We start from the raw sequence: 72,089 nt of genomic DNA, 5'->3' as shown, positions 1-72,089 counted from the left end.
CCGTACAGCGTCGCTGGGCCCACCCAGATTGGGCAGGAGTCGGCCCAGCGACGCAGCCGTCCTGATGATCCTTTGCCCCAGCTCTCGGAAGTGGGGGACAAAGGACCATCTCCCGTCGAGGATGAGGCCCAGGTATTTCATCTGGGCACTCACCCTCAACTCCTCATGACCCACCTGGAGGCGCGCCCCTGGGGGAGGTCCTCGCGCCCGGGCCCCGCGGAAGAGGAGGACTTCGGTCTTATCCAGTCGGACCCGAAGCCCCAGCCTCTCTATGCGGCCGACCAAAAGGGCGAGGCCCGTTTCGGCCAGCCGCGCCGCCTCACCGAAATTCGCACCCCGGGACGTGAAGAGAGTGTCATCCGCATAGCAGATGACACCCGTCCCGGGGGGAAGCCGGCACCGCAGGACCCAATCGTATGCGATGTCCCACAGGATAGGGCCGAGAATCGACCCCTGCGGGACACCGCACCCGACGCCCCGCCGGACCATTTGACCTCCCCTGTCCTCGTACAGGACGACCCGCTCCTCCAGGTACGCCCCCAACAGCCCCCGCAGGTACGAGGGCACTCCGAAGTACCGGAGCGCCTCCCGTATTACACAGTGCGGGATACTGTTGAAGGCGTTGGCGATGTCTAACGACGTCGCCAGGGTCACCTCGCCTTCTCGATCCGCCTCCTCCGTCACCGACCGCAGACGCCTGAGGGCGTCGATGGTGGACCTCTTGGCCCGGAATCCGTACTGCACGTCAGAGAGACGCGGTCCCGGGCCTTCCTCCACATGCCGAACGAGGCGAGAGGCCACAACGCTCTCTAGGGCCTTCCCAGCCTCGCTCAGCAGGACCAGAGGTCGCACCGCCGAAGCCGAGTCCAAGGGCCGGCTCCCCTTCGGAATAAGGCAGAGCCGGCCCTCCTTCCATAATTTCGGGAACTGCCCCTCTCGCAGACAGCGGTTGAGCAGCCCCCGAAACTCCTCCCCGAGGTGCACGAGAATCAGCGCAAGCACTTTCCCGTGCACCCCGTCTGGACCCGGTGCCCTCTTCCTTGTCTGGAGGCGGTCGAGGACCACCTCCATTTCGACGTCGGTGACGGGAGGCGGATCCGCCTCCACCTCTTCTCCCTCCGCGTCAGGCGGCTGTCGGGCCATCCTCGGAGGAGAAAACCCTCGCGGATTGCCGGGGAATAGATCCCCGACAATCTCCCCCAGCAGAGCTGGCTGAAGGGTCTCCGTTAGCGGGGTCGCCTGTGGGCGCAATTTGTCTCGCGCCCACTTATACGGCCGGCCCCATGGGTCTCTTTCGATACCCTCCACCAGCTCCTCGAAGGCTTCCTCCTTGGCCCGACCGATGGCCAGCTGCAGCTCCTTACGGTTTTCCACATACACCGCATACAGCTGACCATCCCTCTCCTCGTCCCGGGGACTGCGCCGCCTGCTTCGACTATAGGCCCTTCGGGCCGCGTTGCAGGCGACGCGAAGGGCGGCAATCTCCGCCGACCACCAATAGACCGCCCGCCTAGGGGGGGCTCGACCTACGCTTGGCATGGCCGCCCGGCACACCGCTGTGAAAGCGTCGCCGAGACGGTCAGCCGCGTCGTCCACCCCCATTCCGTCTAGAGGCGGGAGGCTCCAGCGGCCGACGATGGCCGCCTCTTCCGCCAGCTCCCGGTCAAGCCGCGTAAGGGCCCAACGCGGGAACCGGCTGCGCACCCGGGACGATGATGCCGCCTGACATTGGGGGGCGGCCGACACCTCGAACCGAATATACAAGTGGTCCGAGAGTGTCTCCACCCCCCCTTCCACCCTCCAGTCCGACACGGAGCGCGCGGCGGAGGGGGTGGCGAACGTCAGGTCCACCACCGATCCGCCCGTCCGTCGCACGCACGTGTGGGCTGTCCCCCTGTTTAGGAGAGACAGCCCGGCGGCCAGCGCCCACTCTTCCACCTTTCGCCCCTTGGGCTCCGTGGCCGGGTTCCCCCACGCCGTTGATTTGGCGTTGAAGTCACCGGCCACGAAGACCTTTAGGGGCGCTAACCGCCTTATCTCCGGCCCCAGGGCATCCAAGAACCGCTCCAGGGCCGGCAAATCCCGGTTCGGGGAGAAGTAAACACCAATTATGGCGTACTCTCCCCGAACCGCCACCACAAAGCCGTTCCCTCTCTTCTTAATCGCGAGGGGAGGGGCGGCACCAGGCCTAGCCACGATGGCCACGAGGTCATCCAGATCCCCCGCCCAGTGGGGCAGGGAGGGAACCGCGTACGGCTCCGCGACCACCGCGACATCCAAATCCCACTCCGCCATGGATTGCAGGAGGAGATCCTGCGCCCTAGCGGAGTGGTTGAGGTTGGCCTGGAGGAAGGTGACCCCCATCACTCCTCCATTTGGCCGACTGGCGCCTCCCCTTGCCTTCCCTCGCGCGGAGGAGGGGACGGCCCTTTCCCTCGGATCGGGGGTGGGTTGCAGGCCCTACCCCCCATCACGTGGCCCGCCGGCTTGCCGGCGTCGCGGCATACCGCGCAGCGGGGCTCCGCTGTGCAGGAGGCGGACAAATGCCCTGCCTCCCCGCACCTATAGCAGAGCCGGCTGCGGTCCGTCTGCGAGGGGCACAGCGATGCGGTGTGCCCCTTCCCCATGCACTTGTAGCAGTGCATGGGGCGCGCCTCCAGGTGCCGGAGCTGCACTCGACTCCAGCCTACCGTGAGGCTGCCCGCCTCGATCAGCTTTTTAGCCGTCGTGACCGGGCAGCGCATCAGGGCAGAGCCAGAGCCCCGCCAGTCTGAGCGGATTTCACCCACCCAGACCTGGTCCTCCGTGCAGCTCCCGGCTTGCGCGACCGCAGCCTTTATCCGCTGCGCCGTTGCCGCATCATTCAGGCCCGTCACGCGGAAGTCCGCGGTTTTGACGGGCCTGGAAACGTCCGCGACGCCGGAAAGGGCCGCCTTCAAGGCCGATGCAAGCGCATCTGCCTTGTCTGAGTTGGAGGGGCCAGAGACCTCGATTAGCCTCGCTCCGGTCGCACTCGGGCGAATCCGAAGCGAGCCGATTCCTAGCCCCTCCAGGCTCACCGCCTGCTCGGCCTTAAGGAGGGCGGAGCTGTATGTGGCCCCTTTTTGCGCTGCCTCCGGCTGTAACTTGAGAATTACAGCCGAGGAGCTAGGGGCCGACAGCTTGGCCGCCCTCGCTGGCGCCGCCCTGGGGGGTGCCTTGGGCGCCGTTGCAGTGGCCTTTGTTGGGGCCGCCGCCGGTCGCTCCGCAGGTTTGGGCTGGGACTTCTTTCCCACGCCCTTCCCCTTCCCCCTCCTCCCCCGGACTTCGACCCAGGGGAGCTCCGGGCATTCGTCGACCACAGCTGTTGAGGTCGACGGCCCGAAGGGCCCCCACTCTGTCACTCCCCCAGCACCTACCCCCTTACAACCCCGCCTCTCAGAGGCCGGGCGTGCAGGGGCCCGAACCTCCAACTCCACCACCGGCTGCTCAAGCCGCGGCGCCGGACCCAGACCGGAGGCCCGATCAATGGCCGTCCTTGCAGCCCTCGCCACCTCGGAGTTGTCACCTGCCAGAGGTGGACGAGTGGCACTCCGAGGACACCCAGCCAGTCCTAGCGCTGCCAGACGGCCATCAATCAATCTGGCCATCCTCTGCTCCAGCTCATCCTCCACTGGAGCAGCCTGCCGCTGCACCGTCCGCGCAGCCTGAGCAGCCTCACGGCGAGCCTCCTCGAACCCCCGGCGGAGCGCAGCGACCTCAGCCTTCATAATGGCCACCTCCCTTTGGAGGCGACCATTATCGGCCTTAAGGCGTCGAACTTCGTCCGACTCGCTGCGCGCCACCAGGGTGTCCACGATATCCCTGATATCCGAGGAGGCCCGCATAATTTTAGAGTTGAAGCCCCCCTTGAGGGCGGCAGTCTTTCCGACGAGGCTGGTTATTATACCCAGCCTCTCCACCGCAGTGGCCATGAGTCCATCAGCACCCATGGCCCCAAAGTCCCGCGCATCAATGGGGGCCACCACCACATCATCGTCCCCACCACTCGGGGGTCCTCCCCTCCGGAAGGCCCGAGCCCCTAGAGAGGCCGAGAAGGAAGCCTCGGCATCCTCCTCTTGACTCCTCCTCGCCTCAGCCCGGGCCCTCGTCAGGTGCGAGGCACCCCGGGCCTTGCCCCTCTTCGCCACTGACTGTGCCCGTGGCACACCGACCTCAGTGTCGGTGCCGGAACCAGTCGCCACCTCAGAATAGAGGCGCTTGTTGCCCAGCACCGACTCCGACAACGAGGTGATGGAGCCCGCACTTCCCATCAGGCTCCCCATCCTCTTTTGGCCCACAGCGAGGCCACTCCCGTCGGTTTCCTCCCCAGCGGAATGTTCAGACCCTGAACATTCCATTTCCCCCCTTCCCTTTGTTTGGCCCTGAGAAGGGCCTTTTGGGTGGCCCTGAGAAGGGCCTTTTGGGTGGCCCTGAGAAGGGCCTTTTGGGTGGCCCTGAGAAGGGCCTTTTTTCAGGAAACGCCCGCGGGCGTCCCTCATTATTTGGTCATTATACGACATTCTTCACAGTTCGCAAATTGCTCCTTCTGCACAGTGCACTTTAGCCGTCGGCCTAACCACTCCGTTACGGTGGTTAGGACGCGACGTTGCCCGGGGAACGCGACGTGGACGCAAGCACTGTGGGGTGGTTCCCCAGCTAACCTAACCTAACCTAACCTAACCTAACCTAACCTTTTTTTTTTTTTTTTTTTTTTTTTTGTTTTCGCAGGGGAATGCATTTACGCACTGAGTGTGGGACTCCTGGGCAGCTAATCGGCCCAGACTACCCACTAAACCCCTGCGGATGCCATCGGCCGCTTTACAAAGAGGCGCCTCGGATCTAACTAGCACAAGGCGCCTCAGCGACTGGCCGGTCTCTTTCACCAGAGACCGGACTCTCCACTCTCAGGGGCCCTCCGACATCTGGAGGACCCCTGCCGCCGGGTGGGACCTCTGTCCCACCGATTCAGGGGGGGCGCCCGCAGGCGCGCCCCCAACCACCAAGGCGAGCCGCACGCCATCCAGTCCGGAAGCAGACCGGAGGCAGCGGCTCTCCGTCTTATTCGGCCGCAGAGGATAGGGACAGCGGCGCACCGTAATACCGGCAGTCCTCCTCCTCTGCGGCCCCACCGACCACCATGCCTGCGCCATGGCCGCGCCTCATTCGGCCGCAGAGGATAGGGACAGCGGCGCACCGTAATACCGGCAGTCCTCCTCCTCTGCGGCCCCACCGACCACCATGTTTGCGCCATGGCCGCGCCTGGTCGCGGAGGATAGGGAGAGCGGCGCACCGTAATACCAACCCCTCCTCTTCCCCCGCGACCCCTACCACGGCTGTAAGAGTAGAGGGCTTAGCCCCCTTCTCTCACAGCCACTGAGCCAATTGGCTCTCCAACCTGGGTTACCCGACATGGGTAACCCACCACCAGTTGCCAGGACATTTGCCAACGGCTAACAAGACCCCTAAACGGGGAGTTATTAACCGTCGCCCAGGGTGCACCAGCCCAATAACTTGTCAGCCGCCGCTATCACCGAATCAAAGATCAAGTGACAGAAGCAAACCTTCAAATCATCGAGCCAACGTGGAGGTTTCCTGACAGTAGCACCCCAACCTAACCTAACCTAACCTAACCTAACCTAACCTAACCTAACCTAACCTAACCTAACCTAACCGACCGACCGACCGACCGACCGACCGACCGACCGACCGACCGACCGACCGACCGACCGACCGACCGACCGACCGACCGACCGACCGACCGACCGACCGACCGACCGACCGACCGACCGACCGACCGACCGACCGACCGACCGACCGACCGACCGACCGACCGACCGACCGACCGACCGACCGACCGACCGACCGACCGACCGACCGACCGACCGACCGACCGACCGACCGACCGACCGACCGACCGACCGACCGACCGACCGACCGACCGACCGACCGACCGACCGACCGACCGACCGACCGACCGACCGACCGACCGACCGACCGACCGACCGACCGACCGACCGACCGACCGACCGACCGACCGACCGACCGACCGACCGACCGACCGACCGACCGACCGACCGACCGACCGACCGACCGACCGACCGACCGACCGACCGACCGACCGACCGACCGACCGACCGACCGACCGACCGACCGACCGACCGACCGACCGACCGACCGACCGACCGACCGACCGACCGACCGACCGACCGACCGACCGACCGACCGACCGACCGACCGACCGACCGACCGACCGACCGACCGACCGACCGACCGACCGACCGACCGACCGACCGACCGACCGACCGACCGACCGACCGACCGACCGACCGACCGACCGACCGACCGACCGACCGACCGACCGACCGACCGACCGACCGACCGACCGACCGACCGACCGACCGACCGACCGACCGACCGACCGACCGACCGACCGACCGACCGACCGACCGACCGACCGACCGACCGACCGACCGACCGACCGACCGACCGACCGACCGACCGACCGACCGACCGACCGACCGACCGACCGACCGACCGACCGACCGACCGACCGACCGACCGACCGACCGACCGACCGACCGACCGACCGACCGACCGACCGACCGACCGACCGACCGACCGACCGACCGACCGACCGACCGACCGACCGACCGACCGACCGACCGACCGACCGACCGACCGACCGACCGACCGACCGACCGACCGACCGACCGACCGACCGACCGACCGACCGACCGACCGACCGACCGACCGACCGACCGACCGACCGACCGACCGACCGACCGACCGACCGACCGACCGACCGACCGACCGACCGACCGACCGACCGACCGACCGACCGACCGACCGACCGACCGACCGACCGACCGACCGACCGACCGACCGACCGACCGACCGACCGACCGACCGACCGACCGACCGACCGACCGACCGACCGACCGACCGACCGACCGACCGACCGACCGACCGACCGACCGACCGACCGACCGACCGACCGACCGACCGACCGACCGACCGACCGACCGACCGACCGACCGACCGACCGACCGACCGACCGACCGACCGACCGACCGACCGACCGACCGACCGACCGACCGACCGACCGACCGACCGACCGACCGACCGACCGACCGACCGACCGACCGACCGACCGACCGACCGACCGACCGACCGACCGACCGACCGACCGACCGACCGACCGACCGACCGACCGACCGACCGACCGACCGACCGACCGACCGACCGACCGACCGACCGACCGACCGACCGACCGACCGACCGACCGACCGACCGACCGACCGACCGACCGACCGACCGACCGACCGACCGACCGACCGACCGACCGACCGACCGACCGACCGACCGACCGACCGACCGACCGACCGACCGACCGACCGACCGACCGACCGACCGACCGACCGACCGACCGACCGACCGACCGACCGACCGACCGACCGACCGACCGACCGACCGACCGACCGACCGACCGACCGACCGACCGACCGACCGACCGACCGACCGACCGACCGACCGACCGACCGACCGACCGACCGACCGACCGACCGACCGACCGACCGACCGACCGACCGACCGACCGACCGACCGACCGACCGACCGACCGACCGACCGACCGACCGACCGACCGACCGACCGACCGACCGACCGACCGACCGACCGACCGACCGACCGACCGACCGACCGACCGACCGACCGACCGACCGACCGACCGACCGACCGACCGACCGACCGACCGACCGACCGACCGACCGACCGACCGACCGACCGACCGACCGACCGACCGACCGACCGACCGACCGACCGACCGACCGACCGACCGACCGACCGACCGACCGACCGACCGACCGACCGACCGACCGACCGACCGACCGACCGACCGACCGACCGACCGACCGACCGACCGACCGACCGACCGACCGACCGACCGACCGACCGACCGACCGACCGACCGACCGACCGACCGACCGACCGACCGACCGACCGACCGACCGACCGACCGACCGACCGACCGACCGACCGACCGACCGACCGACCGACCGACCGACCGACCGACCGACCGACCGACCGACCGACCGACCGACCGACCGACCGACCGACCGACCGACCGACCGACCGACCGACCGACCGACCGACCGACCGACCGACCGACCGACCGACCGACCGACCGACCGACCGACCGACCGACCGACCGACCGACCGACCGACCGACCGACCGACCGACCGACCGACCGACCGACCGACCGACCGACCGACCGACCGACCGACCGACCGACCGACCGACCGACCGACCGACCGACCGACCGACCGACCGACCGACCGACCGACCGACCGACCGACCGACCGACCGACCGACCGACCGACCGACCGACCGACCGACCGACCGACCGACCGACCGACCAACCAACCAACCAACCAACCAACCAACCAACCAACCATGTTAGCTAGTCATGTTTTCTTCGGAAATATTGACTGCGTGTTCTTATTTTCGCCAGCGCCATCTAGTTTCACAACAATAATAATTACTTCCTATATCATTCAATTGAACTGCCGCCGACAGATTTCATTTCATGATCTTGCCATAAAATCCTTTCTTCAGTGTAGAATAATCTCGTTACGATTTTATTACGTGGCGAAGAACACTCGAGATTAAATTATCTAGGTATTTTATAATTGTTGTATAAATGTTGTCTATCGGACTGTTAAACTTTTGTAGGCGTGAAAAATATGGTTGGTTCTAGAACCTTCGATAAAACCGCATCTTTCGTTTCAGTCGTACTTATATTGCTCACTCTATAAGAGGTTTCTATTGTTTTCTTTCTAGAGTTTTGCCAACTTGGAATCTATCCGAATGTTTGGTGTGCATTTTAAATTCGGTCTTAAGAAATTTTGAAGCAAACCAAATGTTAGGTAAATTCAACATATTCCATTGTGATAATTTTAGTAGACATGTCTACGGGATCAGCCATAGTTTTAAACGCTGAAGTAAGGCATATTTTCATGATTTTTTTCTATGTGATAACTATAATTTATTGGATTTGTGTCCATTAGAATTATCAGGTCTGTAACTGATGTTATATCAGGAATAAAGTAAATGTAATATACCTATCTGTCATTGCCATGGAATTAGTAGGTACTCCGGACAACGAAGTATTTACTACATCGATGGTCATTGCCTACTACGTTAGAATTTTCTATTGTTACCTATTTTACTATGGAATACAGCGTGCAAAGGCGATGGAGTATTTTTTTAAAAGTCAAAGAGATTGAATTGAGTACTTATTTATATATGTATATTAATGAGTGGTCGCGTAGTCTATTTATCTATATATTTTACTAGCAATATAATATGAAAGTACCTAAGTAAGTACATTTGAGCTGCAATTTTGTACACACGTTTAGATTGGACTTGCTGATGCCCGCGACTCCGTTCGCGTGTCCGAACAATTTTTGGTAAGAAGTCAAAATTATTATAGATATTTAATTGTAGAGCTTTATTTCTATGTTTCATCAGGTTTATATTTCATCAGGTGTTCTAGATCTTAAATTTTTATACCTCAACAGATAATGCTCATCAGACTGAACGACTTTTGTTAGCGCGTCATTTCTATATTTCCTATAGTTCAGCTGTACCATCATGGGTCTGCGTTAGTTGTTCCAGATCTTCGATTTTTATATCTCAACAGAATTTGCTTATCAGACTAAGTTTTATGAAGTCGTCATTTCTATATTTCCTATAATTTAGCTGCACCATCATGGGTCTACATCAGGTGTTTTAGATCTTCGATTTTTATATCTATTTATTATATCGATTTTATATCTATTTTATATTTGGGCATTTATTATTTATACATAAAACTCTTCCGTTACTGAGTGAGTGACTGACTGACAGACAACTTACAGCTGGAAGCTGAAATTTGGCATGTAGATTCCCTGGGGAGTGTAGGTGTGCACATAATACAATTTACAAGATAAAAACCTGAAAACTGGTAAACATACTCTTCATCATGTAAGAGGAAGAAGAAAATATAGTAATACATATATGCAGGGACAATATGTATGAAAACGGTACGGGATGAAGGAAGGACGGAAGGAAGCGGGAAGCGAGATTGGACAAGTTGCGGGGGTTGTAGGTACTGCCAATAAACCGGAACCGTGCGAAGCAAATGTCACATAACATTTTCACTATAGGTACCAATTTTGCGAATACCCGCTGTTGTTGAATGTAATAATCATAAATGAAATTGAATTTGAGAAATATAAAACATGAACATTAAATAAAAATAAATCGTATTGGTTTAAAACTAAAAATGTTATAAATATTGTAGGATCCTACTCCTAGCGATAATAAACTTTACCTATGTTCAGACAAAACTCGTTTTGCGCCGACGCTTTTAAAGTGATCGCCGTCGGAGCCACGAGTCAACATCGCAAATATTGACTGAAACTTTGAAATGAGTAAACTCTTTTTGAGGTGCGTGTCATTCAATCACACCTGTCAAAATCGAGTTGTACTCGCACACTGAAGGTTCCGTACCAAATCTCAAGGAGAGAATTTCTCTGTTTCCTTACCTAAGTCAGATCAAATTACAGGTGTTTATTTCTAATGGTGTCCATTGCGTCGGTCCAGGCTGTCCGAATGCGACACGGCTACGAGGCGCAACCTCGAGTGGTAGAAGGGCGGTCCGCCCGTCACGATGAATACCCGTTCGTAGTCAGCATCATAGCAATAATGAACTTGCCAATTCTCCCATTTCATACACATTTGCCGGTATTTCTGAGGGGTTGCACTGGATCACTGATCACCAAACAATTTGTAATTACAGCGGCGCATTGCTTGCAAGAAACAATGCAATATGTTCGGTAAGTTTTTGATGTCTGACACATAGGTAAGTAGTTAGGTGCTCACATGTTTTTCAGAATGTATTATATATTATCTCTCTATACCGTATGGTAAAGGGGGTTTAACGTATTCGATTAATTCTCAATTATCGTAGTAGTACATTCTCAATTAGTTAACGTAGCAAACTAATAAAATAAATAACAAATAAAAATCATTCAATCATCAATTAAAAAATATTTTAACAGATTATGCAACATAATTTGACGACCTCCGGGCGCAGTAAAGTTCTAGCCACTGAACCGAGAGGTCCTGGGTTCGATCCCCGGTAGGGTCATGATGGAAAATGATCTTTTTCTGATTGATCCGGGTCTTGGATGTTTATCTATATATGTATTTGTTATAAAATATAGTATGGTTGAGTTAGTATCCCATAACACAAGTTTCGAACCTATTTTGGGGCTAGCTCAATTTGTGTGATTTGTCCTAATATAATAAATTTATTTATTTATTAATTTTAGTAGAAAGTATTATAGTTTTCATTTCCATAGTGTAGTCACAGTTAATTAAATCGAAAACGGCGATTAAATTCCTTTTAGTCTTCTGTGACCACTGTTTGTGTGTTTGATTATCATCATACTTAACTGAAATGTCATCACTTTTAGATGCGGCAATATGTCAGTGGCCCTTAATGAAACCACATGCAAATCTAAAATCGTGAAGCAATTTGTTCATCCAGCATATGCAAGAGGAGATAATGATATAGGTCTGTTACAAATCGAGCCGTTGATTGTGCAGTATTACGGTAAAATCAAAGCAGTCGATTACAAGACGCTGCTAGGAAGAGCCGTGCGATATGCTGGATACGGCATTATGGACTTTAGGTTTGATATGAATGATATATTGAAACTTCAAATAAAACCACTTCAAATTGGCGAAGGGGTTATTTATGATACAAGCAAAAAGGATGAATCATTTTTGTCGACTGATCCTTTGTTAGTAATAGCACCGAAGTGTTCCAGAAAACAACAACACCCTTATTTAGGGGACTCAGGGGGACCTCTGTTTGTCGGGGCCCAAATCGCTGGCGTGTTATGCTGCGGTATCAATTTACAAAATAAAAACCATCGTCCTTTGGTAACTGGTTTCACTCCAGTTAGTCCTTATTTAGAATGGATAACTCGCACTATTAATACACATAGAAGATAGGAGTAGATATCTGTAAAATACAAAGGACTGGTAAACGTTTTCTTTTTCTACATTATCGCAAACTTCGAAATTCTGCACCGCAGGTCTTGTTTTGCCCGGAGATTACATTTGGGAAGAGTAGACTGAATGGAAACATGGTTTGGATCTTGTATTATTCAGAGCCACAACCATCACCAATATACATTGGAAAGTGAACCATCATCGCCAGGATCACGACAAGTGGTACCAGAATCCTCCTATTCTCCTTTCGTAGTTCGTTGGAATCCTCATGTCTCACAGCGAGCGATTAGCACAATTCATGGATAGTTCACGTTCAGGTTATCTTTGAGAATAAAGAAAATGGAAAACAGTTTGGACGAAAGGGACTCTCCTTTTGACGCGTATCAATAAAACGTAAGGACTAAGTATTTCAGATCACAACCATGACATTCGTTCAGCGGGGTACGGACGGCAGTCACTCATTTCTGAAGAAGCATATAGTGGATCGTGTTCCTCGTATAATATAGAATAAAAATAAAACGTAATGAAAAAGGAGAATTAATTTAATAGCAACATTACAATAAGATTATCCTTAGAGCTAGCGAGGCGGAGTCTACCCGGAGAGGTCGCCGTGGTCGAAGAGATCCTGGTCGTAGAGCGCGGCGCGCACGGTGCGGCCGCCGAAGTAGCGGCCGTGCAGCGCGCGCGCCGCCGCCGCCGCCTCTGCGCACAACTCTGATATCATACTCACATCCCTCATCTTAATATTAATAATAATAAATAATAAAGATATTTTGATGAAATTGACGAATCAAACGAAAATGACTAGTGAACGACCAACTCGTTAATTCGACAGTGTAACGTCAGTGTAATGTCGAAGACGTGTGTTCGAATCATACTCAAGCAAGATTTATTTTATTTTATAAACTCATTGTATAAATGTGACTCTCGAATGCCACTCAAACTCAAGGGCAAGATCTACAAGACGGTGATCAGACCTGTTGTTTTGTATGGTTCGGAATGTTCGGCCACCAAGGTGACGGATGAAAGGCGACTGCCTGTTGCGGAGATGAGGATGCTTCGATAGATGTGTGAGAGTGATAAGGATGGATAAGATAAGGAACGAATATGTGAGAGGGGCACCAATAATAGGAAAATTGGAAAGTAATAGGCTTCGATGGTATGGTCACGTTATGAGAAGGGAGGAAAATAAATATTCTTTCAGAAGTGGTAGAGACAGGAGATCAGAGATATTGTCGGTTCGTCGTTTCCGTAGATCTTGTCCGCCGACAGACGTAGAACAACGTGTGTCAGTGGCAGTGTCAAAATTTACAGAAAACAACGGATTTACAACATCGGAGCGCGACTGAGCAATGAGGCACGTCTCTTATGATTTTTTATTGCGGTAAATAAACCACTCGTACAAACTACGCAACGTTTGGTACCTTCGGGCTCGGCGAACTGCACGAAGATCTTGACCTGCGCGTGCGCAGGGTCGTCGCCCTCGTTCTGCGTCTCGTTGTAGATGACGAGGCGCTGCACGGCGCCCCACTTGCCGCACTCGTCCTGGATCTCGAGGTGCAGCGCGTCGTCGACGTCGGCGGCGCTGACCATGTCCCGCAGCAGCAGCACGCGCGACGCGCGGCGCCGCAGCAGCCGCTGCATCACCAGGTGCCGCGCCGACTGCCCCGAGATCGACAGCGACTCCTGCCACAAGCTAAACTCCTCAGCTACGCCCTTATGTCGACCGTCTCCCAGCACCAAAATCGACATAAAACTCGCGAAGATACATTTTTTAATGGACTACCACTTCGACTATCTTTAAATAGTTACAAAACAATTTAACTGTATTAATTCACTCATATGAGTTCTTAAAAACATAAATTCTCGCGATCATAACATTCAAGCTATATGAGCTCACTATTTGCCTAGTTTCTTCCCAAAAGATCAGTTCAACTGTTTGGAAAAAACTGGGCAAGTACTGGGCGTACACACATCTCTGTCACTATCACATTATACATTACATTAACAAAAAAATTAGACAAAAACCTTTTTTATGAATAACAAGGCAATATGAAACAGCGCTCGATAAAATAAATATAAATATATTAGAACAAATCACACAAATTGAGCTATCCCCAAAGTAAGTTCGAGACTTGTACTATGGGATACTAACTCAACGATACTATATTTTATAACAAATACATAATAAATAGATAAATACATGACCCGGGCCAATCGGAAAAATATCATTTTCCATCATGACCCGACCGGGGATCGAACCCGATTCAGAGGCAAGCACTTTACCACTGCGCCACCGAGGTCGTCTAATGGTCGATGTATCGTACCTGCTGCTGCAGCGTGTCGGGCGACGAGTCCAGCAGCTTGCGCTGCAGCGCCGCCTGCTGTCCGCCCTCCGCCGGCGGCGACGCTGGGGGGACATTACTTTATACTTTACTATATCCTATACCCAAAACGTTCTATCTCTCCAAACCATAATAGAAAAACACTGAAATATTCACTAAATGAGTTTTATAATGCATGCGACGATCGACAAATGCATATCATTTATAGGCATGGGACGAGTAAGTACCCAACTTGCACTTGACCGATTTTCAAAAAAGGGACAGGTGGGACAAGTGAATTAGTCGGGGGAAGGGGGACGACGTTTTGTCATTTGAAACTAACCTAGCTTTATAGCTATAGCATAGTTTCCCTTCTCCTCTTACTAAGTAAGGAACCATGTGTTTATTATTTGAAAATTGTAAAACTAGGCTAGTGAAACGTAGACGTCATTCGAATAATATATACTAACTGGGCATGGACATGATGGGTCTGACGGTGGAAGTGGGCGGGATGACGACGGTGGGTGGCGGCAGCACCAGCGGCACGGCCGGCTGACCCACGCCCGGGAGCTGACCCACGCCCGGTAGTTGGCTCACACCCGGGAGTTGACCCACGCCGGGGAGGGACGTCAGCGAGGGCAGAGCTCCCGCCAGCGGCAACGTAGTCGGGAGGCCCTGCAGAAGGAAGATATATTATATGTCACGTCACTAAGCACAACAGACAGCGCACGTGCAACATCGAGTAGAGTGAGCGGCACACACCTGCGAGTGCGCATGCGCAGGCAGCGCGGCCGCGAGCGACGGCAGCGCGGCGGCCGCCGGCACTCCCAGCGCGCTCAGCTTGCTGAGTCCCAGCGCCACCGCGTTGCTGGCCACCGCGTCCATGGCCTGCGGACACACGAGCGCTGTGTGATCTAACTGTATCATCGTGATCATAAAAGAACATCGAACTTAAATTTATGATATGAAAAAACTAGCTATTGCCCGCAGCTCGGCGTGTCTCTTCGGCTATCTCCACGCCAAAAATTACCTCCGACCTAATTAGATCCGATGCTCCGACATGAAGAAAAAAGTAAAAACGTGACACGTTTCGAAATGTATAATATCATAGTATCGTCCGGATACCTGTATCTTGGCGGTGGCGGCGGCGGCGGCGACGGCGGCGGCGGTGGGCATGGCCGAGGTCTGCGGCGGGCCCGCCAGCGCGTTGGGCGGCGTGATGGCGCGCCCCACTCTGCGGAACATGATGTTGTCGATCACTGACGCGTCCTCAACACGGAGCTACTCTACCAGATACTGCGCCCCGCGGCGGCTCACCTGAGGTACTGGCCGCCCAGGTCGAAGAGGTTCATGGAGGCGATGGCCTCGAGCGCGGCCGGCAGCGTCACATACTCGATGAAGCCGTAGCCCTTGTGCTTGTGCGCGGACGCGCCGTACGCCAGCTTGCAGTACGTGATGGGCCCGAACGCCTCGAACACGCTGCAAGCGAACATAGAGCGATAGCCGACATCTCAATACCGCTAACATAAAAAACTATGAAGCAAAAGTCGCCATTGTCGCACAAATGTTATTCAAAATGATGATCTTGACAAGAATTGTTTTCAATTAAAATTAAAATTTTAAATCCGTCGTGCCAGAAGGGTTTATCTTTTTTTTCAGTAATATAAGTATACATAAAGTACACGGTCAAAGAGTACACATAATTATCTATTAAACTATTCCATTTTGTAAAAATAAATAAATGAAATGGACGTTAATTGTTGACGTTGACAAGATCTCACTTCTTGATATCATCCTCGGTGAGCTCGGGGTGTATGGAGGCGACGTAAATCCTGTTGTACTGCTTGGCCTCCTCCTGGATCTCGTCGATGACGGCCTGCGCCTGCGGCATGTTGCTGGGCCGCCCCACCACCTTGATGTTCCTGAGGGAAAGCTCTGAGCTATTACGCTTTGTTGTTTCACTTTCTCCTCCCTGTATACAATTTATCTAACTGGCTATAGCAGGGCAACAGGAGATTCATTGAATCGCGTCATCTGCTTGAAGTCAACCTGCACCATGTCATTCAACACCTTGCTCCTTCATCAATCTAATGTCGACATTTTATATTAAGTAAAAAGGTTTTATCGATATATGTCTTTATATTTTATCTTAGTTATGTATTGGTCCTTACTCGCTTTATAGTTTATTGCTCATGGCCGACCATGGTCCATTTATGGTCTAGCTTTTGCCCGCGACTTCGCACGCGTGAATTTCAGTTCTTAAAAGGAATCAAAGTGAAATCTCAGTTTTTCTTTTATCACGTATTCTAACACTGGTAAAATGTATGGATAGGATTGTTCATCTTGGCCTCAACAGGCCAGGTTCCAATTTGTCCCGTAGATGTAAGTACTAACATAGATATAGGTAACTTTTGTACTAACACTTTGTATGCATTTTTGTCCGAAATTGAGATTTATATATTTATTACTTCAGTTCCCCGTTTCCCGCTACGATTTTCGCTACGTGTCTCGTTCAAAACTTGTCTTGTCCCGTTTCCTATATCGTTTCCCGATGCGTGTTCCTCTCCCGCTTCCAGTAACGCGTGCCGAACATTTTATGAACCTCTCTTCAAAAATAATAAAGTTTCGCATAAATTTCCACCCCTACATCATTCCCCTAGAGATGCAATTTTCTAAATCTAGTCATTGCATTATTATATTTTACTAATCACCAGTTTTTGACTAAAATTTCAAGTTATGTTGGCTTCAAATATGGTGAAATTCCATACAAACTTGTAACCCCTATTTCACCCTTTTTGGAATGGAATTTCACAGTCGTTTTTGAACCGTTTCAATGATGATGACCCTGGGCTTATAGGGCGCCCCAACCTGTGTAAGCAAAAAATAGTAAAATGTTGCCAACAAAGTTTTATATAAATATGTAAATGCCTACTCGGGGATGAAAGTTTCAAAATAAATGCATTATTGTATTTTACTAACTATATATAGATTACTAACTACCAATTAAAATCAAAAATTTCATGGACTAACTTGAAATAATAGGAAACTATACCCCTAAATTGAAATTAAGTAAAAAAATCCGTCATTCTGAATCAAAAAAGAAATGTGTAGATCTCGTTAGCTACCTGCCGCCGAGCATGACGCCGTTCATCTGCTCCAGACTGAGCTGCGCCGCCTCCGGGATCTCGTACTCCACGAAGGCGAAGCCCTTGTGCTTCTGCGTGACCGGGTCCCAGGACATGTTGATGCTCTTGATGGGCCCGAACGGCAGGAACGCTTGCCGGATCGTGTCCTCCTTCAGCTCGAACGAGATCGACCCGACGTATACCCTGAAAATATACGCAAATAAACAACTACTCTAAAATAATTTCATCTAGTTGGTCGCACGTTTGACACTCAGATCTTTTCAGCTATAAACTCATGGACTCGACCAGCGGAAGGCGGGAGTCTCGCGTATCGCTCTCATCATAGTTTACATTAAAAAAAAAACAGAAGTTTATAAACTAAAAAAAAATATTGATTAAGATGTAAGAACAATTAAGTGTAGTAATTTGGTGAAGAGGTTAGGTCGCGGTCGCGACCCATCAATGAGATTATTTCAAGCATTGGTCGTTGGTGCCTCAGCGCCAATTTCATCAGATAGGAGGCTGATGATGGAAAAGGCTGCTTCCAATGATGTCGGTTGTCTGTCGACGGACGTTAAAATTACGGACTGAGACTGAGTAAATGGGGCATGGCTCTTAGTTGGATTGCCAAGGGAAATATTGGCTATACCGGTGTAGCCCTGGCTGCTGGTCTGCCATAGGCGCTATCTGACCTTTGCATTGCGAACTATCATTTATTACAGCAGTGTTGATAGAGGTGCGGTAGATGTCGCCACAGCTTTATCAGATGTATCTTGATGCTTTGCTCCGCCGCGTACAGTTACCTGCACATGAGCGCGAGCGCCTGCTGCCGCTGCACCTGCGTGCGCTGCGACGCCATCTGCTGCTGCTGGTGCGCCAGCGTCTGCTTCATCAGCACCATCTTGATGCTCTGCTCCATCGCGTACTTCTTGGCTCTGGACACCGCGTCCGCCTGCTCCGAGGACAGCCGCGGCAGAGACCCGCCGAGAATCGCCGGCAATGTGGAACATTTCGCGCCCGGACCTGATACACAGTTTTATTGCACAGAACGGTAAATGTAACTTCAGTCAATCAACAAGAGTCAACCAATAAACAAATAAAACCAGACAAGAGCCACAAACCTAAAGGACACGCATATAATGCATGCAAAACCAGATTTTAGTTGCTACTCGCTCACTTAGGGTCTCCTTAGTGAGCGAGTCCGACTAGCTCTTGTCGTGGCGCCATCTATTAGCATTAGTAGACAGCATTACATTTTATTGTCTCTAATTTTCTTGTGAGAAACCTAATTGTTTTCGGAAATTAAATGCCTTCATTATTAGGTCCCAACTAATATTATCAATGCGAAAGTAAGTTTGTTTGTTACCTCTTCACGCATTATCTTCTGGACCGAATTTATGAAATTAGATACATGGGTAGAAAATAACCAGGAATAACACATAATCCTATGTGTTATTAAAAAGTATCCACTTTTTACACTTTTTATCCCAAAATTCCCACGGGAGCGAAACCCCGGGGCGCAGCTAGTTCTTAATAATTTTATTTTTCAAAATCATACTTTTGTAATGGTACACAATATTGTAATGGTTCATTGAATACACCTTCCTATAGAACTTCAATCTTATAGTATGCATAGTCTGCGGATACAATGACTGTGACATAGGGACAGTCGGACATGACGTAACTATAAGGGTTCCGTTTTTGCCGTTTGGCTATGTAAACCTAAAAACAGTTGAACTCGCGCGCCAAGGGTTCCGTAATTATAGCTTTTTTGTTATAAAGGAAATATGTTATACATAAAATATTGATTCGGAAGACTATGATATTACAAGCAAAAAATAAGTAAAAAGATAACAACGCAATTAAATTTTGTCACTAAAATTTTTCATAACTAATGATTAGTAATGAGTAATTTAACGTCGTCAAAAAATCAAGAGATATACTGACCTGTGAACACATCCCCGACCTGGCGCAGATCGTAGATGGGCGCGGCGAGGAAGCCTCCTGCGAAATGAAGCGTTTGATCAGACTCAGTCCGCTGACAGACAGACAGCACTCACACACTCACGCTACCAACACGGCCGAACATTAAACCTCATATTGTAATGTTGAAATTCACAGTTATTATATGTTTTGTCTTTTTATTTATGTTTTTGTCAATATTTTTATAAATGTATATAACAATATAATATAATATTATACTGCTGCACATATATTTTTATAAAAATTATTAAATTGATAATCGAAATCTATAATATTTCTAATGCCTTTCAAACAAAATAAGATCAATCATATTAGTAAAAAAACAGTTCAAGAATTTTAAAAAATGTGTATTTCTTTCATAGGCCATCACACATACCGATTTGGAATAGAGCATTGGACTGATTACCTATATCAAAAAGTTAGCTTACGTAACAAATGTGATTCCTTCAAATGATTCTAGTACAAATAAGAACAAAACAATATTGGTAAAGACTATAGCTAACTTGATATGTGTGTTCAAACGTTTGTTTTTTTTTTGGTGAGTAGAGAATTTTAATACAATCGAATATTTTCTGTAAGTAGGTACAACATTAATTACTTAATAGTGACGAGAGACGAGCCAGTCCAATATTCTATAACCATTAGAGATATCTCTCATTCCGAGTTTACCGGCCGTGGGTCACTCATTCTGGCATCCCAAACATGCGGGTTACGATGCAGAATAATGAAGTAAGTACATTGTGTGTGGCGGCGCGCGGCGGGCGGCGGGGCAGCGAGCAATTACCTAACTTACAAATCTAGTCTGAAACAGAAAGCAGAAACACTGATCACTGAGACTGTGTATTGAAGGACGCGGCGACGCGGCGGCGGCGGCGGGCGCGGCGGCGGCGGCGGCCGGCGGCCTGCAACACGAGCAGCCAGCGCATTGCGCGTCAGTGTCGCACCGTTACTGTGTCTCTATGTCTATGTCTAGCGTGTCTCGTGGAGGAGCACTCACCGGCGTCAAGCGCGGGCGGCGGCTGCGGCTGCGGCAGCGGCATCGGCAGCTGCATGGCGCTAGTATCACCACCCTGCAACTGAAAAAAAATGTTAATTACTCAATTAGTAAACTATCCACAGGATAAATCATTCCGGTAGCTATTTTTAAACTTGTAAAAATGGAAGGCAACAATTTGGCAGCCAAAGAAAAATTTCATCAAAATTGAATCAATCAATTAGATTTCCAATTAGTATAAAATGTTATGCTACAATATATTTTTATAGTAACTACGTGTTGTGAAGACTGTCGTGACAAGTGTGGTTGCGGCATTAATCTGTCAAATATACTATGAAGTAGCCAATGATTATTAGTGGTGAATTTTTTTTGAAGTGATAACTTCTTTAGCTGTCTTGTGCATTCTTTGTGATGGGTAAAAAATATTAAAACATCAAGACACACAAATGATCAAAACTTCATAAGATGTCAAAAGTTCTTAACATATAAGTTACACACTAACATTCAAGTATTTACTTGTGCCGGCATTCCCGGAGTGCAACCCGTCTTTTTTTAAAAGATATATATGTAATTTACCCACAACTTATGTGTCACTGGTGTAACCAAGCCTAAATGAAATCAAGTTGGCTGTGATGAATCAAATTAGCATTTCCTTAGTACTTATTCATGTTCAAAATAACTGCTCAACTCAACCTATTTTTAACATGAACTTTTAACAAAATCCTCAATAAAAATATAAATGTAACAATATTCTTTCCTATTGTGTTAAACATTTTGGGATTCAACATATTGCAAGTCCAACTTATTGTGTGAGAAATTTAACATTAGTAAATTCAACTATTTACAAATTCCACATGTGGTCCGGAAAGATAAGTATCATTACAAAGTATAAAATACTTTGTCAATCATACATATATATATATATATATATATATATATATATATATATATATGTAATCAAATTCAATCAAAATCAAATCAAAATTGAATCAATCAATTAGATTTCCAATTAGTATAAAATGTTATGCTACAATATATTTTTATAGTAACTACGTATTGTATATTGTTGTATTGTAGTTTATAAGTTACTAACAGCCCTTAAAGCTTTGCCTGATCAAAGAAGAAACATAGTTTTGTATATCTATGTGCCATTCATCAAAATAAGAATACAAACAAAAATCTCCTCTATAACTACACTAGAAGTTGCCCGGGGCTTTGCTCTTGTGGATAATTTTAGATAAAATATAGCCTACATTATATTCTTTCAACATTATCATTAAAAAGGTGCATTATCCAAGATTGCTATAGGCTATAGGCTATATCTCAAATTTCCAACAGGAGCGAAGCCCCGGGCAACATCTTAGTAATATATAACTACATAACATTAGCATTGCTATGAATAGTATGGATCACAAACCTAAAATTCAGTTAAACACACTTTTCAAAAGGACCCCGTACGAAATCGGGCTAGGTAACATTTATAACCTAAAAATCTGGTTCAATGCCAAGCAAAAAATCTAGGACTCGCGTTTCTAAAATTACATAATGAGAATACAGCGAACATTTATTTTAACCTACCTAATCACAAATAAACCACAAAATGTTTAGCTATGTAAGTACCTAGGTATAAAAAGCGGAAGAAATGACAGATGCTTACCAATTCCATATTGTTTCGTAGATATGAAAACGACACTTATCTACTAAAGAAAATGAACGATGCTATTTATTTATAATATTTTTGAACAGACAACACAACATAGAAATATAAATTTTATATTAATGAAACAAAATCGTGTTGATCACATGAACTTTCAGTAGGTAGGTCGGAAAGGCAAGCAAGCCGAAGCAAGCTGGCATGGCAGTTGCAGCTGGGCGTACAGTGTTGCCAGATCCGATTTTTTTTAAATGGGGACACGTTACCAGTGTTGCCAACTGCTAGCTGCGCTGTGTATAGTTGCTAGTTACGCAAACCTCAGCGCAGACGGCGCTACTGGTACAACTAAGGTGCACAAACATTGCCAATGGAGGCCAAAATCGCCAACTTTCAATATTGTTGCAGATTTACGACCAAAAATACCTTCTACGCAATTTTGGTTCGAGTTTAATGGAAAAAGAAAGGATTTAGTGGATTATCCTGAAAATAATAACACTATTTTAGGTTATGTTCTGCATTATTTGACCAACTGTGGTCATAAACTGATATAAATTTGATTTTCACTGAAGACCTTACACATATAAGTCCATATTTTAATAACTTCACGTGTGAAGTGTTCCGAGCTTCTTTTCGACCGTTTACTGGCTCGAAAATTTTACAGCGTGAAGCGTATCCCATAGTTTTCGAAGTTTTTTATCTTTGGAAAACGATTTTTCCCAATATTTGGGCACCCGAATATGCTACATTGTTGTGTATATTTTCACAAACGAATGCTTACATAATGAAAAGATTAATTAAGTTCTCTAAAATAAACATTTTAATCGACATAGCAAAACGCGGCAAAGGTTTTGTGTACCTAATATACAGTGCTGTACTCTGGCGGGATAAATGTGCAGTATTATGTCGCAAATCTCAATTTTCTCTAAAGAAACACAACCTGTTGACAGCTGACAACCACGAAACCCGTCGCAAAAAATGGCGGACATGACACGTACCTAAACTTGTGACAGGTGTTACCATAAATAAGCAATAAGCAAAATATGTTTGTCCTTGTCGTCAAATGCAAAAACACGGTAGAAAAAAAGAGAAAAACATGTGTTTATCGCTCTATACCATAATTGCTTAATAAATGTATAAGTAAAATTCGTATATGTTGACAAGGGCCTCTCCATATGATCTATTATTTAAGGGTCAAATTAAGTGGTGTGGCAACACTGGCGGTGACACTTCTTTGTGTTAGCCATCTATGTTTTATGTTGCGAACTATCACAGCGATTCGATACTTTCGCCATCTATGCATAAAAATGGAAAACTTTTGTGGACATTTATAGCGAATAGGTGGCACTGGTGAGTGATTTTGATAATGGTTTTTTATTTGATAGAGAATTCAATCTAGACAGTTCTAGCTTTGTTTTGGAAAATGCTTGTTTAGACGTTTGGAAATTATTATCAGTTTTCTTAAGGATTTTTAAATTATATGGTTTAACACGACGTGCGTTGATTTAATACGTCGAATACGGACAGATGATGAATAATGCGTATTATATTTATATACATATTTAAGTTGAATATGTGTGCCACTAGATGGCAATATCTAGTTTTAGAACGCGCTATCGTGTGTCGCTCATGAAATTATATAATTCTTCAAAATATCTAAAGTTTTTTGGCTTCAACTTTTTGGTCATTACACGGTTGTCACAATTCTGTAGTTTATATTCCCGCTGGACCTCACGTGTATTTTTAACAATCAGCCGATTGTTCAATGCGTAGATTGCATGATTGCTTTTACTACAACAAATAGTGTGCCGAATCCGACAAAGTTCGGCGAACTGAAATCCGCGATAAACTGGAGTCAGCAATACTATTTCTACGTTGTTCTACGTTGATCCGTCGACGGACGTTAGTCTTGTGTCTACTAAGTCCCATTTGTCACTACAAAGTTTTTACAGCTAATCAAGCGAACTGCAAAAAATTTGCAAATATCAAAAATTACATCTTTATGTTATTAAAGTTCTTGGGAATGAGATAATATGAATATATTTTAAAATGTATGTTTTGCATAAGTAGTCATACAGTTACATCATTAAATTATAGGGCAATAACTATCAGTATGATCAAGACACAGAGCTTTTATATTTCAGAAAAAAAGCGGTTGCCTACACTCTACTTTGACTTCGGAAAAGCTATGGAGCAGAACATAACACCTCATTTGAATGTTATGAAACATAGCACCCAGTCTCAGGCTGTTAAAGTATTTTATTAATTTATTATATGAATTAAAGTTCCTAAAATTAAATTTGTTTCAGAAAAAAATTATTAATAAGTAAAAAATTATCCAGCTGACGATTATCCTTACCCTTACATAATAATTATAAAACAACTGACTGACAACGCACAGCTGAAACTACTGGGTGTAGAAAGCTGAAATTTTGTGTGTACCTAGGTCCCTAGGACACTGTAGGGGAGCATTAAGAAGGGATTTCCTGAAATTCCCACGGGAAATTTACTCACGAAGTTGTGGGCAAAAGCTAGTACTTTATAATTACGTCTCAAAATAGACTATTAAACAACATTTAACTAACATGAACGCGAAAGAGAGCGAGAGAGAAAGTTAATACAAGTCTTTCAAATTGTCCATTATAATCTAACTAAAGTGGTGATTTCCATTTATATATCATTCGGAAAATTCCCAGCTTGATAGGCGGGCGGGCGGTTGCAGGGCGGGCGCGAGCAGCTGCCACGCGACGCACACGCACGCAACGTGTGCGACTACTACAGAGGGTTGTCACTAACAACAATACCCACACCAGTAATGTGAACATCGGCGACGCGAGCGCACGTTTATAGCTTTGCTTTTCAAAATTTTATAATCACGCGTTTCGTGTTTCGACGCACTAAAAGACGCGCGAGGAGTGAATTTGTGAAATGTTTGACGTCAATATAGTGAACATATAGCGGATGCAATGTTGGAGTGCTCAGTCTACTGAAGAATGCACGCACAGATTCTGCTGTGAAATATTTGCGCATAGCTGTAGGTAAACTGTTTGTGATTCCCATGTTCCCTATGTATCTATTTGCATAAAATTTTTAGACATAATGCCGGCTTCACACTATCGTCAAACCTTTCGCCAAATTTTGTGGTTTCGACGTACATTTCTCGTTTATCCTTACAGTAAATACAAGCTCTCATATAAACTACGCAATGTTCGAACACTCGTGCATATAGTTCCATACTTTTGTTTATTTTGTTAGAATTATCTTGAGTGTTTGTCTATATTATGTATATATACTATAACCAAATCTCGGATGAGATGTGTGATTTGAAGAATAATATTATTGAAAAATAACTTTTGTTTCACTTGCCGAGTAATATTTGTGTGCGTACTAACAAAGCTAATTTCACAGTTTTGTAATAAAATACTGTATATTTAATAGTATAGTAATAGCAAAACCGAGTTATGCGAAATAACAACTGCCTTGTCCAAACAACCAAACAAATGCTATTCGGAATAACCGACCAAGAGTTTCGCACTGTCACCTGTAGTTCTGTGACGTTTATAGTGTAGTAGTAGGTATAGTTGGTCGACTATTAGGACGATCGTAATCAAATCAAAATATGTATGCAGAAATTTAACCCTTTTTCACGTCAAATCTTAATTATACCTATAGTAATTTCTCAAAAGCTACATATTAAGTAAACTTATAAAGCCAACTGAGGTGTGATATAGTTTGCCTTCTAATTTCGTTGTATATGAGTACTGATGCCGTAACGTTTGGATTCCTAACAACAACCGTTTCATTGGTGAAGGGGAGGGGACTTCGACTTTAACGAATATTGGCACTTTAAAGCTTAATAATTTACAAACGGTTTACTAAATTTAAATACGGTCTTCCCACACCTCTAACATTTATATTAATAAAACCTCACACCATAGGAAAGACGAAAAAATTGTTTTTTTCAAGATTTGATTTGACAACGTGATTAATGTGTATAGAGGCCTTACTAAATTACATCGTACTTATAGTTTTTGAGCTAGACCGAGGATGGACGGATAGACAGATATGGCGATATGGCTACAAGGGTTCCTTGTTTGTAGGACTACGGAACCCTAAAAATACTGAAAATACTAACGTAAATATAATTACGTAACGAACACAAACAGCGGCGTGTCCCTTAACGCTATTATTATTATGTTGGTTACATTTATTTCATCGAATTAAATTTTCTGATGTTTATGTGGTTCCCTCGAATCACAGTAGAATCAATTTTCTTATGAAAGTTGTATTCACGTAATTTTTCGCTTGAAAAAGGATGCGAAATTTTATTCTCATCGAATCAAATATTCTGTACTTCTAAAGGTGGGATGTACAAGTCAACTTTGACGATAACTTTCACCTGTTTTGATAGAATACTTTGCGTTTTTCTGTGCAGGTTAAAGTCTACTCTGCGATTGTTATGAAATTTGGTACCCGGGTAGAATATAACATGGAATAACACATTATATTCTACCCGTGTACCAAATTTCATTGGGAATGTCGGAGTAAAAAGTATAAGAGCGAAGCACGGGGGCGCAGCAAGTTGTCCAAGGAAGGTGCGATTGGGTACCTACATTTAATGATTGGGTTTTTTCTTAAATGTGTGGCGAGTATCGCCAGCGGTATTAGCTGGCTATTACTAACCTGTGCGCGGTATTCTGGGCGCGCTATTTGTGTCCGAAGTGGCGATAGCTCGCAAATAGCTGACGACGCTTTTTACACCGGTATTGCTCCTCAAAGGGCATCATTACCAGCGTGTCACTGTTTACGCCGAGAACATAAGATTAAAATAGAGTTATAGTATCGAGCGTTTGTTTACCTGCCGCGTGCCTCATGCGGCGGAGCCACGTGGCGCCTGTCCCCACCCGCGAGTTTCGAGTCGTTAATCATAGCAACGAAGACGAGTCGCCGCTCGCACCAAATCTAAAGATTAAAGTCCGCGGCGCGTCAGCTAGCGCCATGTTTGTTGGTTTTTGGATCAGAGTACATAGTGACCGCCTCTGGCGTCGACTACAGTAATTATTGTGACGAACATCACCATCCCGTTAAACAAGGACCACGAACATCACCTGTTCTAGTCAAACAGTCGGGGGCTGTAAACAGAGCGCGGGAACCGAGATCGAAATAAACATCTCGATCATGCGATCTTTCTCTGTACAGAGGGCTTAGTGCGGGTTTGCTATTTGATTCAAAGTGAGACGCAGCGAACCAATCACATTGCAATGTGGTTGTCGTTGCGTTACGACGACGCAAAGTGATTGGTTCGCTGCATCTCACTTCGAATCGACTCGATGCTGAGATGTAAATAGCTAACCCGCACTAAGCCCTCAGATGACAAATGCACCTATTGTGTATTACCTATATCAATTATTTTAGCGATATAAGTAGATTACTTATTTAAAAAATATTCGATTACACTTTAGCTACACACTGGACACATTGGTATGGAATAAGGAAACGTAGCAGACCAAGGAAGCGTTGGAGTGATGATCTGCGAAGCTTTAAGAAGGAATTGCTGGATTTGGCATCGAACAGAGCGGCTTGGAAAGAATTGGGGGAGACCTTTGCCCAGCAGTGGGACGGAACAAGTTAAAAAAAAATCGATAACACAGATTTGACATGAGTTGGCTACCATGCTATTTATATTATTCCAAAAATCGATTTCTGGAAATTTCTCTCTGTAGGTATATACAGGATTGTAAAGTAGTATTAAAGATATAATTTCACGCATTAGCATGGCGGCTTGCAACTGATTGTGGGAATGACTTGATAAGTTTTTGGAAGTGGTCACATGTGCGACCACCAGATAGCTGCAGATGGGCCGAGTGTGTAGGTATCATAATCATAAAGCGTAACACGATAAGTGGCGCCGGGCGACGACACTTGTGTAGCGACGCTCTCACGCCCCGACAGTCAGTATTTGAGGGAACAAATCTAAGATACTTTTTCATCAACATTTTAAGAGATATCATAAATCCATCGAAATAAGTAAGTAGGAGACTAAGGAGCCAAGTCTAAAACAGAATAAAATTTAATCTTTTGTTCGGCCATTTTAATCCAATGACTGCGTACTGTTGTATATTAATTTACTCGAAGTAAATCCTACCCAGTGGTCATCCTAATTATTTAGCGTGGTGTCGATTTCTAACTTAGTAAGAAGCAAGATAATCAAGTTTGTGTGAAGTAACTATATTTAGATATGTTTGACCAACTATGGATTTCATAATTAAATTATAAAGTTTGTGATAGTTTCCTTAATGTGTAGCTTTGTTCATGCGTCCGGATCGATTTGTTTGTTTTTGATTATTCGAGTGGCGATGCGCCGGCGCGGCGGCCCGTTGCAACCCTGGCCTAAACAATAGACTGTCATCGCACACGCTATCTGCATCATATTTAATTAATGCAATGGATACGATAAATATTTTCTGTCTTAATCATGTTAATTGGATTTCAAATTAACATGACTCAGCAATGTGATAAATTCAAATTAATGTTTTGATAAATAGAATAGATAAATTAAGTATAATAAGTCAAATTTTACATACATTTGCCCGCAGCTCTGCTCTCGGTACCCCATGTTTGACCTCGGGTCAAAATATTATCTATAGGTACCAAATTTCATAAAAAGCGGCTTAGCGGTGTAGTCGTGAAAGACAGAGACAGACAGACTTTCGCATTTGTAATATATAAGGATGGATTGGATATGGAATTATGTATTCATACCATAGCTACATTCTTTTACAATAATGATGAATTCTATGAGCAATCAGTATGTAATGCTTGCATTCAAACATCGCGCTGCGCTGCGCAGGTTTTTGTTGGTCTAACTAACAGTTACTACTAAGTATATTAGAGAAACAAACTATTACGACATGTGGTTCAAATAGCAAATGTAGAGGTGCACAAACGGTGCAGTGACGCGCATCGATTTGCTAAATGCGTGATGGTATTAGCTGATCGACACGCGGTAACAGCATCATCGCACGTGAGCAAGAACCAAAGAGAGGTGTTTAGTGTGTAGTGAGTGTGTGTTAGTACGAGACTGTTCCTATATTATGGTATCGTCATTGACAAAAAACTTCAGTATACAAATAAACATGTAGGACATGAAGTGTTTATGATAAAATGACTACCTAGGCATTAAATTATCATTTTAAATTGTGACGTTCTCGAAACGAATATCTTTTCGCCAAAACTCATGCTACGATGCTACTTTTTACATAACACTCTGTTTCCGTACGAACCGCAGATCGCACGAAGCGTTTATATTTTCCAAGATCAGATAATTACATATTGGAAAAATATCATAGAAAAGTTAGATAAGTGTACAGTTTTAAATAATGACGTCCATTGGAATTGGGTACAATTTGGGAACACATGATTTTATCACTACTCTAGATTCTGAAGATGTGGCCGAAGAATTTGTCAATATTCGGTTTGTGTTATTTTAGGCGTGGCGTATACTCCATTAATTAGCACTCCAACAATAGCACAGCTCATAAACACGGACCCATTTTATGTAGGACATGAACTGTTTATGATCATGACTGTAGAAAATAATAAAGTACTACTGTTTTCCCTCTTTCTGTTGTTTGGGAATGAAAATTAAAAACAAAAGAATACCAGCCGGCCGGTATAATATTATTTTCACATCGACCTAAATTTTTAACCACCAACCTCAAGCAATCAGTTTAACACGGTACTTGATAACGTCCGGGGTTGTGACGCCGCGTAGACCGCAATCTGTGTAAAAAAATAACCTTCAAATATGAAGATTCGACTACGATTTTACAACTATTCGCCTCGCCTGCCTGAACTCTTCTTAGGTATGCTAAATTAATATAATAGGCAATCAGTTGACCAGCCTAGGCTGAGTCGTTTAGTCGCCTCGTAAGGAATGCACTGCACGGGAGCACATGGAGTGATCCTATTCTAGGGCGAAACACACGCCAATCAACTACGAGTGAGAGTGAAAATGAGGATTGACAATTGTGTTGTTGCAGGCGCGGCATCGCCGGCGCGAGATGAGCGCGCACCTGCAGCTGATTCTGCTGGCCGCGCTGCCCGCGCTCACAGGTAAACGAATTGTATTTTTTTGTCCTGTATCATTTTAACTATGAGGGTTCGCACAGCGTCTTCCTTCCATTTCGTTCTGTTGCTTGCTATTTCACTTGTGCTGCAGACCGAGCTACGAGTTGCGAAGCTCGAAGGCTACGTTTATAAAAAAGGGTGATGTACATTTCTTTACATCTTAAAGTGGTAACCAAAATAAAGAAGTGATTGATGAAATAAACACCTCGAATACTGTGGTTGCTGACGCATTCGTTAACAAATGCGCGCAATACAAAAATAATTACTACGATAATTGAGCGAAGGTAATTCCGGATGGCTAATTTATTTTAACAGCTAGCTATTTAATATGAAAGAGTACAATTAGAATGAATTCCAAAAAACACAGGTTTCGGGATGTATTTAAAACAAGTACGATTGAACAGCGTCACATTCCTTACGTGTCGATAACAAAGCGTTCGGCCGCTGATTGTATGAGAACAAAAAGTCAGTGCATTGTCTCCACCAGATGTGGACGGCACGCCGCGGCACACGACGCAACACCGCGCCACGCCGCCACGCCGCCACGCCACATCGCACGACTCTCACGATTCCCAAAAAAGCTTTATTAGGAACATGCTTTCTTGAAATGCACTCGTTACGTCGGTTGGTCGTGGTCACTGCAATGTGTATACATTGATGTATTCGAGGGATAAATCAAAATATTGTTGTTAATAGAAATGCGGTGTATACTAAGAATTGCGTCATTCTGTTACTAGCGGCCCCTCCCGGCTCCGCTCGGGTAAAAGCAATAAATTATACTCCGAAACCTTCCTCAAGAACCACCCTATCTATTGGTAAAATTGCATGAAAATCCGTGAATATAGTAGTTTTTGAGTTTACAGACGCGGTAGAGGACTTTTTTTATAATGTGTGTGTGTATCTGGTCCGAATAGAACTGGGAGGAAGGCTCCCATTAGAACGGGTGCCCGGTCAGAGAGCGTATCTACCCCATGCTGGGGGCTTCAAGCAATGGATGATTTATCTCGTCAGGAATTTGCCAGCGACCCACGGGCATGTAGTTACTTGGTGAGAGCGAATTTTTCCCTTTCTTTATTGAAGATGTGAATCAATTAGGTGCTTCACTGATCTATCACAGAGACGCTGCGGCAGTGTGTATTGTGTAGTCACTATCAGTGACTAAACAAATTTATATTTTACTAACATTCTTGCCATAAAAAAACAAGTTTATTTGTTAGATACATTAAAAAAACCCCGACTTTCAATATTCATTTTGCTACAACTTTTGAATGGCTCTACCGATTTTGATTCAACATATCTAAGAAACAGCGCATAAAAGTTAGCTAGCAAATATAAAAAAAACTGCATCTAAATCGGTTCACTCGTTGATGAGCTACGGTGCCACGTACACACACGGTCTTTTTGCGTGGGGGGTTAAAAAAAGTGCCAGCTGCTTCGCGCTAAGTACTTAATAAGATTCGAGGCAAAATTGAATCGAGATCATTTTTGAAATAGGTATGCCGTGACTTGAGGCAATCTGTTTATCTCAGATTTTTAGTAACAGTCTTTGTATCAACAAAGCTCTAATAATTACACCATTTTGTAGCCTAAAGTTTCTCTACCCTGCGTGAAAAATGTACTATTTTCGGAATTTTGTGAATATCGTGCGTACATTGGAAATATTGACTGGCCAATATGGTCTTGTATGAGTTATGGAGTAAGATATTTTAGAGCGTAGTATCACTCGAGGTGGTCGACATAATCAGCGGTGACAACCGGCCCTCGACCGATAATAAAATATATTAGAACAAATCACACAAATTGAGCTAGCCCCAAAGTAAGTTCGAGACTTGTGTTATGGGATACTAACTCAACGATACTATATTTTATAACAAATACATATATATAGATAAACATCCAAGACCCGGGCCAATCAGAAAAAGATCATTTTCCATCATGACCCGACCGGGGATCGAACCCGGGACCTCTCGGTTCAGAGGCGAGCACCTTACCACTGCGCCACCGAGGTCGTCGATGGCCGAAAATAACCGCGAGAGCGCCACGCGCGCCCAACAACTGTGTCACAGAACCACAACTTTCGGACAGTTCCCTATAAATATGTTTAATTAGCTTCTTTCATCTCCCTTTGTAGAAATTTGTTTATGTGAATAAGAGATGCCGCCTCTGATCTACACAGTGGCTATCGGTAGTTGGTGTATCTTAAATCTCATCTTTACATTTTTTGCTTTGACATTTCTTGAGTCGTTTGGTAATTCTTATATAAAGTGTAACGTGACTTTTTGATCTAACTGTTACAAAATCAAAATCAAATCATTTATTCAGAAATTAGGCCTTCACAGGCACTTTTTCACGTCATATTCTAAATTAAATGATGTTTATCAAAGCTACAAACTACTAGCATTTCGGAACGACCACGGCTGAGAAGAAATGCCGAAAGAAACTCACTCAGTGTTGGTCCCTATTATGCCAGAAGGGCTTACCATTTTTTAAATATAAATTTATGTATATTTTTTTTTACACATTGTTATAGAAAGATGTGATATTTTTATAAGTACGAATCAAATTAAGTCTATAGGCATCCCATAGAACAGAACACCACATAATATGCTAATGTAGAATGTTTTCTTCGAAAACAACTTTTTACATTCTTTTAATTAAAACTGGAAAGATCTCTTTAACATTAGTTCAAGAAGGAACCTACTTCTCTGAATATTTTTTTGCATTTAGATACCGAAGTACTAATCAGCTAACTGAGGACAAAGACGCGTATGTGTTATGTTATGAACATACTTAAATGTTTTGTTTGGATTTGCGCAGCGTACACACGCATTACTCGGTCGCAGCCATTCATAAAGCGGAAAATTGCTTACTATTTCCATACGCTGTAATGTTTACGTGGAACAAGCCGAATTTCCAGTGCGAGTAGAGTGGCAAGAACTATCATCATCATATAAGAACATCATGACTTTCGCGAGCTCACTAGCATTGTTATGGAGTTCATAAAAAAATATGAGTTTTATTTGTATACTAGCTGATGCCCGCGACTTCGTTCGCGTGGCCGAATAATTTTTGGTAAGGAGTCAAATTTAAATATATATACTATACTAGATGTTGCCCGGTTCTTCACTCCCGTGGCAAATTTGAGATAAAATATAGTCTATAACAATATTGGTTGGCCTATAACAATGTACCATTCTAATGAAATCTAATCAAAATTTTAATTAAAATTCGGTAGTTTCTGAGATTACCCGATTAAACTTACGAACGCTTACCTTTATAATAATATTTTGTATTTGAAATCGTAGACGGGCTTTTAGGCTGTGACGCCTAAAAGCCCGGGGTCAGCGTAGAAAACAACCTAAAACTTTTTGAAGATTCGGTTGTGATTTTAAACTGGCCGCCTGCCAGTCAATTCTCCTGGAGAATGCTTTTGTTGCCTATCAGCTGCCTCGGCTATGAGAAACTTGGTCGTCTCGTACGACATCCACGGGAGGATATGGAGTGGTCCTATTATGGACGGAACCACATGCCATAACACAGCGCCCCACTTCGACACACTATTTATAGTTTTGCTTCAAAATGAATCATTCTTATTTCTGCCAAAACGGATTCCTTCTAAATAGGTAAGCATTTTAAGACTTGTAAATCGACTACATTATTTTATTGTTGGTGTTGGATCCTTTCTCTGGATTTGGTGACAATTTAGGCAGCGGCTGCTAGGTGCCGGCGCGCACGTGGTGTTCGCGCGGAGCCCGCATCCTGCATCCGCTTGATTCATCTTCTTTATTTTAGACACGCTCGGACCGCCACCGCCATGGCACGGCTGATTAATTCACTTGCTCATAGTTTCTATTCATTTACTTTTAATAATATTCGGAATTTAAAATTACGGAATTGAGATAACTTAACGATACTGGGATATGGAGATTCATGACGTAATAAAGTTTGCTTTAAACACACCAATGGACTCAATTTGGAATTATGTGCAATATTATTAAGTGCCATAGACACATTTTTGGTATATAGATATAGTGCCTTGCACAATTGCATATGGTACTATGCTCTAAACATACTTGTTACTTCCTATTACGACTCTTTCCCATGGTGGAGAATATGGATTTATCACTTGTCAAAATCCGTGAATAACAAGTGAGTGATTTGTTTTACCTATTGTCTCTGTTAGATAAAATTGTCTGCGTTAATTTGTCCGGTTAGTGAGTTAAAGCTGTAATTGAATTTTGTTTTGTGATGAATCCATTGACAAGCAATGTCACTGTTTAGTTGGAACGCAGCGGGCACGTAAATACTCGTGTGATGTCACGCTCCACTCCATTCACTGCCATCCGGACGGCGGCCTTGCCCGGCGTGTTTGTTCACTCACTCGCTACTTACACTGCACTACAATACACGCATGTTTGTGCTTTCGTTGCGGTCGTGACGTGACGCTCTCCCGTAATGCCTCATTACTGCAGCCCCTGTTACTCGAAGTCAATTATAGCAAGCAAACTAGCTGAGCTGTGTAACGATTGTGATATTATACAGAGCCAGTATATTCTGTCAATACGCTTGAAAATACAAATCATGGAGCATAGAAAGACATTACAAGTAGAAATATACAATAGATATATACAAATATACATAACAAACAATATAATGGCGTTTATTGTCAAAATATAAACAAAGACATTTAGACATAAACATGACAAATGCAGGGGGAGGCCTATGTCCAGCAGTGGACTCTCTGCAGTTGAAATGTTGATGAAGTGTAAATAACCGTGTCGTGTTGTGCATGTGCAGGCGTGCAGCTGGCGTTGGGCGAGGTGGTGTCAGTGGTGGAGAGCCCGGAGTTCGCGCGCGCGCCGCCGCCGCTGGTCGCCGCGGTCGGCGGCGTCGCCGAGCTGCACTGCCAAGTGCTGCGGCTCGCCGACAAGTCGGTGAGTTCACACTGACAAGGGAACCACAACGGACATTATCCACCCTACCCATGTTCGTTCTGCTTCTTACGATCTTCCAGTAACTGTGGGCCTTCAAATTTTTCATCTCTTGTTTTAGTTATTATAGGTGGAAAACAATGTCAGATAAGCCGAAAGAATTAAACGAATCATTAGACGGTTCGGGCGCAGCGCAAAAATATCCCATGATTCGAAGGGTTCGGCTTCCGAAATACAAAATGTGAAATCCATTAGATAGCGGAATCCGCGCGATGCGGTGACGCGGAGCCGAATGTTTGTGAAGATTTGCGAGCGATATACCTGCACCTGACGCTGGGTACAAAAATGCCGGTCGTCGACTCTTGGCAGCCCCTGCGGCGCGTGCGACGCCTGCCACGCGCGAGTCGCCTCCGCCGCACTCCTACACTTCCCGGAAGTAGATGTTGCCAAACACGCTTATTTTCATAAACTGTATAAAACATACGAAGTGGCGCTTCACAAGATAATAACGTTGAAATGAAATAGAATCATAAGGTCGCGCATTATTAATAGATTTATGTGTGAGTCAGAGATCGCAAGAATTTAACGGTTGGTGTTTCAATTTATAGATCAGATCACATGTGCAAATATTACTCAGGATGCCTCGGAAATCGCTAATACAATACTGACAAAAGGTTCATTGTAAATAGATTAATTAATCAATATCTATTTTGAAAATAATAATTATATGAAAAAATCTGGAATCAAGCGGGATCGACGTTCGCGCTCTTCCAGATTTCCTTAATCTTTTCAAATTTGTTTAAAAATTTAAAAAAGAAGCTTGTAATCTGTAAAAACCATTTATATCAAGAAATACCACAGATTACTAACTAGTTACAATACTAACTGATCAGGCGGGAACAGTTTCTTCAGGATCATGCTCATTAACTGGAGGAACTGGTCAAAGTATTTCGATTGATCAATCATAATTATTTCTTTCTTTCAACAACACTAGATCACGATTATAATATGTTTTGATCGAATTTATCTGCGAAAGCGGTACAGACATGATTTTCATACAAACTTTCACTCCCCATTATAGTCATTTAGGGGTTGGTTTTTGAAAAAAAAAGTAGCATAGCCGCATAGGCAAGAGCCGCGTTCAAACATAGGTTTGAACGCGGCTCTTTAACTACATGAAAACCAAATGTAATCTAAATTGGTGTAGCAGTGAAAGCGATTTGAATTTATATATTATTGAGAAAAAAAAAAGATATATGTTCCGAAATGCTAGTAGTTTGTAGCTTTAGTAAATATTATTAATCCTCACATATTACAAAAATGAATCCCCTGTCGCGTCTGTCTGTACGCCATAAGCTCAAAACTACCGGATGCATTTTTGAATGGTTTTCACCAATAGATAGTGTGACTCGTGAGGAAGGTTTAGGTGTGTAATTTATTATCGTTTTATTCGAGAGCATCCGAGATGGGTCGATAGTTTAGAATATGTCGTGAAAAAGCGCACAGTGCCTAGAAGGTCTAATTTCTAAATGAATTCTATCGATCTATGCATACAATATTATTTATGTACAACATTTGTATTATTAGGTGTCATGGGTGAGATCAAAGGACCTCCACATCTTGTCGCACGCGGGAGCAGTGTTTACGGCGGACCCGCGTGTGTCGGTGGTGGAGAGCGGGGCGGTGAGCGGAGCGGGCGGCGTCACGCGGCAAACGCTGCGGATTGAGAAGCTGAGGGTCTCTGACGGCGGTCGGTACGAGTGTCAGGTCAACACTGAACCGAAGATGAGCCAGTTCTTCAACCTCACTGTTGTAGGTCAGTAAAGTATAACAGCGTTGTCATGCAGAACGACTTTGAGTTAAATATTCTCAGCTAGTCTGTCATGATTGATGATTTGATGATTCATTATTTGTGACTCATCGATATTCTTTAAAAGTAAAAAGGAGGGCGATATGTCGAAAAGCTTATGAGGTCAATGCCGTTCCAGATTTGTCTGGTTTTATAATGTCTACTAGCAGGAAATACTGCATGACATTAGTGAGCTTGCGAATGTTATAAATTTTAGTTAGACAGTGTGAATGGTGAATGTCTAACTAAAATTTATAGTTGAAGTATCCAACAATTCACATGGTACAATTTTCTTTGTGTTGGTACATGTTTACTTTTCCAATAATTTTAAATGTTATTAATCAATGTGCTGTCGTTATATTGTCACCTCGATATGAAAAAGTACAAAGTATAAAGTTGTGTTTCAGACGAGGTGGTCCCAGAGACGGTGGTGTCGGCAGTGGGCGCGCGGCGGCGGCGCGTGGCGCGGGGCGGCGCGGCCACGCTGGTGTGCGAGGCGCGCTACGAGCCGCCGCCGCGCGACCTGCCGCTGCCCACCCTCGACATACACTGGTTCTTCGGAGACCAGCCTATTGACTTGCAGGTCGTGTCTCACTCAATATCCTGCTATTCGTTATTGACACGCTTATTTTCAAGATTAATTGCAAATAACACTTATTGATGCCAATAGTAAAACCGCCGTTATTGATGCACAGCCGTATTGGCAACTCTTGATAATTCACTTACTGACTTTCCTTCAATTCCTTATTTCCTATATCAGCACCTATGAATGAAATTTTACTGCACATGTCATATTATAATATTTCCCCGACAATTTTAATTGACTACCACGAGTTACATCAGATAGAGTATACACAAGATTTAAACCAACTGAACTCAATCTATCTATCAACAGTATGGAAATTCAAAACACACGTGTTTCTGTCAATATTTGGTAATTAGTTTATTGGAACTAGGACAATGCACATTAATTAATTAACGTGATATTTTAGTAATGATTCGGAGGGTTGATTCTGACCTGGAGGCTGGTCCGAGTCTTGATTTATATAGGGTCTGTTAGGTTTAGAACACAAAGCCGCGCTGGTCGTAGTGGTTAGATCTGTCTAACAATGGAAACTATAATGTAATCAGCCTGACTAAATTGTTATTCAATTCTGTATCAATGGCTGGTCGTGATTACATGAAATTGGACCTGCACGCGTTCCGTAGCGAAGTGTATAATTAAATACTCACCTTAAACAAAAGTCTACATAGGTAACAACTGAATAGATTTTCATAAGATTTTTTAAATAAAAATATACTCTATACTCTATGGTAATTAAGCTGAAAAAATTAGGGCAGGTTAGGCTTCATTTGGGCAGCGTCAGCGGTGAGTTCGCGGGCGTCATAGTCGCAGCATTTGTAACGTGATGTGCTATTTATCATTTTGTGGTCGATCTTAGTTCAACTAGTGTCCGCCGGTGGTGCTGTGCTATTTTCCATAAACATTTTAACGTTAGCGAGTTGTGGACGTTAGATGTCCAGCAATATGGTAAGGTCGTGAATGAGTTGTTGTCCCGTTACAGAGCGCGCGTGGAGGCGTGTCGCTGGACACGGAGCGCTGGGCGGCGCGCAGCGTGTCGCGGCTGACGCTGGCCGCGCTGGCACCGCGCGACGCCGGCCTCTACCGCTGCGCCGCGGGGGACGTCGCCGACACTCTGCAGCTGTCTGTCGCAGACTATACTGAAGGTAATACCCGTCTTCGTCAACGAAAATTATTTATTTTTACTTTATGAATCCTAAATTTCGATAAACATTAAATAAAGGTGAAGTACAATAATGAAGGTCCTCTATAGTGAATGTTGAGTTTTAGAAATAGGTATTATTTTATCTATCTATGTGTATGTGTGTGCATACCGAAAAATCTACCAAAAGGACGAGGATGAGGCATACAGCGATTGATATTAATGAATGATTCTTTGCCTTGCGCTTAGCAAACAACAAAGCACATAGCAACTTGTTATATCGAAAGTATGACAAGTAGCATATGTGCTTTGTCTGTTCCTGTGGGATGAATTTTATACCAAACAGTGAAAAGTGCCACCAACAATATTTACTATTTAGTTACCGCACAAACAAAGTTGCGGACAAAAGCTAGACATAATTACTTTCGACAGTACCTACTGCATGTATTATTATCAATTTCAGGAGCCCTGATGGAAGCGATGCAGCGCGATCAGTCGGCCATGTCTAGCGGCAACGGCCGAGTGTCGGTCGTCACGAGTTCCCTTCTCACAGTACCGCTGACACTGCTGCTCTTCCGAAGATGACGGAATTTCAATTATTTTTATGCCGGAATTACATAAATCTGTATATTTTGAACTGTAAATATTGTAAATAACTATGTTATTTATGAAGTGTGCGTGAATATAGTGCGGTAACGACAAGAGCTGTTTCAGTTATATAAAGCTGGCACGCGCCGCGGCCGGATATATCGCGCCCGCTATTAGAGGCACAAACTATTAGCGTGATTGTTTGTTTAGAGAATTGGAACGCTCACCCACACATGCAGCTTCTGAAATAGAAGATATTAGGACGTCACGCGGAGTACTGTCGTCGTAAAATACCGAGTTCGGGCCAATGATTAGGCGCACGTGCCAGGCGCGGGATTCATTGGATTGTCGTTCGGTTTATAGATCTAGCATTTTATTTTATTCAGGGAGCATGGATTTGTAGTCTATAAATAAATTACACTAATCAAGGTATCGATTCTACAAGCGTTTATTACATACGGCGTCTTAATAGTAGTACTTATTGTATGTAAACAAGAACTTCTATTGAGGCGCGATACTGACGTACGATACTGAACGTTAGCAAAACTAGCTATGAAACAGTGAAAAAAATTACCTTTTTTGTACCTGGTTATGAAAATAGACCAAACGGAATCTAGACCCGGTTAGCTATAACTAGTAGAATAGAGGACTACCATTTGTTTGTACGAGAACAAATTTAAATATATTTCAATTCAACAGTTTGGAACCTGTTTATTAGTGAAAGTTATTTTGACGTTTATAAGTAAGAACACTAGAACATACAAAAATAAAATGTATTGCCAAGTACTATTTATTATACTGTGTCCAAAATAAGAGTACAAATGCCAATAAGAATGATAGAACACATTACAAAGCAGTTTTCCCCTCAGTTTCCGTCCTGCGCTAACAATACGGTTGTTGCTAATTAAATTAGAAAAATTACTGGAATAAGGCGGCTTCCGGTAGGAGGTCGCGAGCGAGACGACACGAACATGTATTTCCGATTGCTTCCTATCATATATTTTGCGCTAGGCCTGATGACTCCTTTGAACGGCTCTTCAAGTCATTCATGTTTCGTCAATTTAAAGATTCTCAATTACCTATACCTTGACCACAGTGTGGGTTGGCACACGTCAAATAGGTATACATCTAAAATTATTACACAATTTGACACTGGCTTGTATGTGGTCGATGTACTTTCTAACTCAGTCGATAGATAAACAGCTATATTTTATTAGACAGTCCATTAGCTACATTGACTCCGTTAGGTAAATGTAGTTACAATATTTTGGGGTCTTTTTGCGTTCGAGGGGAGTGCCCGCGTGCGCATTGTTTGAGCTGGCGACGGCAATGGTTAATCAGATTTGACTTCAGTTGGTTTAGCAACTGCCGCGGGGTTTTATTATTTATTGCCCAAATATTTTTATAACTCTGCCAACCCTTTGTGTAAAAAAAAGTCGTTAATGCTCCCAGTTAACTTTTTATTGCATAAAGTAGTAAGTACATTAGGTCTAATCTAATGCAATAAAGTGGAATCTGTTAAAGGCTTAAGAGATGAAAAAGCAGACAATTATTTGCATGTAATTTTCGATATTGAGGGTGGTGGACTAGTGGTTAAGATTCGTGCCGCATGAGTTTGTATACCTACATGATTCAAGTATAGCAGTATCGTACCATAAGGTACACATTTAATAACCTACAAAGGCGAAGAAAACAATCGCGAAGAAACGTTAACTAGGGTGTTTGTAACCAATATTGTCATTACTCACTCAGCGGTATTTGTAAAAATAATTTCAATAAACCTGATATAAATTTAGCACTCACATACTCGATAAGAAGAAGGTCTGGTAGACTTCTCTTGCGATATGGATGGTTTCCTGTACAGAATAATTTTCCTTCTACGCTTCATACATTCTCTGGGCGGCCATGCAATCACGCAGCCGGCGGCGGCGGCGCGGCGCGCATTATTCACACAAATTAAACCCTATCGATTCGCAATCACTTCAATTGTATCTGATCCACATTCAACTGGCACAAGGTGGCTCTTTCATTCCACAAAAAAACTGATCGAGAAACATAACATCATATAATAAAGTTGTTATAAACAAAGAAATAACGTTTAATAACTAATTAGAGGTACAACTAAAATATAACAAAATAATATTACATATTTTTTTCACTATACTTCGGTGGATGTAATTTTATTTTATAATTAAATTTAAATATAATGAAGGATGCACCCAATAGCTGCAATAAATGGAATAATGAGCGGCCGGCGCCTGGCGTGTAGTGATTGAGACATACATAATATTATACTTTTAGTAAGAATTGCTCTAAAGTTATAAACAATCCGGTAACATTTTAAATATCTTGCCAGGTTTATCCTTTTATTTTGTAAGGGAGCATCTCTGCGAGTATCATAATACTTACTTATTACAGAGTAGTATAAAGTTAACGTCTAAAATTTAAGCAAATATCATAAAGCATCTTATTCTTAGCTTTTAATGAATTTCATGAATTAATTGTCATCATTAGCTGTGGGAAAGCGTGCGAAGGCACTCGCCTTCGCCGCACCGGTGCGGCGGCGCGTGGAGCGGGGCGGCGGCGGCGCGGCATTCCCGGATCCGCGGCGTTTATAAATCACGCCACTTTATCGTCTTATATTTTTATGATATGATATTTCGCCACAAACAAAGCCACTTCACATTTGTCTTCTGCGACGTATCTTTGCCGTTTCTTTTTCGTTTCTCTTCGCGAACAAAGGAGAGGCAAAATCAAATGATAATTTAAAATTTGAGTGAGACGGCGCGGCGGCGGCGCTCTGCTAAATATATTGTTTAAGATATAACGTGAAGTCGTTCGCTTTGAGTTATTGCGGTTCACGACGCATTGTCTTCGGCTGCGAGAGCGACCTCTTCCAGACCACACAATGGGATAATTATATTAGAAAAATAAAATGTAACGTTGTGTTGTAGGTGGTGTTGGCAATATATGGCAAGAAGGTTTTTTTTTGAGATAGATCTGGACAGACTCGGTGTTGAATGTCGTGGCTGTATGAAGCTAATCGATATAAGTCCAGACCTACTCAGTTAGTGAGATTATCTGCTCTACGTGCAATTAGCAATAGTTATTAATATTAGGGTGCCTAAAACAAACAAAATTTTCAGCTTATATAATATATCATCATATATGTAGTATAAAACAAATCGCCCTACGCCTCGTTTCTAAGCTTTCTTCTTTTAAACGACGCGGTGTATTTTGATGCAGTTTCTCTTTTATTTAGACAATTTATTCCCGAATGTTAATTGTTGAAAGTAACTGGCGCTTAACTCTGATATCTCTATTCTAGTTATATAGAGGAATTCGACAAATGTCTGTGGCGTATCCGTCTACCTATCTGGAAGTCCTGAGTTCGATTCCCAGCGCGGGAAAATGTTTGTAATTGTACAAATATTTGTCTGTGGTTAGGGGTGTGTTGTGCTCGTCTTTGTGTTTCCGTTTTAGTGCTTAGTGTGAGCCGTCGAGTGTTGTCGAAAACAATATTCTTATTATCGAATTATTCTTATATAATATCTATTTGATATATGATAGATTCTCAGCAGAGTGTAGATAGAACAGCGACAAATCGTAACAGATTCCGCTGTATTATGTTGTATATGAAATTAGAATCGTGTCTACTAACTAATATTAGGAAAATAACTTTTTCAGTGCTATGACAGATGACTGAAGCTATGCTGATCTTACCGATATGAAACTGGTAGGTATTTGCAAATGAGGTCACTGAACAGCAATATCTGATAACATCCGCGACCCATATTTTTAGGTTTCATTTTTTATGCATTTTAGTAGAAGTTTACTCGTATTTCGTGTAACTATGTAATGCATCCATTGCGTTATGGATTTGGTAAAAAAAGTTTTTAATTAGTTTTCATTTTATTGTAAAGCCAACAAAGAGTGACGTCAGGCATTGTGCTACATAATCGCATTTTATGATGCAAAAGGAATTAATTTAATCACTCGCTTTGATATTTACTCATAGGTACATATTCGTTTGCTTGTGCGCGGTGACAAGTTATGTCGGGGGGATGTTGGTAATAACTCAAATTGGCGCAGCAAGGAGCGAACAGACAAATATGGCCGCCGAGCTACCTCCGTAATGAAAGCAAGATAAACACCGATACAGCAATAACGCTTCACGTGTATGAGTATGAATGGCTACATAAGAACATTGAAACCATAGGTACATTCAGAAGAAAATGATACGGGTGGTTCTCTGGCTCTTCCACATTTCTTTCAAGCGGCCAATGTGATTATGTCGATGTCATCATGATAGACTAACGCTACATATCTGGACAAAGTTAATAACAAGCTATGTAGAATATCTAAACACTAAATATGAGTCAAAATGTTGCCATCAAATGAGAGACTCAGTAGGCAAGCGTGGGCCGCCGGCTTACAGCTTGTGTTGGCGCCGATGTGCCCGCAATGTTATGTGGTTGTGATTTTCACCTACATCTACTTACTTCTGCATGTAAGACTTATAGGCCTCTATTAAGTGGTACTGAGCTTCCAGCAATATCTAAGGTAAGTACTATAACTTTGTACACATTATTTATCCTATCCGCTTCATTTTTATGAGCTTAATTAATTGATTGAGACCAACAACTTTCATACAACCTATATTTTATTCCTAATTCAAGTATTTTATTACATAACTTTTCTTGTACGATTACTTCTTTATTTGTGAATGAGAAGTGAGCTGGTGGAGCAGCTTGGAGCGAGGGGTGGCGGCGTGCCATGCTGGCCGGGGTCTTCAACTTGGGCCTAGTGTTAGACGGTCTAAGCATTTGCTTAATAATTTATAATTTTCTTTAAAAAATATAACATTGTATTTCTTATGATACTTTGACGTTAGCTCTCATTTTTGATGAACGAAGTTCATGTTTATTTAAGAGTTAGATGATCAAAGGCATCGCTGAGTTATTCCCGGCACAGGCTGTCTCCGGTCTTCATGATTATATATTTCAGGCGATGTCACAGGTTGTATTTTTTCTTAATAGTTGTTTTATTTGTCAAAGCTCATAAAAAGGGGAGAAATATGCCATGCATATGGTTTCTATAAATTTACTCACCATGTTGTTGGTAATGATGCGGGCAGACCAGTCGTGAATACCCGAAGATACTTCGCGCATTATATGTATATCCGCGAGAGAAATAAAAAAATGTCGGCTTAGGTGGGTTTCTGCGTGAATTAGCGGGCGCCGGAATAATGGCGGCAAAACCGGGCATTATGCAAGTATTCGAGAAATGTATGATGCTCAGCCAAAATAAAAACATAATACTGGGCGCATGATAAAGCGGACTCGGGCTGCCGGCCGACTGCTCTAGGAAGCTGCTAGGCTGGATCCACAGGCAGTAAGTCGTTCTTCATTGTTTAAGCGCCGGTAGAGCAATACCGGCAAAGAATAATACAAATTATTTTTCTATTTTGCAATACCGATTAAATTATACGTCACTATAAATTATTTGTAATGATATAGTATAATGTAACATTATTGATAGATAGTAAAACTCATATTTTCAAGCGTAAAATAAGCAGAATCCCAGACAAGAGTTCAAAAAAGAGAAAATCTATGCAAGGAATCAAACTCTAGCTAGAACATGTCAGAAAAAACTTGTACCTATAGGTATTATTAAATTACATCCGGAGGTCATTATCATGAAAACTGTGTTTGGAATACTATTATTTTAATTTTCGCACCGAGCTTTCCCTGTATCGTAACTTCCTTGATAATCCATTGTTTTGCGAAACGAAACATAATTGTTGCTGTGAGGAAGGAAGGCAATTAATTAAACTGTAACAGCCTTTCTCATAAACACAGAAGAGGTCCAGAATAAAACAAGTTTGCTGAAGTGAAATACCGCCATTGGAAGAAGGACCAGTTTTATTGTGGACTACAGCTTTTACTCGCAGCTTCACCCGCGTCAATTTTTCACGGAAACAGTATTTTTTCAGATATGAAAGGTACTATATATCTTTTCTTGCTAAATATTTTACGAATGTTGATTGAATAGAAGCTTGAAGTAAAACATACAAATTCACTTTAATATTTATCTAGCTCTCAACTAACTTTATGGTAAGTTAAGGTCGAAAAATTTATATTGGATTGAGCAAATCTGAGATTTATTTTTGGTCTCTGTTGTTTAGAAAAGTGTTTGTTCTCTACTGTTACCATGCCAAAATAAATAAATAAGCACTCGACACACGCGAACATACTGCATACTGCTGACCTTGGGAAAAGCATGGCTGTTACAGATGCATTTCTGCAACCTTCAGTGTTTGCCAATGGAAAACTTGTGGGGATTGTTGGGATTCGAATTACTATAACCTCACCTGTGTAGTGGCGCCAATCGTATTTTGCTCTGATTGGATTACCCTAAACCTCGTCCCATTGCATCCTCATCAGCAGGATATTTCATCATTTTCGGCCTACGTCAACTCACTGCTGGGTATAGGCCACCCTTTTTTCGCGCCACTTCCTACGACTCATATAGACGCCATCAGCCAGTGCAAATCTCATCCACCGCTCTCCCGTGACTCAGACTCCTGTCCCATCTTCAGGAGAAATTTGAGGTTGTACGATAAAATAAATTCTTTTACAAAATATACAAAATGATAATAAACATAATATTTCTTTTTTATCAAAAATAATACATTTTATAGGTTTTAACTTTTTTCTCCATCTTAATAACAGTATTTTTCTTAAACTTAAATTGGCATACAAGGTACGAGTACTACAAAGGTATTGGGTTATAGCTATATATAAACTCAAAAGTTAACTTCAGAAATTGGATTCATAATAATATATATTTTTTTAAGTTGTTGGTTAGGTACTACTGCTTTTTACATTGTCGAAGCTGTGTTGTACGAGTAGATTAGTTCGTAGCAAGCGCTGCGGTTATTGCTACGGCTCGTAGAAAGTGCTACAAAACATACTTCAGCTTCGGTTGTACATTAATAATTATCTGTTTATTTTTATTTTATTAAATGCTTAAATTAAAGGTAATGTCGCTTATTTCAAGTACTACTAGGATGGTATTGTATTGGTCGCGTATTGTTTTTGATTCCTTGTCAAAAATACCAGACAGTAAGTAGCTTGTTCACGGTTAGTTAATATAACATTACATGTTTTTGACGTGACAACGTCTTAAATTAGGTTGCGGCTGGGAGTCACTTATGAAAAAGTGTAACGCCCGGTAACGTTACGATGAGTCACCGAACGAGAGAGAGGCCCGCCGAATGCCTTGCGTCTCTCTCCCACTCAACTATGATCGGTCTGCCGCGCGCGTAAAAAGACGTTGTCACGTAAAATCTTCGCCCGTAAAACCGACTTTACAGGCAACAATTTTTTTTGTTATCTACTAGCTTTTGCCCGCGGTTTCGCCCGCGTTGATTTCCCGTGGTGACTGTCATTTTTCCGAGGTGAAAGGTACCCTATGTCTTTCTCCGTACTACAACAACATGTATGAACAATTTCAAGAAGATTAGTTGAGCAGATAAAGCGTGAAGAGGTAACAAACAAACTTACTTTCGCATTTGTAATATTAGTTAGGATTTCTGCCCGAATTTTTAAAATTTTGAATACGGCTGTAGTTTTACCTTTTCAAAGCCAAATTGATTTTATTCATTATATCATATTTATTAAGAAAAGATGTTAATAACGTTTTCGAATATTTTTGAGAAATACTATAATAAGGCAATTGGTCTGAATTGTTTGTTTATATCTGTTTTTGACCTTTTCTTGTGGAGAGGCTTTATTAAAGTTTTTTTCAAAAAATCAGGGAATGTACCAGTTTCTATTCAGACATGATTTAATATGAAACATACCTACATGCGTTTGCGGCGCCTAGAGAATGGATAGCATTCTCTTCACGCTTTGACTCCGGATCCGCCTATTTGTTGAAATAATTAGGGTATAGTGAGTAGTGTAAATATTTACATTCTGTTTTTTCACCATTGTATGTAGCATTTAAATTTCATTTAAAAGTTTTAAAGTCACAGTGCGCTATGCAGACTTTTATTCGTCCGTCTTCAACGAGTACTTAGTTTTAAATACTTCAACAACGAAGTCCAGGGCCAGAGAAGACGGCCAGCAGTCGACTGAAGAGCGTTAATTAAGAGTAACAAGTTTCACACTGTCCTGTCGAGACTCGGCCGTCTGCAACGCCGGTCACCGGACGCCGCGCCGGCTATGGATTAAGATTTCTAATTAATTGCGTATTTTACTGAACTTCTAAGAAGTAATTTGTAATCCCTAATTAACACTTGACAATATAATTATTTGTCTTTCCTCGCAGAGCCAAGGTATTGAAAGATTGCAGGATAATATTGGCAATGCCCTTTCTACAGGATAGTCGGAGCCGAGCAATGCTAAGCCTCGGAACTAACTACGAGCGGAAAAAATCAATTCTCGCCGTAAAGATCGTTAATCTGTTAATCAGAGGCGTAGGAGCAGCCGAGCCAGAAGGCATAAAAATGAGAGGAAAATTGTTCGTAAGTGCTATAAGTCAAAATTAATAAAATCCAACTGTTTATTTCCTATGATTATATTCGAGTTTAATGGTCAAGATGGTACATACTTAATTACAGTCATATGAACTATTGTAAATGCCATAAAGTTGGAATGCGTGGCTCGTGTGTAAATGGGACTAGTAAATTACCTATTAGATTTAAATTATTTAAGCACTTTTACGATTGGTATTTATTTATAAGTGATCGACACATAAGTAATTGATTTTGGTATCTTATTTTGATGCAATGAAGCGTTTTTATTTATTTACTAGCTGCTGCCCAAGGTTTCACTCCCGTGGGAATTTCGGGATAAAAAGTGCCCTATGTATAAAATAATACATAACTTTTTATCTAGGTTATATTTGTATGTACCAAATTTTATAACAATTCGTCCAGTACATTTTGCGTGAGAATAACAAACATACATTCATTTACACATACAATCCTCACAAATTTTCGCATTTATAAAATTAGTAGGATTATTTATAACTTTATTGCATAAAATTACAAAAAAACGTACAAATGGCGTCAATATGATATTCTCTACCAATAAGCCATATTATCAAACAGATGCATGTAATAAAATATGTACCTATCTTATAATTTCTAATACCTACGTTTTTACTTGCTCGTTTTTTATTTGCCAATTCTTTGTGTGTCATAAAAATATATACCTAGCTATATCATTTACTCAAGAGGCAGTAATATAACAAAATGGTTTCCACGACTCGAGAGTGAAGATATTCTGCGTCGTATTAGCGGGCGGACTCGTCCCAGCGCTCGCGGCAAGTGGCCGGGAATTCACTGTACTCGTATTTTATAGCCGATCAGGTATGTCTGAACCCGACTATATACAAGCTGCCGGCCCCGGCTCGCCTCGCCTCCGACCGCTCTATTACAGTAATTAAGTTCTCTTCACAGCGCGTCAACACTTCGCGCAGAATATCGCCTGTACCTAGGGATTCGGCATTTAACTCAGTCACTCAAAGTAGTTGTGCTGTCTAGTAATATTACATTAATTATTAGATTGTTAGATTGCTTTTACACAATTATGCGATAAAGATGTGCGTGTTGGGTGCACAGGGTGTGGGACAGCAACAACAGCTTCCTGCATGTGCTCGCTGGCGGACTGGATTGCGTGCTTGCGAACCATTGCTGCACATTGCCGGGGCCGGTGCAGGAATGAGCTACTTAATCATTTATTTTTAAAGTAATAATTTTCTACTAACATAGGACAAGTCTATTAACATCTCTACTGATTTTTGTTTACCTGAATAAATATTTTTTCATTCATTCATGTTCTTTTATTATAGATTACGGTCATCGCTATATAATATAACAATAGTTGCAGAGCAGGAAAGTATAGGTGGAATAGTATGTTGGATCACACAATAGATAGTTGTTTTTCCTCTACCTAAACCACATTACTTAGGTAATTAAATATTATTTAGTAGGTAATTTTAGTAGTTTATTATATAGTGTTGTAGGTTTATTAAATAGGTAAATTATAAACAAACAAATGTGTTGAACAAACATATACAATAGTAGTTCTCGGGCGTTGAAGGCCGTGCAGGGCGCCGGATATTCACAACTAGTGTTCGTGCCGGAGACTGATATATTAATTTACGCTAATTTATTATTTATATTTGTGATTACTCTCAATTACGAAAGAGGTGGATAAACATCGATCTATAATAGTTATGGTCGAAAGATGCAAATATTTTATCTCCTTTCCTTTTGTTGGAATGAAACTACTTTAGTAGGAGTAACTGTGTATAATTTATATTTACTTCGCGAATAAGTCTAAGAGTCTCATACCAACCAAACATACATTATTCTATCTATACTACCTATATATACTAGGATGAAAAGGATAAAATATTTACATAAATTTCTTTTAATTCTATCAACTGAAATTCAAAATAAAGTTAAACGTACAAATTTACTAAGAGGCCAATTTGAATTACAATATTGCTGCTTAAACTAATGCAAAGCAATAGGCAATTAACATATGCCAATAAAATATTGATCGATCTCCTTTAATCTTTAGCAGCTTGGTCCCTCGCTGGTACCGCACCGAGTCCTCCTCGTCACGGCCGGGCCTTGTGACGCAGTGACCGGCGCCCCGTCGCGCGTCGCGCATTCATCCATTAGCATAACGTACGGAACTCCCGGCGAGCGGGTAATTTGCTTTACGTCCCCGATAAACACTCGTTTAACACGTGTGAACTATTAATTTAATAACAGCTTTAGAACCGTTAGAATTAATGCAGTGTCGGGTAGCAGCCCAGGGCTAAAATTACGAAATGTCAAAAGCGAACCAGTTTACGTGCATAGGTATGTAGCCGAAATGCGTATTCTTTTTTTGTGTCAGAATCTGTGTCTGTACAAATATTTAAAAATATATTTCGAATCATTGAAATAATTGTTTGACGTATGAATCTCTACAAGTTTTGCGTCTAAAAAATATTCCACGGTCATTTTCGATCGAACATCTATCAAGACTACAATATTTTACTCGTATTTGACCACAAGAGGAACGTTTCACGGCAGCCTTCATGCCGGTAACCCTAATAGGCCACAAGCTCCCAGAGTATTACTTGAGCTAACTAACGTCATTGTCATTTGGCAAAAATACCGATATAGGAGTTAATAGAAGGGGCATAGTAGGTAATCTAATTTTATAGCCGCAAGTTAAACCCACTTATGACAATCTCCATTTTTAATTAATACGTTATTCATAATAAAAAGTACATTTTCATTCGCTCAGTATATAAACACATTGAGAAGCAAATTGAACAAAATTGTGACAAAATGACTTTACAAAACAATTTTGTAAAGTCATTTTAAATTACAATTTTTATTCAACAGCGGCGACTTTGGACAAAGTTTGTCATACAAACTTAAAAACTGCTTAATTCCCGAAACTGAATATCTGCAGATGCCATTTCTATATATTTTTAGATCCATGTGAACTGAAGGAAGCAAACTCATCCGACCCGTGAGGGCGTCGCTGCTGTTGAATAAAATTGAAATCTTCAAAATGACTTTAGAAAGTTTCTATTTTTGGTCGTCAGATGAAATATCTTTGCTATTCCTTTAGCTGATAGTTCGATATTCTACTCAAATGGGTAGCAAATTTAATAGCGATTTGATTCGATGTTAGATTGAGGTGTGTTATGTCAAAATGGAGTGAAGGAATAAGGTAAGGAAGTAAACTGAGAATACTGGTGGCGGTAACCCCCGTATTCTAAGTCCAGTAGATAACCGGCTCACTTAGCAAGCTAACGAGTAAGGATCACCCCCACACAAGCCAAGTATTTCTGTGCCAACCGTAGTCAATACAAGCGCATCGAGTTTATCGCAGAGTCAATAAAGGTAAGTTACCGTCGACGGTAAAAGTTGCGGGGCGGCGACAGCTGTCGGAACTCCGGCAGGACGCCGTGACCGCGAGTGATGGTTGCTATTATGTTACTATATCTGATTCACTCGTACACTGCTTTACGTGTGAATTCAACGCGTTACCTTACTGTTTCTACACACAAAACACTGTGGAAGCGGTGGTGGTGTAATGGTTAAGACGCTCGCCTTTAGATCGAAAGTTTTCAGGTTCGTGTCCTACTCGTGCCATATGAGTTTGTATACCAACCTGACTCATATATAGTAGTTTTCATAGTAGTCCACTTGCTTCAGGTGAAGGAAAACATCGTGAGGAAACCTGCATACTGGTGGACAGTTTAGTTCACTAGTGTGTATGCAGGTAGTAACCTGCCACTAGATGACGGTAAGTAGTCGTAAAAGTCATGTCCGATGCGGTTGGGCACTTGAAAAAAAAAATCTGACATCAGTATTAGCAATACACACTCGATATGATGATGATGATGACTGTACACTGTGTGAATAACTTACAGTCATCAAAAAAACGTAACTGCTATAACGAATTTATATGGCAACCCGTACTGTTAAGTTAGTTATTTTTACGCGTTTATTTTATTTTCGTCACTGAGATCTCAAGGTGTCAGCTACGGTCGTACACAGGGTTTTTATTATGTACAGGGTGTACGTTATATCAAAACTCTATGTCAGAGTGTCGAAGATTAAATTTTAGTACTTATTGTAATTGATATAGCGCAAGTTGATCTCGTGATCCGCGGTGAGCTTCTAATTTCGGCCGTCAATAAACCTTTATTGTTTTTCTTTCCACCTCAAAAGCTAGCGGTTTAGGTTGACGGTTATTCAAAGATTTGTGTTTTTTCTACAGGAACGTGCTGGTCGTTTTTACTGCAAACCAGATGTTTCATGAGACACCTTTCTTGATCCTATCGAATAAATGATCAAATATCGAACCAAACACAGAAATATCTGCTTCAGATATATATCTGCTACAGATTAAAAAGCAAAAGTTTTTCTATTGAACGGATTTTGATGAAATTTCGTAAATGAGTAAAATGGGAATTTCGGATAAAAGATTATCCGAAATTCCCACTGGAGCGAAGCAACGGGCGCAATTAGTATTAAAGATATGTGTATGCATAAGTGCATAATGACCTTTCTCTACTTATACCATTATTTAGTTAGAAACTACTCGTAGTCCACTTAGCTAGTTAGCTCAAAGCAATTTTCAATAATATTTTTGCCAACACAAAGATTCTAACTGTAAAATTATTAATTCTATTAAAATCCGACCGTCTCGCTACCATCAAACGTGTTTGTGTGTGCAGTCCGCCTAAACCAGCGGTTGTGGAAATTATCTTGATGTCAGAAATTCAACTCGCTGCTACTTTGTAATACTCTTTGCGTTGAATTACAACTTCTTTTCGAATTATTGCGGGCTCCGACGGCTTCGTAATTTCTGTTTGTTGTTGTTGCAAAACAATTCTTTTTGTAATGAGAAAAGGCAGTCGTTTTTTTCGAATGCAGTCATGACTTATTCAGCATTGTGTCAGTGTTTTCTATTAGCATCTTAACCCTGACTAATAAAAGATTCATCGGTATTTTAATGAAGCCATTTTAATTATACGAACAAAGGGTTATTTTGTCCCGCGGCCTGTAAAAAAAGCAATTAATGTAATGGCGGAGATATGGCGTAATCGTCGGTGGGGCGGACCGGATGGCCGAGCCGGGGCGAACGGAACGGGACAGAAAAATGCCAATTATGCAAACAGCTAGAATTAATGGGTATCGGCGCTATTTGTCGTTGAAGCCCTTCACCGAGACTGAATCGTTGTCTTTGTGATACCAGCGGTCCGGGATGCCGCCGCGCCGCCGCCGCTCCTCCGTGCGAAATTACTCAGTCATAAATATCATCGAAACTGTATATTTTAAATGCCACCGGAGCAAAATAAATAGAAAAATGGTAGAAGGATTCAGAATACTTCAGCATCTATTTATTTCTATAATCGTCTCAGGATCTCGAGTCAAGCGCAGCATTTGTTCGAACGACGCCAAGTTCAATAGAGTTTATCCTGCAGAAGATGAGTGCAGCTTCAAAAGCAATGCCCATTGGCGGTCGCGACAGCAGAGTAACTGGCTCGTTTGTGAATTAGCCGACTGCCACCAAACGCAACAGTTTATAACACAATTTCAACATATTTTAAACTCTATTACAACACACTAAAGTTTAAATTAACGTGGCGGTATCATTGTTTCCTAGGAAGGATTATCTTGAGTGGGACGTCATCTCAGAAGTTAGGTTTAATTAAAGTTGCCACTCGGCGCTGGCCGTTCTTAAAGTCTCCGATTCCTAGTTAGCAATTCGCCAAGTATTTGCATTTCGTGTATCGTCGCCCGCCGGTACCCACTGCCGGAGCTATAATGCTGCTCCGGTTTGATAGTGATGCTATTAACTGTTTGGACTTGAGGATCAAAAGCGTAAGTCATTCATAAAGTTAAACTTGTTTTGAGATACCTGTTTATACTTTTATGGAGAAACCTTTAGTTTGAGTTAATAGGATAAGCAATTTGCCAGTAAAAAGTGATTTACGAAAAAGGTATATTCAAGCCGGATATTTATTTCCGAACCTCTCTCTCATCCTCGCGTGTGCACGGTTACATTCGGAGTTGTGAGGCATCAAAGCCAAGAGTTCGCTTAACAAAATTTAGAAGATTTGGCTATCTCTTACAACCGGCTGCCTACCTGACGTCCGGCGACCCTCTTTCGGGATGCTATCGTTGTCTCGCCGAGGACGTCGTACGAAACCACTCGTACGACATCCACGGGAGGATTCCGAGTGGTCCCACACTCCACTTTCCACGATACTTATATTTGAACCTATATACATATAATTGTAATGCACGATAGATAAGTAGTACATTAAAATTACGCAGTTCTGTTAACTGTTAAGAAATAACAGTGGTACTTAATGAGAATCGGCTTCTAAACTTACAAAATAACTGTATAGAAGAGCCAAAGGAAGTAAATAATTCTTGCTGAAAGTAATCAATGAACGTGACGACAGTCGCGATCGCCGTGCCAATTATCCATAATCCTATGGATAATTGGCACGGCGATCGCTATTATGATCATTGTCGTCGATTAGCGCGCCATCTTGCGGTATTAGTTACAGTTTGTGTAATGTGGCTCTTGGAGGCTGCCATCATTACGTCGTTAGGGACACGTCGCGTCGTGGGGCGCTGGCACTCGTCTCCTCAGGTAGGCCATGAAATTAGGATTGACGAAAATAAGCCTTCCCGCTCAGTAAACCTCGATCGTACTTACTCCAACGGCTAAGCTGCACTGTAGTTATTCACATAGTACATTTGCAAATTTGTGTATGTTTCACATAGTTAAATTTGAGAGGCCCATGAGATTATTTCAATTTTTTTTATTTATGATTTAAAAATAATTTCTGGTCCACTAACTCTCTTTATTCGGAAATACTTGTCATTATTTATTATTTTTCGTTCGCTCGTTCGTTATCTTATGTCTCGAATATATTACTAATTGCGCTATATGTCTGTTTTCGAGTGGAAAGTTGTGGATAATAGATGTCCGCAGGTTTAGAGCCTGATTGTTCGCTTTCGAGCGATTCGGTCACATTACGCCTCCTTGCATTACATAACGCACATACGCACGAGACGCGGCGGTTTAACCCGTATTATCAACAGTGAGAGCGGGGCGGGGAGCAGCGCGGCGCGCGGGGACGCCGCTAATGTGGGTCGAGCGGGATTTACATATAATTGGCAGCGAGACATTAGCCCCCTGATGACGCGCTAACTCGAACAATATTACAATGTATTTTAAATATTATTATACTATATATAAATATTCTTTTGGAATTGGAAAGACAGAGCCTTTCCCATTCCAAAAAAAAATAAAAAAGTAGGTACCTACCTAAAGTAAATTCTTATTTAAAAACATATTACAAATATAGTGAACTCATCGTACAAGGCGAGACCTCAGTAAAAAGAAAGTCAGCTAGAATATAACTTAAAAAAACAAGCCTTTTTTCCGAGTAACTTCAAAGTTCATAAGGTCATATATAGTGCTGGCTATCAATAGATAAAAATAAAAAGGCGGTCGAAGAAGTAACCTGAAATATCTGTATTTTACAGTAGGGTGAAGGGTGGGAAGCACCGGTCATCGAGAGGCCAAGATACTCGGTCGGGATTCAAGTTTGAGTCCTGGCGACCGCTCGCACCTTGCCTCAAGTTTGTAATTGAAAACTAATCTGATTTATGTACCGTAGTTTAATCGAGAGCATGGTTCTTGTGAAACTGTGGCGAGAAACCCTGGACGTTTGTATAGGTATTATACATTTATATGCGTATATAGCCTGTATATATTTTGTTCTAAGTTATTAATAAGGATTTAGTTAGACTTTTGCCTTTATTACACAAACTCTTAGATTGCCACACTCAAAAGAACACATTATCAACAGGAGATGGCATTATATTACATTATCAAATAGTTAAGACGCAAGTAACGGCCTTGATCGTTTCTTGGCACAAACTCCATAGATAAGCTTCCTCACGACTTCCCACGTAAATACTTAGCGTAGTAAATTAGCTTCGATGCGATAGGAACAATCAGTATAATTTGCATGAGAAAGCCGGGGCGGGGCGCGGGCAGGGGGAAGAGAGGATTTTTCTTATTTCCGGCGGTAATTCGCCTGTTTAAATCTGGCTGATCCGGCCGAGCCGCAAATTACCAGCTCCATGCATACGAATGCTTCGTTGGGTTTATGCCATGCTAAGGTGAGCCAATTTACGGTGAAATTATTGCAATGACTATTTAAATTGAAAAAAAAACCTTTTTAAATAGAATATATTTTGATCAATCGAGAATAATTAGAGTTGTGATAAAGAAGTTAGTTGTCTTTCAAACACGTTAGTAATACTGTTGGTGTTACGTATGACACTATCAGAGGGTGCAATTATCATATTAGGTATGTAATCTGTAGCAATAGGTACCTGCACGTGTAATGGCATATTTGCATTAATTCGTCAGCAAATCAAAGTAATAGAGTAGTTTGATAGCGGATTTAACTATCAGAATATTGAGTTTATCACTTCCGCAATCTAAGATTTCAAAGTTGCTTACAAAGATCAGTCAACCGCCTTTAGGGGTAAACACGATCAAAAGGTTAAGAGGCGATCTCGGCGTACTAGCTACAAAATCATATTTTAATCGATTTATTTTAATCTACAGCGAAACTGATAAAATAGAATAGGAGATTATGTTACACTAAAACATATTTGAAAAATGAAGTGAAATTCCCAAAATGGCCAGAACTATAACCGTTCTCGTGCGACAAATAATGTGCCGACCCTGGAGTGTGCGCGGGCTGCTTGCTGGCATCAATCCTCCTGGCTAGGACCCGGCAGCCGGCCACCTGACTTGCGAGCCTTGAGAACTCCCTACGTTGCACTGTTACAAAGTAGCACTGGCTTATGTCATTTCAAGAAAACTTTGAAGACATGATTTTTGTAAATATCTCTAGTAAAGCTATGTTTTTTAAATTGAAACGATAATTTGTTATAATAATCGCCCAGGTAAGAAGATGATTCATGAAGAAAGTTAAAAATAAAAATCTCTACTTAAATCATTGTAATTAATTTATTCAATAAATACTTAAGCCGATTGAGATTACCATAACAGTTAATATACAATCATTAAATACACGAAATTGAAATTATGGCAAAGAAATTATGCCGAAATATGTGTACATATACGTTGCAACAATAACAACTTCAAGGTTTAGAACGGTCTCTGCGTGAAGTGCAGCGGAATGCCACCGACAATGTTCTGCACGATGTTGGAGGTGGGGTCTTGCTGCAGCTCGCGCTTGCTGGTGGCGGCCGGCGATACGCTGACCTGCGCGAGCAGCGCTGCCAGCCCCGCCACTGACTGCATATGGCCCAGGCGACCACCTGGAATACATCACAATGGGGTAAAATATTGCCACGAATATTACGACAGGAATAGATTAGGACACTACTGTTCTAATGGATAACTCAGGCCAGATTTTATAAATCCAGTATAAAAAAGCTAATGTTGCGCGATCGGTAGAAAAAAGGAGTCGGACAGAGCGTGATTATGCTAATTCTAATTTCAAAAAGTTGAGAGTTTGTTTTAGCACTTAGAGATTAGGTCACAATATAGGAGAACCTTATGATTATTAATTGTCTTGAAACTATGTAAAATTAGCATAAAGTAAATAAGTACAACATACCGATACAAGAGCGAGGCCCATCACCAAACGGCAAGTACACAAACTTGTGCCTCTTGGCGACTTCTTCCGGCGAGAACCGCTCCGGCCTAAATTCCGACGGATTGTCGAAGTATTCCGGGTCGTTATGAATCGCTTGGATAGGAATAGTGACTTTGACACCTTTGTCGATGGTCACATCAGTGCCTGGGATAGTATACGTCTGAGTACATTTGCGCATCAACAACCCAGAAGAGGGGAAAATCCTCATTCCTTCTTGGAAAGTCCATTGCAAATAGGTCATTTCTTTGATTGCTTCGTAACTGAGCTTGTTATCGTATTTTGCAAGGACTCTGTCAATATCTTCTTGGACTTTTTTCTGCACGGATGGATTGTATGCCAATTGATGTAAAGTGAAACTAGTAGCAGATGATGATGTCTCGAAGCCGGCCGCGAAGAAGATGAAGGCTTGTGCAGCGAGGAGGATGTCGTCCATCTCTAACTCGGCGACCGCAGGACTGCCATCCGCTTGAACCTGCTCCATGGATTCTACTACTATCTTACCCTTCTCTTTCAGTTCCATCATCATATCAATGAAGTCGTTGCGTCCGCATGGTTTATAATCTCTTTGCTTTTGTATCATGTTGACTACTGCTACAATATTGTCTTCTAATTCTTGACCAAGGAATTTGACGTTTTTGAAAAGATCTGGGAATAGAGTTTTGAATATTGTTGTGATAGCGCGACTCGGTGTCATCTTAAAGATTGTATTTCCAAGTTTTCGGAACTTAGAGTCTTCATCACTAAGGGAATCGACATTAAGGCCGAATCCACATGCTCCGATAAAATCAGTGGTATACCGAGCCATCAAGTCACGAGCGTCTATAATGTCTCCATTGGTGGAGGCAGAGAGAGCTCGCTTTTGGAGTCTGTCAGCGCAGTCGATTATGAGAGGGAACATAGACTTCAGCTTTCCACTGCTAAAAGCTGGTGTCATGCGCTGTCTTAACAATCGCCATAAGTCGCCATCAGAAAAGAACAGATTTTTTAATAAAGGTTCGATTACCCCATGATCAGGAGAAAGTCCCCTCGAGTAAAACGATGAAAAGTCAGTAACGATGATCTGTTTGATGAGGTCAGGGTCCCTGACCACGAGCTCGGGGATGCTGCCGCGGTAGTAGCCCACGAAACGCTCCTTGGGGTACTTCCAGTAGGTGTCGACGGCCATCTGGGTGACACTCTTCTTCAGCAAGTAGCGCTGGGCGTCTGTGCCGAACAGCGGCACTGGTTTGTCATGTTTCACACCCTTCCGCGCCCAGTAATCGTGATTACGGGTACCATACAGGTACAAAGTTGCGAGAAGCAACACCAATCCGACTATCACAATCATGTCTGTTTGTTTGGTTAGTATCCACAACTGAACTTGATTGATGACTACTTCATAAAAAAATGTGTTTAAATACAAATTGAAATAGATAAAGATGCGATTATCAAATGAGATAAGTTAATTAATTCAAGTTGGGTCAAGGAAGTTGTGATATTTTTAGAAAAACAAATGACTCATGATCAATTTTATATTTATTTTTAAATATTGAGTAAATATTATACAACGAAATGGCGAATTTTGTTTTTAGTAGGTATATAATTCATGTAGTCTAGATGCCATCAAAAACATGTAAAAAATCCAAGTCTCGCAGCTCTGTTTTTCTACCGTAAAAAGTTGTGAGATCCATGTTCCCAAGTCGATTAATTTATTTAGTCCCTACTTAAGGGACCTTCAGTCTTAAGTTATTACGCAAGTTATTATCATATCAATATTAAAAATCTTTTAGGTTTAAAATAAATAGATCGATATGGCCATCGCATGAAAACACAATGTATCTTACAAGTAATACATAATATGTATTACACCATACAACACTACGGGCCTCCTTTTTTTTTTAAGTCATAAGTCGAATTTGTATGGAAAGTAGTTTTGTTTCAAATTTCAACATATTTTTCTATGGGAATGTTGTTCAATTTCATGGGCTGAACACACTCTTTCTATTATACAGGTACTATGATTCATTTACTGCAAATGTAACTTTGTAATTAATATTTATATGGGATTACAAAGTTATTAATGCAGATAATGCAGATATCTAGAAAATTGGACCGATATTCCAAAATTTGTAGGTTTTCCCTTGATTTAGACACTAAACACTAATTGTAATCTAAATTTGAAGCTCACAATATGTAAGTAACCAGTGTAGTAAAAAGTGAGTGTTGTATTGATGCGGAAAAATAGATAAATATAAGTAGACAGAGTAACGCCTAAATTTATTGTTCCAAAGTTTGCCCAATTATAGAAACTATATATGGAAACAGCATTCATTACAAAAATTAGATGAAAAAAGACGACAAAGACAACTTCAGAATAAGGAACAATATTTCGACCTATTTCGACTCGCGCTTGAACGGTTTAGTTGTCACAGAGTGAACTCTTTGATAAATAAATCAATGAAGATCCTCAACTGAGTCACCGTGTATTGTGAATTTTGATATGAAGATTTTATCGTGTCTTAGTTACATATAAATTCAATATTTTTGCAGTAAGGAAAATAATATGGACATAAATCTAGAAAAGGTTCCATGCTCTGCAGTACATTGAAAGTCTTACTTGCGAACATTTATGCTAACTTTATTTCGTTCGTATCGTATTTAAGAGTCAAGGTTATTACGAGTATGTACGAATCACGCTCAACGACTTTCATAGCAATATACCTAATTGGGGTCATTTGCGATTGCTCTTCATGTCACACAAGCAGATAAATCTATCGACTAGATTTTAGTTTCATTCTTTACGATGTTTTCCTTCACCGGAAGTAAGTGGTAATTGATGTAACTACTATGAGTCAGATTGGCATACAAACTCAAGTGACTCGAGTCGAATTCGAACTTGGAATATTTAAATTTATAGACAGGTGTCATGGAGACATTGCATGTTAATTATTAATACCGGAACACTTCTTAAGAAGTGAGTGTTCTCGGATTAACAATTAACACACATGACACACGCTAAATTTTTACATATTTGGACGAGGGATAAAACGGGTATCCAAAGAAATACAATTATGTAATTATTGAAAACATGCTTTTGTTTTATGGTGCCTCATACACATTGATCGATGAGCTTTAGCTTTAGTATGGGGAGATGAAATAGATGAAACGTTCCAGTTGCTTGCGGCGGACTCGGTCTCAGCTCAGTTCAAGAGAGCTGTATTTTTGCGGCGTCGAGCAAAGTTTTGATGGAACACCAATTCTGGCTGCGATCATCGCAAATTCTTATCGTAAATTAAAAACTCCGGGAATAACACGAGAGTGGGCGCTTTACAGCTCCATGAGCTTTATTTCTGTAATGTTAGATGTCGGATTTTATACCTGTGTGAAGTTGAACGTGAAGCAATGCTTTTTATTATTTCGTATATGATAACAATAATTAAAGATATTGCAATTGTTTTTTTAGGGTGAGTTGTAATGTCTATTACGAGATCATAAAATGGATACTGTTAGACGTTTGTACAGTAGGGTTGTAATGACATGCGAGTACCATTAGTAAGTATAATATAAGTAATTTTCTGTCAAGAAAGAAATAATATAAATAAAAGATTATAATTGTGGACAATGTAATTATTTATTTAATAGTGAACAGGCATTATGAAATTTATCAGAATTTTGACCTCTAATATTACTACAATTTAGAAGTTATTATAAGTAAGGTTTAAAAAAAATAACCATAAAACCTGTGAATATTATAAAAAAATATCAAATAAATATGCTACGACCCCCAGTCGAAAACCAACCAATGATTACGGAACTGATAAGCGAATTATCAAAGAATCTGAACAAATCCCTGATAGAGCCGACAAACAGTAATTATATCAGCGCCAACACTGATTTGTCAACAAAAGATTGAGATAACGACTCAGAACCCGGTTGTGAAATAAATTATACTTAGAATTGTCATTGCGTCACGCGTGTGTGTATGTGTATGGCAAATGTTTGCTCGGGTAAGAACATGCGAAATTATACACCTAAACCCACCTCAGGATTCACACTATATATTAATGAAAACCGTATGAAAATCATTCACGCATTAGTTTTTGAGTTTATCGCGAACAGAAAGACAGGTTTTATAAAATGTAAGGTTGTATGAAACTGTGTATTACAGTGACAAGTTTCAGTTACAGTTCAACAAACCAATTCGAACTACGTTCGTAGTCGTTATTTCTTCTCAGGAGTGGTCGTTCCGAAATGCATTGTATGCCTTGTAAACATCATGCCTAACATTACGATAATATATAGATATTATTATAAACTCTGGATTTGCGAAGTGCGCTGAGAAAGCTTTAAATATCGCACCTACAACATACGGTATGTAATTGATTTGCATGGCTTTGGGTGTGACGTGTGCTGAGAAAGCGTTTGGTATCGCACCTACAACATAAGCTCCATTGATAGACGGCAAACCGATAGACTTTAACGACATCAAAAACAGTCGGAACCAACGGCTTAGTTGTACATAGTCAAAATAGACAAAAGTCAACGTATTTGTAAAATGATTCATAAGTCAAAGCTATGTGAGAATTAGCCAATGTTTATATCAATTAAACAATTCAAAGTTTCTGTGTCACAACAGAAACAAGAAGAAGAAATGTAAACATTGTGTAAATTAATGCGAGTTACATAATCTTACGCAAAATAAAAGCGAGTTTATTGTCAAGTTGGCGCGAGCGACCTCTCCCCGGAGACGCCGCTCGGCGCGATGCGATCTCAGGTGTCCGTGTCCGCAGAAAGAATGTGAGTAATAACTCACGCTATTACCATGACAATGGAGGAGCCGCAACAATTCCTGGCCATTGAGCGAGTTCGCTCGTTAAAGGGAATAAATAAAGTGGGGAAACCCTTGAAGTCTGAATGTTCACACGCCGTATCATACACAACTGCTGAGATGTTTTCAACGTTATTTCTAAATGCATAAAGGTTCAAAGATCGGCAAGAAAAGTTGTGTTTGTCGGGAAATCTGAGGCTCGGCCGCGATCGCGTCGTAATTGCTTATGGCCCTTTATATTTAGCTTTATTCCCGCTCCTTTGTCGCGCATACAATTTGTTTGCCCTGGCTTGGCTTTTGCATGTCATTCCCGGATTAGCCGGCGACCTGGAAGTGAAGCTTTTGTATAGCTGAAGGCTCTATTAGCGCGCGTCTTGAAATGGAGCTCATGAACTACGCAGGTACGGTTTATATGTATAGAGTGGAGTGAGTGAGGGCTACATACAATTTACAGAATTCTTGTAGGCTATCGATTTTCCTGTAATCTACAAGCAATATGAAACATATTTTGTATATTTTTTATTCTTAAGTAATAGTCATTACACAAAACTGTTTATTTTACAATAAAATCAAAATCCTCATAATGCGCCCTTTGCAGTTTGCAGGAAACTAAAAAAAGGTTGCAAAACTTTTTTAAATTTCCTAATTTATTCCCCGAAAATCAGCCATTATTGAAAAAAAAATATATAGGTTTGTGTTTGGCTCATAGGATTACACCCTCTTACTAAATTTCATCTACTTTGGTCCAGTAGATTCGGAGCAAATTGGCGGTGACAGACGGACGGATAGATAGACGCACGACCGATCCTATATAAGGATTTCGTATTTTGATTTTTTGTACGGAACCCTAAAAACTCAAGTTTTTTTTTTACTTTTTTAACAAATAGCTACTTATTGAATTTAACCGTATGATGCATAGCACATACCCGTAGGTTGTAAAGTCCAAATGCCATACTTTGTTCGGTGTCGGTGGCTATCAGCGCGAGACGGTCGCAGGTGCAGCGTGTTATCGGCGGCTGCAGACGGCCGGAGCTCTATGTCGGGGGCGCCGCGCCCCGGCCGTGAGGGCTAAGGAACCATTCTGAATGTCACGATGACCACTCTGACGACATTTGTTGATACGTTTATAATTATGAATGAACTCTTTATTCTACAGTTACACAGCATAATAATAATGAGGTAGAAAATATAATTAATTCCATACCTTAGTATAATTGACAAAATAATAAACGCAGTTTTATTTTAAAATGTAATTCTGAAAAAGTTTGAGAGCATCGAAACGCGTATATAAATACTTAAGATGAATAATAGTAATTATAATTCCGTAATTAGTGGCACTAATTCAGTAATAGTAGATTTAACACGTACCACTTGCGCGAAAAAAATTGCGCGAATAGTATGCAGTCTCACGTTTTGTCTTTCCTTTCGAATTGGTACCTTAACCAATGTTGTGTCGGCGCGCATCACCCGTCACCAGAGTCAATTGGCTGGAAACTATTGTGAAAAGTCGTCCTTTTCACGCCACCTTACTGATTAGAAGTATTCCTGGTTTTGTAGCTAACCATTTTTCATTTATCTAGATGACTTTTTCGTAGCGTTTAATGGCTTTTTTTTTTCGAATGTATTTGGTTGCTACAATTATGATCTTATTTAATTTTTTTAAAGGCTTTGTAACAAAATATAATTATATTTTTGCGAGTCTGCACTTATAAATACTTATTTTAAAAAAATAATACTCATTGTAGTCAATATTGATGTAATACGACGCAGTTGTGTTTGGATCTGTCTAAATAACGTTTGTACGCAGCGATGTTCACTTTTATTTTGATCGGTTTATTAATAATTCCCAAGAGGAACAAAGGATTTTTATACAATTTTTCAGGCCGGTTTTTGTTCGACTTCAATTACCTACTTTCACTTATATAAGTTCAAACATGGAATTTGATTCTTTCAAATCAGGTGTCGAATTGTATTAATATGTACCTAGTTCAGCATCGCTACAAAAAATGCCTTAGATGATTTCTAGTTTTGAGATCCTACCACCCGCGGATGATTACATTGCGAATATTTAATATTTCCCGGAATTATATCTTTGTTGGTATTTCCGCGCGATGTTATTTGATTAACAGCGGCCCGTAATGAAGATTCGTGGGCCGGACTCTGACACATGTCACGCGGCGATATAATCCGGACAAACCAGCGAGAGATTACCGTCCGCGCCTGAGGCGGCCCTGGACTCTAATCATAATTTCTTGTCTTACCTGCGGGCAATCTATGATTGTCTATCGCATCGATCTGAACAGTAAAAAGTTCCATTTATTGGCCGCGGTACAGTCGGCATAGAAATGTAGAAATGTAACATAGAATAAATTAGGAATCTTGAAGTAGCAAGTATTTATAAAAGCCCAGGCAGCCTAAAATCACTAGATCTAAACTTACTATTGTAGGCATTCGCTTTTTGGAGTGTTAGGAGAAAAGTAAGATTTTTATTTATTTATAGTATAAGTTATTGCGTAATAACTTCCAGGGGCAGTTCACAGGTCGGTCCGCGCTGCAGATTGTACTGAACTTCGAGACTTCGGGACACCAACTCTGGGCAGGACTTTTTGTTTTGAATAAAGAATATTTTTAATAAACATTTATAAAATTAACATTGTAGCAGTACTTTATTTATTTATAAAATATGGTAATTAAATTTATTACTGTCTATGATAACATTTAATAAACACTAAATGACATTCCGCGGCGAAATTCATAATGCTCGAATATTCACCCAGAAACACCGTGAAAAAATACTGTGATATGACAATACTTTGAAAGATAAGCAATACTGACAAAAATATAATCACACATTTTTGACTTGGTCAAACGTTCCAATTAAATTATACTACATGACGTCACGATTGAGTAATATCTTAGCGAAAAAAGGCATGATTGTTCGACAGCGACCTTAGGTATTGCGTCCGAAATAAATTATTTCAAATAAAAAATGTATAGAATAATACAAAAGATTAGTTTTTAAGTATGAATAAACATATTTTTAACGCATTTATATTGGAAATAAAGTTTATTGCAGCCTGACAATATTTATTAATACTATCGAAATTGTAGATAAACCAATTGTCACATTACTTACCTAATAAAATACCAGATGATGTAAATGTTGATTGTTGTCTTCAACAATAAATTAAACGTTCGGTTAATAAAGTCCATTTCAACATTACGGCAATATAATGCTGTATTGATTACCCAGTGAGCTAGTATAATAAGGAATTGTTTTTAGATTTGCAAAGTCCGTCACTTGTGTATAGTCCCTTCAATATTACGAGAAAATCTAACCATTATACTTAGATGGTACAGCTAGAACAAAGGCTGGCTTATTTCAACTTTTCATATATCAAGCGAATGCGAACCGACTGACGAAACGAGGTGGAAAAACTATTTTGTGACACCTCGATTATCTGACGGCACCTTTGACGCCCCCAATAAAACCAATATCGGCTCCGAATAACAGCCAGAACTAGTAGACCTACCGTCCCTAGTAGGTTTCTGTCGTTTAAGAGTTCGAGGTACATCGGTTGTTGGGTATCTCACGGGGAAGCCGGTTCCCTGGCCGCCCAGCGGCGGAGCGCGGTCTGCGATTGGATCCCACAGTAATGACACGGGAATAAATACCTTCGGTAATATTCCGGCAGATTGCGCGGGAAAATTACATTTGTCGGCGCGCGCCGGCTGTAAACATGTTTTGGTTATTTATTTCTTGGACCCCGAGGGCTCGAACACTGCCGTTCTATTTAATATCGGATTAATTTATCGATATCTTATAATTATATTGGTGTGTAGTCGTTACACTGAGTTTTTCGGGAATTAATCATTATTTATAAATGCGATTAACGTGTGTTATGAACGTCCTCTAGTAATCAGTTTGTATTAGTCCACTTGTAGTTCTAATCTTTATGTTACCGAACTTTATGTTTCTTTCTCTAAACAGAATATTGCACATTCTTTGTTAGGTATATATATTTTAAAAATCCTTTAAACCAGTCCTACTTAAGCTCTTATTTTTTTACACTTATGTTGGAATTATGCTATAATTATGTTTCTAAATGGAAAGAAAAATGAAAGAGTTCTTTTACGTTTCTTTCTAACGTCGTCTTTAAAAAAAGAAAAATTGGTAAATAATTCAGCAGGTGGGGAGTCGAATCGCGGAGAGGCGCAGAACTTCGCGCCAACTTCCACCTGAACTGAAACTATTTATTTAAGTGGGCTTTACTCTCGCACAACACCACATTCATTCTTCGACACTTTTATGTCAAAAGAGTAGAGTTTAGAATTCTTGAATCGGCATGCACGATGTAGAAGTAAATAGTGTCGGCAAGTTGTTGGGAGCGCCTACACAAGTTAGAACACAAATAAACATATTTCGCTAACTAAAGGTACGGTTAGCGCCAACTCATTTCTGCTATATGCGCGTTTGATTCGAGTTAGCAGTTGAACCCACACTAGTGATGCGGAAAGTTTGCGTCACGTGGGTCTGACTCTGACTCGCTACAGCCTCGTGAGGTGGCTGACCTAGCCGACTTACAATTTCAGAAGATAAAAGGGGCATTCTGAGAAGGTGTCTCCTTGCGATTGGACATTCTGAGAATTACACGTCCATTTTATAGTAGCAGCCCGGTCGTTTTCGGATTACATTTAACTTTCAATGATGTTTACTATGTAGCTTTTAGAACACGACCTTTACTTTAATGAAATAATACATCTTTGACATACTAGCAATTTAAACGATCTATCGCATACCTTCTAGTGGGCGTCACTTCAATGAAATATTATTAAGTACGGCTCCGCCCACGTGTATATCTCTGCGAAAACGGTACAGATAATATTTTCATAAAAACTTTCACCCCCATAATTATCATTTGGGGATTGATATTTGAAAGAAATTACCCTATGTTTAAACGGGGATCTTTAACTATATGCATACAAAATTTCACTAAAATGAGTACTGTGGTTTAGCCGTGAAAGCGGAACAAACAGATAGACAGAAACCACCAACAGACAGACTTTAATATTAGTATACCAGACCAACAGACAGACTTTAATATTAGTATGGATGCCAATGAAATTAGATATAAATAATTGTAGACACAAAAAATACACTTGAACGTTTAATCTCATCGTGGTTAGGAAAAATTTTTATATCAGATTTTCACATAGGATTTCTTTTTACAGAAACGAGCAAATCGTTTTATATATGGGCTTAAGCCACGGGATTCCTTGCGAGAATTATTCAAATCGATAAATATTATGGCTGTTACATCGCAGTACATCTTCGACGTACTTATTTTTGTTAAATCTAACTTACACCTGTATAAAACATTGAGCGATGTTAACAAACACAGTGTAAACACGCGTAATAGGCATAAACTTTGTAAGAACAGATTCCGACTTAATAGGGTTAGGCGGTCTTTCGTGGGCCAAAGTGTAAAATTGTTCAATTAACTTGCCAATGCCAAAATTTAAATGATATGTTAAAAATGCTTTGATGGCTAATCTAATGCTTATTACACAATTTGCGACTAATTAAATGATAAAAACTTGGACCCTTCCTAAAACTTCTACCTCTCACACTTAATCTTATCTTTTTATAATTATTTATATATTTTTTTGACATGTTTATTGCATATATTTTGACATTTACTTGTAAAACATATACGTGATTTGTGATCTTCAAGTGTCTGAAAGTAACATAGGTATCTATTATGTTAGATTATGGAGATCGAGTACGTCATGCACACTAGTTTGAGTGTGCATGGTCAAACCGGTAGCGGCGACGTGGATCGGGTCGGGAGGTTCCCTCTATTGTGGTTGAGCTTCGCGATGGCTGACTCACGCGAACCGGTCAGCTCGATCTTTTATTAAAAGTTTTTGTTAGGTTGATATTCCTTTCATCAGCACTTGATCACAATCATAATATGTTTTAGTATACCTTTTTTGACCATGTACTTTATTGTGTACTTACATTGTTATACTACTGATAAAAATTTACATAAATTTATATTTCAAAAATGGTAAGCCCTTCTGGCGTAATAGGGACCAACACTGAATGAGTTTCTTTCGGCATTTCTTCTCAGCAGTGGTCGTTCCGAAAAGCTAGTAGTTTGTAGCTTTGGTAAACATAATTTAATTTAGAATATGACGTGAAAAAGTGCCTGTGAAGGCCTAATTTCTGAATAAATGATTTGATTTTGATTTTGGTAGTAAAAAAGCATATATTGCACATATTTGATAACATGAAAGTCCTAAAGTAAATGTAAATCTCCTACATCGTACATATCAATTAAGTTATTTCTTCATAATTGCCGTCAAATTTGCAATTATAACATCGCCGTATCGCGGTCGTGTCGCCGCGATATCGCCGTGCAGTGAGTTACGGAGCGGAGCCACAGAACTGCAATATGGTTCCCAGCTGCTGGGCCGGTACTCGCTCTTCTTATTGGCGCGTACGCAACTTAATATTCCGTGACCGCTGCTGTGCAAGCTTAGAGAGACGCGGGCGGAATTTTGAAGTAGAAATAACTTCGTTTCTATTAAAAGATACAATAAAATGAGTGCCTGAAAAATTTTACAAAAGCGCTAGGCTGAGCCATGTGAAAAACGGATGCCAAACTTCACATTTACTATCAGTTTGTGGGTTCCAAAATATAATATTATTAGAACGATAAGGTAGGTCTCTTGACGTAATCATCTACACAAATACGGCCCGCAAATTACCTTTTACAGACCTATTTCTATATTGTGCCACGTATAACTTACATGCTTGTAACTTGTCAGTAAGCTTCATGTAATTATGGCTCTACATATAATGTAAGTTCTACATCGTAGAAAATCTTTCTCAAACTAAAGTTATTTATGTAGATTTTTATAATATGCTCCAAAAATGTATTTTGGCAAAATAGATACATAGGTATTTGCTCTCTGGTTTTTAATTTGAGTAGGTGATGTTTACTTGTAGCTTGCACCATACTCTCATTGCCGTAATGAGCGGCCTCATATGCCACGATTGCGGCCGGTGCCGGCTCGGCCCGGCAGCCGGACCGGCACCGGACCTGCTTTATTAACGACCGAGCCGTGTCAGCAGTCGGCTGGCCGGATGTGCATGCTTGGTGGTTAGTTAACTTAGCACTTATTAATATATTCCAAGGTATGAATCCTACATGGATGCATGCCTTGTAATAGATTGATAGATAGAGTGGCAATTTAATGGTACTGGCGTAAGCTGTGACTCCTTGCCGTGACGGAGGAAGATGTCAAAATAGTAGAGGCAACTTGTATCAGTCGCAAAAGTGATTTCACTTCTTTTCACAACCAAATTCAATATTGGTTATATATGAAAGCCTTACGTGTGTAATGAATTACTGTGAACTTGCTTCAAATGTATTCACGATCTAATTTATTTCCTCGCTTAATCAAGCTTAGCTAATTGACAAATTAATTAATTTGCTCAAGAAGTACGTACAAGTACATACCTTTGGTTATTGACTTATATTGTATTTCCGACGATGGTCACAAAGTAAGTAGGGGTGAGAATCGAGTAAGGTAGGTAAAGAAAATTCAGAACTACAAATGTACTACAAAAGACATTCAAGCTTAAATTTTCCTTTTTTTGATGGAAAATTGATTTCCTGAATAATTATTTGGCTGCTAAACTACTAAAAACTAAACAATTTATACTTACTAAACATATTCTTCGTAAGGAACCACGGAATAAATATTTTTTTAGCCACTTAGGGTGAGTTGCACCACTTTAACCTTGACTTTAACCTGCGCGCTGCCGATGTTTAATGGCAAAACAAAATGGCATGGTTACTTTATGTATTTCTGCGCAGGTTAAAGTTAACGTTATGTAAATTTAATGTAATGTTAATTTATCCTTACAATTTTCACTTTAGTTAACATACAAGGTTTTCATTAACATACAAATATTTTATAACATATGTACCGCAATCTACGCAATGTGCTTCAGCACGGCAGGTCCGGCTGCCGGTGTCACACAAGACAAAATGCGGATTGACCCCCTTCCAGGATTTGGTGTAATGTTGTTTGCGACGTTTCCTGAGATGTCGCGTTTTCCTCGACATTAGCATTATCCTAAGTGCACTCAGGCTGAAGACAATCTGTTTAGAAATATTGTCGCAAGGCTGATCGGTGTATTGTGAGGTTTGTTTATTTACAGTTCACATTCTCACATAAAAGTTAGTAACATTTATTAATATGCATTCCTTTACTTTGAAATCAACCGTATTGAAAAATAATAGAATCGAAATTGCTTGCAAATACTAATTGTGAAAATAAGCAAAAAAAGTACCACATTTCCCATGAAAACGTGAGAATCGAGTGATGCAGCTGACGCAAATAATATAGAAAGTAAACACATAAACAAAGTTTGTGTCCAGTCCATGGCTGACACCGAACCGTGTGCACGCGGGTTTATTATTTCTATTAATATTCCATCGCTCAACCCATGTTATAAATTATATGGAGTGTAAAAGTTACATCAAATATTCATTTTCCTTGCTCCCTCGTGGCTTGACGTCGAATTTATAAACAAATGTTGCGATCTCATCAAATGTCATCATTCGATTGATGAACCGAATATAATAGAAATCTGAACGATGTATCATAATCATAGAAGCGACCCGTTTGTGTCACGTTTATGCGATTCTCTAAATAATGTGTACCTTAACAAACAGACCGCGATCCACACTCGATGTCGGTTCATTATACGCCGTGACGAGCTTGATACTTGACGTTGCGGATATAAAACAACTGCCAATTTGAGCGATATATATATAAATAAATTGGCAGTTGTTTTGTTGAAAAAATATTTATAGACTACTACTAAACTACTCGAAAATAGTATTATGTTACAAAATACTTCATCATTTTTCAAACAAAGTTGAAAAGTGATATTTATTGCAGTTTTACTGTTAGTTACGTACTCATGTCTTCAATGTTAATCCAGGGAAAATGTTTCCATAGTAAATATCTCAGTCATTACCTATATCAAAGGACACAGCGAGTGAAGTGAGGAAATGATGTACCTAACAGGGACACGAACAAACCGTGATTTTTGGCAACGCTACTTAAATCACCCGCCATTTTACCAACGTGTCATAAAGCGGTGCCCGCGTCAACCCGGATTATCCGAGTTGGGCTGCGATCAACACTCGCTCTTCCCGATTATGACCCACTTCGCAAAGAGTGAGCTAATTTATTGCTGTATTGAATGGATTTCAATTCAAGCAATCTGAGTTTTCATTGAAGCCAACTTTAAAAAAATGTGTACCTAGTAGTTAGCTATACCAATGTGGAATACAACTAAACACTAATTAATTATATTATAAAACTTATATAATCAGTAACCTATTTCATGTACTTATGGAAAACTGAAAATACATATTGCTTAGATATTTCAAGAGTTTATACAATTTGCCGCTTTTGTTCGTAAGTATTTATAATGTTTAATATTCCTAAACAGCAAATGAAGCCGAGGTGACCTAAAATGCAAAAAAACTCGAAATGCAGCTAGAACTGGTGCGATCAATTTGGCAGCGAGGACCGTGGTCCGCTG

At 42.1% G+C, this 72,089-nt stretch overlaps 5 protein-coding genes across 10 annotated transcripts; 2 read left to right on the top strand and 3 right to left on the bottom strand.

Annotated features, from left to right (window-relative positions):
• Positions 1 to 2,363: 2,363 nt before the first annotated feature.
• On the bottom strand, positions 2,364 to 4,379 carry LOC128676098 (uncharacterized). Its single transcript, XM_053756044.1, has one exon. The coding sequence runs from the start codon at positions 4,377 to 4,379 to the stop codon at positions 2,364 to 2,366; it is 2,016 nt and encodes a 671-aa protein (XP_053612019.1).
• A 5,942-nt stretch (positions 4,380 to 10,321) lies between these two features.
• On the top strand, positions 10,322 to 12,620 carry LOC128675909 (uncharacterized). Of its 2 annotated transcripts, XM_053755663.2 has the most exons (4): positions 10,322 to 10,510; positions 10,630 to 10,899; positions 11,542 to 11,760; positions 12,499 to 12,620. In XM_053755663.2, exons 1-4 carry the CDS (start codon positions 10,491 to 10,493, stop codon positions 12,509 to 12,511), a joined length of 522 nt encoding a protein of 173 aa, XP_053611638.1. In that variant the 5' UTR covers positions 10,322 to 10,490; the 3' UTR covers positions 12,512 to 12,620. The 2 variants fall into 2 exon arrangements, with proteins under 2 accessions (XP_053611638.1, XP_053611635.1); XM_053755660.2 differs by having other exon boundaries at positions 10,325 to 10,510; positions 11,542 to 12,620.
• hfp (half pint) lies at positions 12,610 to 22,394 on the bottom strand. Of its 4 annotated transcripts, XM_053755659.2 has the most exons (14): positions 22,169 to 22,394; positions 20,515 to 20,593; positions 20,255 to 20,319; positions 19,482 to 19,538; positions 18,338 to 18,557; positions 17,535 to 17,738; positions 16,191 to 16,331; positions 15,727 to 15,888; positions 15,535 to 15,643; positions 15,172 to 15,297; positions 14,880 to 15,084; positions 14,413 to 14,495; positions 13,510 to 13,771; positions 12,610 to 12,799 (listed from the first exon to the last, which is right to left on the bottom strand). In XM_053755659.2, exons 5-14 carry the CDS (start codon positions 18,451 to 18,453, stop codon positions 12,678 to 12,680), a joined length of 1,530 nt encoding a protein of 509 aa, XP_053611634.1. In that variant the 5' UTR covers positions 18,454 to 18,557; positions 19,482 to 19,538; positions 20,255 to 20,319; positions 20,515 to 20,593; positions 22,169 to 22,394; the 3' UTR covers positions 12,610 to 12,677. The 4 variants fall into 4 exon arrangements, with proteins under 4 accessions (XP_053611634.1, XP_053611633.1, XP_053611631.1 ...); XM_053755658.2 differs by having other exon boundaries at positions 20,255 to 20,593; XM_053755656.2 differs by lacking the exon at positions 20,255 to 20,319.
• A 2,532-nt stretch (positions 22,395 to 24,926) lies between these two features.
• LOC128676046 (peroxidasin homolog pxn-1-like) lies at positions 24,927 to 40,170 on the top strand. Of its 2 annotated transcripts, none has more exons than XM_053755947.2 (7): positions 24,927 to 25,200; positions 30,205 to 30,277; positions 35,090 to 35,226; positions 36,811 to 37,039; positions 37,480 to 37,655; positions 38,638 to 38,800; positions 39,260 to 40,170. In XM_053755947.2, exons 2-7 carry the CDS (start codon positions 30,226 to 30,228, stop codon positions 39,379 to 39,381), a joined length of 879 nt encoding a protein of 292 aa, XP_053611922.1. In that variant the 5' UTR covers positions 24,927 to 25,200; positions 30,205 to 30,225; the 3' UTR covers positions 39,382 to 40,170. The 2 variants fall into 2 exon arrangements, with proteins under 2 accessions (XP_053611922.1, XP_053611921.1); XM_053755946.2 differs by having other exon boundaries at positions 24,931 to 25,196.
• Positions 40,171 to 56,974: 16,804 nt separating this feature from the next.
• Positions 56,975 to 59,002, bottom strand: LOC128676026 (cytochrome P450 6B7-like). Its single transcript, XM_053755918.1, has 2 exons — positions 57,610 to 59,002; positions 56,975 to 57,307 (listed from the first exon to the last, which is right to left on the bottom strand). Exons 1-2 carry the CDS (start codon positions 58,973 to 58,975, stop codon positions 57,135 to 57,137), a joined length of 1,539 nt encoding a protein of 512 aa, XP_053611893.1. The 5' UTR covers positions 58,976 to 59,002; the 3' UTR covers positions 56,975 to 57,134.
• Between the last annotated feature and the right edge of the window lie 13,087 nt (positions 59,003 to 72,089).

This window comes from Plodia interpunctella, chromosome 15 (assembly GCF_027563975.2).
Source record: "Plodia interpunctella isolate USDA-ARS_2022_Savannah chromosome 15, ilPloInte3.2, whole genome shotgun sequence".
Taxonomy (NCBI): domain Eukaryota; kingdom Metazoa; phylum Arthropoda; class Insecta; order Lepidoptera; family Pyralidae; genus Plodia; species Plodia interpunctella.
The sequence above is the reverse complement of the archived record's forward strand: the minus strand, read 5'-3'. Positions and strand labels throughout refer to the sequence as shown.

Bases quoted from the DNA above. Each gene is read 5' to 3' on its own strand.
- LOC128676098 (XM_053756044.1), bottom strand. From the start codon at position 4,379: ATGGAATGTTCAGGGTCTGAACATTCCGCTGGGGAGGAAACCGACGGG.
- LOC128675909 (XM_053755660.2), top strand. From the start codon at position 10,491: ATGAGTAAACTCTTTTTGAG. The intron at 10,511-10,629 runs GTGCGTGTCATT...ATCAAATTACAG, and splicing joins ATGAGTAAACTCTTTTTGAG to GTGTTTATTTCTAATGGTGT. The intron at 10,900-11,541 runs GTAAGTTTTTGA...CATCACTTTTAG, and splicing joins GAAACAATGCAATATGTTCG to ATGCGGCAATATGTCAGTGG.
- hfp (XM_053755656.2), bottom strand. The intron at 18,558-19,481 runs GTCAGTATATCT...ACTGTGTATCAG, and splicing joins GGTCGGGGATGTGTTCACAG to GTCCGGGCGCGAAATGTTCC. The intron at 12,800-13,509 runs GTACCAAACGTT...GTATGATATCAG, and splicing joins GCAGTTCGCCGAGCCCGAAG to AGTTGTGCGCAGAGGCGGCG.
- LOC128676046 (XM_053755947.2), top strand. From the start codon at position 30,226: ATGAGCGCGCACCTGCAGCTGATTCTGCTGGCCGCGCTGCCCGCGCTC. The intron at 37,040-37,479 runs GTCAGTAAAGTA...GTTGTGTTTCAG, and splicing joins CTTCAACCTCACTGTTGTAG to ACGAGGTGGTCCCAGAGACG. The intron at 37,656-38,637 runs GTCGTGTCTCAC...GTCCCGTTACAG, and splicing joins ACCAGCCTATTGACTTGCAG to AGCGCGCGTGGAGGCGTGTC.
- LOC128676026 (XM_053755918.1), bottom strand. From the start codon at position 58,975: ATGATTGTGATAGTCGGATTGGTGTTGCTTCTCGCAACTTTGTACCTG. The intron at 57,308-57,609 runs GTATGTTGTACT...GATGTATTCCAG, and splicing joins TGGGCCTCGCTCTTGTATCG to GTGGTCGCCTGGGCCATATG.